This window comes from Lineus longissimus, chromosome 2, assembly GCF_910592395.1.
Source record: "Lineus longissimus chromosome 2, tnLinLong1.2, whole genome shotgun sequence".
Taxonomy (NCBI): Eukaryota; Metazoa; Nemertea; class Pilidiophora; order Heteronemertea; family Lineidae; genus Lineus; species Lineus longissimus.
The window spans coordinates 4,309,675-4,381,763 of record NC_088309.1 but is presented as its reverse complement, the minus strand read 5'-3'; the positions used below and the strand labels follow the sequence as shown (position 1 = coordinate 4,381,763).

The 72,089-nt window shown below is 41.5% G+C and overlaps 4 protein-coding genes across 4 annotated transcripts; 2 read left to right on the top strand and 2 right to left on the bottom strand.

The window, feature by feature from the left end:
- The first annotated feature begins 37,290 nt into the window (after positions 1-37,290).
- LOC135483959 (retinol dehydrogenase 11-like) lies at positions 37,291-39,777 on the top strand. Its single transcript, XM_064765034.1, has 4 exons — positions 37,291-37,371; positions 38,048-38,290; positions 38,729-39,055; positions 39,479-39,777. The coding sequence occupies exons 1-4, from the start codon at positions 37,338-37,340 to the stop codon at positions 39,775-39,777; spliced, it is 903 nt and encodes a 300-aa protein (XP_064621104.1). The 5' UTR covers positions 37,291-37,337.
- Positions 39,778-40,491: 714 nt separating this feature from the next.
- On the bottom strand, positions 40,492-49,930 carry LOC135483552 (mitochondrial sodium/calcium exchanger protein-like). The gene is made up of 14 exons (XM_064764524.1): positions 49,709-49,930; positions 48,390-48,545; positions 47,654-47,706; positions 46,848-46,905; positions 46,394-46,505; positions 46,029-46,196; positions 45,169-45,342; positions 44,126-44,616; positions 43,742-43,877; positions 43,097-43,296; positions 42,697-42,772; positions 42,075-42,155; positions 41,647-41,714; positions 40,492-41,439 (listed from the first exon to the last, which is right to left on the bottom strand). The coding sequence occupies exons 1-14, from the start codon at positions 49,763-49,765 to the stop codon at positions 41,236-41,238; spliced, it is 2,034 nt and encodes a 677-aa protein (XP_064620594.1). The 5' UTR covers positions 49,766-49,930; the 3' UTR covers positions 40,492-41,235.
- A 1,807-nt stretch (positions 49,931-51,737) lies between these two features.
- LOC135502661 (mitochondrial sodium/calcium exchanger protein-like) lies at positions 51,738-59,257 on the bottom strand. Its single transcript, XM_064795632.1, has 16 exons — positions 58,743-59,257; positions 58,171-58,320; positions 57,973-58,025; positions 57,666-57,723; positions 57,367-57,478; positions 56,871-57,038; positions 56,364-56,525; positions 55,803-55,988; positions 55,322-55,605; positions 54,912-55,044; positions 54,413-54,534; positions 54,108-54,185; positions 53,867-53,942; positions 53,618-53,698; positions 53,277-53,341; positions 51,738-53,046 (listed from the first exon to the last, which is right to left on the bottom strand). The coding sequence occupies exons 1-16, from the start codon at positions 59,133-59,135 to the stop codon at positions 52,855-52,857; spliced, it is 2,313 nt and encodes a 770-aa protein (XP_064651702.1). The 5' UTR covers positions 59,136-59,257; the 3' UTR covers positions 51,738-52,854.
- A 288-nt stretch (positions 59,258-59,545) lies between these two features.
- LOC135502667 (branched-chain alpha-ketoacid dehydrogenase kinase-like) lies at positions 59,546-68,295 on the top strand. Its single transcript, XM_064795639.1, has 11 exons — positions 59,546-59,951; positions 60,451-60,519; positions 60,828-60,938; positions 61,130-61,177; positions 61,327-61,446; positions 61,967-62,065; positions 62,999-63,072; positions 63,625-63,753; positions 64,178-64,267; positions 64,482-64,634; positions 64,826-68,295. The coding sequence occupies exons 1-11, from the start codon at positions 59,745-59,747 to the stop codon at positions 64,968-64,970; spliced, it is 1,245 nt and encodes a 414-aa protein (XP_064651709.1). The 5' UTR covers positions 59,546-59,744; the 3' UTR covers positions 64,971-68,295.
- Positions 68,296-72,089: the final 3,794 nt, after the last annotated feature.

Genomic DNA, 72,089 nt, shown 5'->3' with positions numbered 1-72,089 from the left:
ACCCGAAATCATAAGAATAAAAGGATTAGTCAAAGCAGCAGAAGGCGTAGAAGAAGAATGTATATCTTTGAATATTGAAACCCTTAAAATCTACATGTAAGTCTTATGTTCGGTCTCGGTGCATTCACTTACTTTCAACGTCACAGTTCCCGACAAAACTTGCGCCTAAATGAGAAATAAACCAATTAGCAATGATTATTTACCCTGAGGAAACACTATGAGCCAATAAACAAACAGCATATGCTGACATATTTCCGATATACGTTTTCATCTCCTCCTTCTCCATAGCCGCTACCTTCTGATTGCTCCGTTACCCTTGCCGCTAATTTCAAACATCTCCAGGTCAACAGTGCACGGTTTTGGGATTAGGATCTATAAATCTTACAGGCAGCAGCAAACTATGTACTTGGTGATGGAAACCAGTGATCAAAACATTACGAAGTTAGGATAAAGAATTTTTCTTTGAAGGATGTAACAAATTGTAGACTTTTTAATTCTAAATATAACTCCATCTTGGACAGTTAACGGCGTACTCATGAATTCAGTATTTGTCGTTCAGTATTTGATAGTAAAATTGACTTACACATTTGAGGATGAGTAACTATGTTAGCTGAGAATGAGTACAGATACGTTGGTGTAAATGTAGCTATAGTCTTGGTTTCTTGGATCGCTGGAAAGGTATTGAAGTTGGAGAGATACAGAGCTTCCTGGACGTCAATGCTGGCAGTGATGCTGAGCTTGGTCTCTTCCAAGTGCGCGAACCCGATGAAGTCCCCCTTGCGAATCTCTAATGCTCTGGTCCAGTCAGTGACAAACACCTAGAATGTTAGACAACTTGTACATATTAGACACGATAAACATTTCCATTCAAATTGACTGTAGTGAATAGATGCATGCAGTTTTTTGCAGTGGGTTTTGCACTGGCAAAAGATTCGAACTTCACCTTATGCAATCTCTTCGACCGTCATTTGTTTGAGAAGAAATTGTTTGACAAAACAACTGGAAGTATTCACATAAGGATAGAACTGTACAATAACAGCTATCTAAAACACATCCAGCAAGTTTCAAGTACTTACGGTTGCTGATTGATTTGTCTCCAGAGGGGTATAGCTCAATTCTCCAATAAGGGTATACTGTTTTGGCTTCAGCACGGTTGATACGTCCCTCCATATCTGGAACCTGACGCGACCGAGGCCTTGAAACCAAGCATTAAAGCTACACACGTAACCATCCAACGTGGAAGGCTTCTGGTTGATGATGGTGACCCTAAGACCATACCTCGCATACCCACCAGGAATAATGTCGTTTCCAATAGTGGAACCTGAAATATTGGGCACGCTATGGATTATGCTGACGAGATAGACCAGAAATGCTACGTTCTTGAAGTAGCTGAGGTTTCAACTGTCGCAAAACCTAGCAAGGCGTTTACCCCCCCCCCCCCCCGGGGTTTACCAAAATCTGTAAACTGTATTTTGTTACAACCTATGACAGGTTGAAAGAGTAATATAACCAATACAGTACAAAACCAAAGGAACTAGTGATGCCTCTCGGCACCGTGATCACCGCATTGTCTCCCAGTTGAAGAACAACACTATCCAATGTGGCATCGATTCAGGCTACTCACTTCTTTCATATCCAAGGTTTAATGGTCCGAACGGACAGGGTTCCGCTGTAAAGAGAAAAAAGGCAGCTGAATTACCAGCACGTGCTATTGTCCGTATCAGGCAGTTTACCTTTTAGGTCGGATCAGAAAAAAACATACTAATGGGTTGCATACGACCCCTCAACCTGTATCTAACAAGTCCATAGGAAAAACCTTTAAAAAACTCACGTGTTGTCAGCGGAGGAGTCGATAACTCGACGCCCGTTGTCGTAGAAGGATCTGTTTGTTGGTCTGTCGTCTGCGTCCTAGTTGCAGCCACGTCTGTGGTTGGAGCCTCAGGAGTCGGGGCAGGTTCTCCTTCAGAATTAGAAAAAGTCCGATGTCAGTGAGAATAAGGTATTGCAATCTGTTTTGATACCGCACTTGACTAGTGGGCAGTATGATAGAACCATTTTCGCAGAGAACCAGGCCAGAAGGTAAACCGAGGCCAAGATCACAAATACGTATGATCAGGACAAAATGGATTCAATGGATTAGCTGCTGCTTCTATCGGTATTCTATTTACATCGTAAAGCAAAAGATGTGAGTATAAGTGTGACTTACCATACGTACAGTTTAACGTAAATCCTGAGCCTGGAATGAAAAAGAGGAGGTGTGTGATGTCTTAGTCAAAATCAATCAGTCCAGTGTAAATACCAAGTGAAACTAAACAAACTATTGACATCAAAGGTTTGTTAGAAACCAAACAGGGAAGATCACCATAACAGCAACAAGAGAAAAATTCCAAAATGAACAAAAAGAAGGGGAAGATATGGAGAAGGAGGACGAGACCGCGGCATAGGCGGTATCACCACTTTATTAACGACAGCTACAACACTTACATAATGATGGATGGGACTTCACATCGACTGACAGGGCGTAAACATAGGTTACCGTCACTGTCGCCACCCTTACGTGCTCCGTCACGTTTGGGAAGGAGTCGAACAAGGAGAAATAAAGCGCCTGTTGGAAATCAATCGTTGCAGCCACACTTGAGAGGTTTTTGTCCAAGTTAGCGAATCCAATATGGTCGCCTGCCTTGACCCTGATTGGGTTCATCCAATCTGTCATTGGGACCTAGAATTAAATCAGAAAGACAATTCACGGGGTAAAGAGTAAAATATTGATAGGATCTCGTTTCTTGAACAGTAAAAATCTCCTCTAACGCTGCCAATAAAATTCTTCGGGAAGCGCAGGGTAATTTTCTTAATAGGAACCTACACAAACAGATTCTACTTATCAACTCTATTCACTTTTCATGGACACTTACCGATGCTGAAGTATTGGTTGCTGTCGGTGTATAATCCTTTTCTCCGATTAGTTGGAAAGTTTTCACACCTTTTTCCGAGTCTCTCCAGACCTGGAACCTTATTGGACCCACGTCGTAAAACCACGCAGAGAAACCACACACATAACCATCAAATGGAACCGATATCGAGTTTAAAACAGTGGCACTGTATCCATGAGATGAAAACTGGCCAGCCACGATGTCATTCCCTACTGTGACCTCTAGAGAAGAAAAGAAGCATTTTTGAACACTATGTGTACGTGAAAAAAATGATAAAGTAAATGATAGATGATTGGCAATCGATTCATAACGGGCGGTACCGTTGGTTAGGTACTTCTAACGCTCGTACAAACAACATCTACGAAAGTCTGTGGATGAAACTTATACAAAGGATTCAACGTGTTTCAGCGTATGGAGACAGAATATAGAAATGTTACCTCTTTCGGTTCCTGGGATGAGAGCTGGATATGGACAAATAGGACCAGCAGGAGTCGTGGTGAGATCAGGGCTCGTACTTGGTTCCTCGGTCGTTGTAGGTTCACGACAAAGAGCGGTCGTTAGTTCGTCCACAAGAGACGTGTTGGACGCTAGTTCCTCATAAGAACGCACACTATAGACATGAGTTCCAACAGGATCACTCGCCATTATCGCAAGAGCATTCGAATTGACTTCACCCACACCGACAACGAACACCTCAATTCCATCTGCCTTGGCTAGGGCTGTCTTGTTGATAGAAGCTTGGTCTGGGGTGTCGTCAGTAACGATGACAATCACGCGGTTAACAGTTGCTTTTGGCCTAAAAAAAGGAGAGCAATCATTTTATCTTCCTAATATTACGAAAGCCAACTCAATGAAGCATAATGCATAGCTGACTCTGGGTTGGAATCGGGATGAACTGAAGTATTAGTATATTACGGAGTCTTTGCAATGTAGGTGACCTTACTTACCGAGCACCGTTTTCAGTGGCAAGGGACGTGTTCATAGCTCGTGTTACAAGTTTCCAAAGGCTGCCCCCCTGCTGCATCACCATCCCTTGGATCAATTCCTCGTTCGTTGCAAATGTGTCTAGGGAAAATCCTGTCAGAGAGTTGCATTCGGCTTTGACCACGGACACCTGTACCTTGTCTGGTCCGATCTCTAACTTTGCTGATGCATTCTGCATGAATTCTGATGCATAGACCAGGTCCGGCCTACCGGCAGTCTGCGTGTTCATGACAAAAACGAGGTCCATGCCCCCACATTCTAGCGCGGTTTGTCCCATTGTTGGTGTAGGTTCGGATGCTGTACTGGATTTTGGAGTTGTTGTAGGTTCTACCGTACTGGATTTTGGAGTTGTTGTAGGTTCTACCGTACTGGATTTTGGAGTTGTTGTAGGTTCTACCGTACTGGATTTCGGAGTTGTTGTAGGTTCTACCGTACTGGATTTTGCAGTTGTTGTAGGTTCTACCGTACTGGATTTTGTTGTAGGTTCTACCGTGCTGGATTTCGGAGTTGTTGTAGGTTCTACCGTACTGGATTTCGGAGTTGTTGTAGGTTCTACCGTACTGGATTTCGGAGTTGTTGTAGGTTCTACCGTACTGGATTTCGGAGTTGTTGTAGGTTCTACCGTACTAGATTTTGGAGTTGTTGTAGGTCCTACCGTACTGGATTTTGGAGTTGTTGTAGGTTCTACCGTACTGGATTTCGGAGTTGTTGTAGGTTCTACTGTACTGGATTTTGGAGTTGTTGTAGGTCCTACCGTACTGGATTTTGGAGTTGTTGTAGGTCCTACCGTACTGGATTTTGGAGTTGTTGTAGGTTCTACTGTACTGGATTTTGGAGTTGTTGTAGGTTCTACCGTACTGGATTTTGGAGTTGTTGTAGGTTCTACCGTACTGGATTTCGGAGTTGTTGTAGGTTCTACCGTACTGGATTTCGGAGTTGTTGTAGGTTCTACTGTACTGGATTTCGGAGTTGTTGTAGGTTCTACCGTACTGGATTTCGGAGTTGTTGTAGGTTCTACCGTACTGGATTTCGGAGTTGTTGTAGGTTCTACCGTACTGGATTTCGGAGTTGTTGTAGGTTCTACCGTACTGGATTTCGGAGTTGTTGTAGGTTCTACCGCACTGGATTTCGGAGTTGTTGTAGGTTCTACCGTACTAGATTTTGGAGTTGTTGTAGGTCCTACCGTACTGGATTTTGGAGTTGTTGTAGGTTCTACCGTACTGGATTTCGGAGTTGTTGTAGGTTCTACCGTACTGGATTTCGGAGTTGTTGTAGGTTCTACTGTACTGGATTTCGGAGTTGTTGTAGGTTCTGCCGAACTGGATTTCGGAGTTGTTGTAGGTTCTACCGTACTGGATTTCGGAGTTGTTGTAGGTTCTACCGTACTGGATTTCGGAGTTGTTGTAGGTTCTACCGTACTGGATTTTGGAGTTGTAGGTCCTACCGTACTGGATTTTGGAGTTGTTGTAGGTTCTACCGTACTGGATTTCGGAGTTGTTGTAGGTTCTACCGTACTGGATTTTGGAGTTGTTGTAGGTTCTACCGTACTGGATTTCGGAGTTGTTGTCAGTTCTACCGTACTGGATTTCGGAGTTATTGTAGGTTCTACCGTACTGGATTTCGGAGTTGTTGTAGGTTCTACCGTACTGGATTTTGGAGTTGATGTAGGTCCTACCGTACTGGATTTTGGAGTTGTTGTAGGTCCTACCGTACTGGATTTTGGAGTTGTTGTAGGTTCTACCGTACTGGATTTTGGAGTTGTTGTAGGTTCTACCGTACTGGATTTCGGAGTTGTTGTAGGTTCTACCGTACTGGATTTTGGAGTTGTAGGTTCTACCGTACTGGATTTTGGAGTTGTTGTAGGTTCTACCGTACTGGATTTTGGAGTTGTTGTAGGTTCTACCGTACTGGATTTTGGAGTTGTAAGTTCTACCGTACTGGATTTTGGAGTTGTAGGTTCTACCGTACTGGATTTTGGAGTTGTTGTAGGTTCTACCGTACTGGATTTTGGAGTTGTTGTAGGTTCTACCGTACTGGATTTTGGAGTTGTTGTAGGTCCTACCGTACTGGATTTTGGAGTTGTTGTAGGTTCTACCGTACTGGATTTTGGAGTTGTTGTAGGTTCTACCGTACTGGATTTCGGAGTTGTTGTAGGTTCTACCGTACTGGATTTTGGAGTTGTAGGTTCTACCGTACTGGATTTTGGAGTTGTTGTAGGTTCTACCGTACTGGATTTTGGAGTTGTTGTAGGTTCTACCGTACTGGATTTTGGAGTTGTTGTAGGTTCTACCGTACTGGATTTTGGAGTTGTTGTAGGTTCTACTGTACTGGATTTTGGAGTTGTTGTAGGTTCTACCGTACTGGATTTTGGAGTTGTTGTAGGTTCTACCGTACTGGATTTCGGAGTTGTTGTAGGTTCTACCGTACTGGATTTTGGAGTTGTTGTAGGTTCTACTGTACTGGATTTTGGAGTTGTTGTAGGTTCTACCGTACTGGATTTTGTTGTAGGTTCTACCGTACTGGATTTTGGAGTTGTTGTAGGTTCTACCGTACTGGATTTTGGAGTTGTTGTAGGTTCTACCGTACTGGATTTTGTTGTAGGTTCTACCGTGCTGGATTTCGGAGTTGTTGTAGGTTCTACCGTACTGGATTTCGGAGTTGTTGTAGGTTCTACCGTACTGGATTTTGGAGTTGTTGTAGGTTCTACCGTACTGGATTTTGGAGTTGTTGTAAGTTCTACCGTACTGGATTTTGGAGTTGTAGGTTCTACCGTACTGGATTTTGGAGTTGTTGTAGGTTCTACCGTACTGGATTTTGGAGTTGTTGTAGGTTCTACCGTACTGGATTTCGGAGTTGTTGTAGGTTCTACCGTACTGGATTTTGGAGTTGTTGTAGGTTCTACTGTACTGGATTTTGGAGTTGTTGTAGGTTCTACCGTACTGGATTTTGTTGTAGGTTCTACCGTACTGGATTTTGGAGTTGTTGTAGGTTCTACCGTACTGGATTTTGTTGTAGGTTCTACCGTACTGGATTTCGGAGTTGTTGTAGGTTCTACCGTACTGGATTTTGGAGTTGTTGTAGGTTCTACCGTACTGGATTTTGGAGTTGTTGTAGGTTCTACCGTAGTCGTAGGTACGGCAATAGTCGTAGGACCAAGTGTTGTAATGAGTTGTGGTGTTGTTGAAGTGGGCTCTGGTGATGTCGATGGTATCGCCGTCGTCGTAGGTCCCGATGTTGTTGGCACTGTGGAAAACAAAACTTTTAAGTGTAGAAGGACATGCAGTCAGTTTTTAATTCAGTTATAGCCCTAACTTCATCCGACCTTAACCCTGCGGCGTTCAGTCATAACAGGTGGCATCCAGGAATACTATTTTTCAAAAGGTCACTCGGATGGCGTGAGAAATAACCTCCCGCGGTTTTGAAATAATGCTCATTTTCATCTCGGTCAAAACTTAGTTCTTAATATCTCCTCAGTGTGTATATAGCACTGAGTTTCTATTCCATTGATTTCCATCATGTAGCTTACCAGAATGTTCACATGGCAGCACGAAACCGGGGCCTGAAAAATATACAGATTTGTTATACTGTAGTCCGTTCATGGAATAATTTGCGCGAGTGATGAAATGCAGAGTTTTTTCTCTCGAAATACTGAGTAGGGAAGAGTGTCAAATCATATGCAGTAAACAAACTTTGATTTTGCAGCATCCATCTACAGGGCGACAAAAAAACCGTTTGATCACATCTTACACAAAATGTCAGCATGAGTAAAACAAAGGGGACTGGTATGGAAAAGTAGGAGGTCACGACCACGGCGAGGTCCGTATCCATAATGTATCTCCATGACAACCACAACACTTACATAAAGATAGATGAGACTTTATATCAGCTGACATGGAGTAGAGATATGATGTCGTCACTTTAGTTATTTTCTTTACATCGTTCACACTTGGGAAGACCTGCAAGTTTGAAATGTACCGCGCATTCACGGATTCTATTTTTGCTGAAATACTGGCACCACTGCTGTTCAAGTTCGCAAAGCCAATGAAGTCACCCGTTTGTACTGCTATCGGATTCAACCAGTCAGTCATAGGAACCTGGTGTAAAATAGAAAATTATGATATTTAAGATTGCATAGTTATTAACTATATACAAAGTGTTCATAACAAGGCATATTGGCAAATATTATGTTCAGTGTATAATATGATAGATACAAATATTTTGTTTCCATTTTATCTGTAGTTATCCCCTGCTTCAGAAAACCCTTTCTGGAAATCACTTCAGCCAATGGGAATACATGTAAATGTGAGTATCACCGCAGAACGTTGAATCTGGAGTAAAACGATGCTTATTTTGCGAGTGGGTACATTGTAGATCCATATGACGGAGGGCATCAAATTTTCTTTTCTGAGTCGATGTAAGCGATACGGATATTTTAGCTCGGTCATATAGATGACTCGCCATAACGGATTGGTCGCCTTGCAATACAACTCACCGCTGCGGAACCAGTTGACCCCGGGGTGTAACCCTTCTCTCCAATGAGAGCAAACCTTTTCAGAGCAGCATTGACTGGCCTCCAGATCTGAAAACGGACGGAGTTCAGCCCGTGAAACCAAGCCGAGAATCCGCAAACATAGCCATCGAATGGAATAGGAAGCGTGATTAACAAAGATATCCTGAGGTCTTGTGGTGAAAACTGCCCCTCTTCTATAGCATTACCCAAGGTTGTCTCTGAAATTATATTATACAGAAATATTTAACTAAGCCTTTATTAGTGTGCGTTCGAATTTTTCACTGTACGTTGTACATTACTGCGAGTGTTCGATTTAGCGAACAAGACTACCGGCGTTAGGCAATTTTGCCGTTATCTAGAAAGACCAAAGTGGAAATAATTGTGTTACAATTAGTTCATGTTCAGCAGAGTGGACGCGGCGGCTAGCAAAATGTCACTGCCACAGATTTTCTCCGGTATGTATGTAAAGTATCGGTACTGCGTCTCACTAATGTTTATGTACTGCCTCTGTCACAGTATACATAGTACATGAATACGTAAATTTAGGACCGTGATACTGCTAACAATTCTAGTACATGTATAACTCTCAAGTTTAAAGTACATGTAATCAGATACGCTGCCATCAACGAATCTTATGCAAGAAATAACCAACATTGTAATAATGTGAAATTCATCAATACCGGTACTGGTATTACGGCAGGTTTCGTGCGTTATTAAGTAGGGAAATGAGTTTCCGTGAATCGATATCTTCGTATTACCTTGTTCTGTCCCCGCAACAGATGTGGGGTTCGGGCAAATTGGTCCAGCCAGATTTAGCACAATTCTCGAAATCAAGATGAATAAGATTATGATGATAGTCACCATCCTAAATGCGACTCCTGGAAATGAAATGAAGTGAAATTAGTTTGAGCTGCATATCTTCACATGACCACGGATGTGTGTAAGCTCACATTTTTATTTGGCAGAGTCAGGTGAAGAGTCCAAAAATCACCATAATGTGGACAAGCGCGTCACAAGCCCAGATTGCTACGCTACTAGAAGAACAGTATGGCCAGATAGACGCTTCGTTATTTAGAGTGGACAAATTCTCATTTTGATGCCGCTGGTGTATAAATCATATAGGCGATACAATACATATGTGCCCTAGTGGTTTTGATATACCCTGCACAACAAAAGTATAAACTCAGTGTACTCTTCTTTCGGTAAGTGTAGTATAGCACTGTACGCGTGAACACAGTGGTGACGTCAATTCATGGTTTGCTGGTGACATCAAGTGCCCGACCATGACTGAATACCGTGTGCAAACAGGACCAACTTTGGCTCCCCGGGATGTTAATTGCTCGCTGTCCATATACAGTTCGTTGACACCCCTTACGGCGTGTATGGACATTCTTTAGCTAGGCCAACCTGATGAGGTGATGTGTAAGTTCTATGGTAACCCAACATGGGACATCCTTATTCATGGACAAAAAGGTGAAGTTTGCCTAAGTATATCTGGTGGGCATAAAAACCATGTCTAACACAGTTCTGACAGTTCTAACCACAGTTCTTTACATTTGTGTATTTGTCAAATGTAGCCCTTCGTCGAGAGAAAAATGTAATCCGGCACAAGAATGTCCGGCCCTGTTCTCATCTTTACCTATTCTGACGGTTTATGATATAAATATATGTTACAGTCTTTAGAGACCTCAGAAACTAACGAGCGCAAAACAAAATCACTTGGTCTCCGGACAACCTCCATCTATCATCATTGGACATTTCAATGTTTTGAAAAACGGCTAGGAAAACTAAGAACCTATGATCTCTCGATCATGATTGGAGGCCGGCGCTCATACACTGCGATACCGCTGCAACTCCTAACGGATTGCATTAGTCCGGTTCGCGGGAATTTCTCAATTCGAGGTAAAATCATTCATAAATTACTAATTTGATCGTCCGATGCCATTCAACATGCTCGATTTTGAAGATGGTTCGACGACACAGAATTGTCCGATGGTCATGGTCATGACGTTCGGGCTGGACCCTTGTTTTGATTTTGTTGCTATTAGATCGGTGAAACTAAGTGTTACGAAATGGCTTAAATCAAATATTCTTTGAGTGGTATATCACTCACTTTCCCTGCTCTAAAAGGATGTGCATTGTAATTGAAAGACGATGAACACAAGGGTATCCTTTATATGAGATGAAAATCTACTTACAGACTGGATTGCTGTTGAAATCGTTGTTTTTTTCCCTCGTTACCCATTTACCATATTTCAGCAGCAGGCCTGTTGCAAAACTCTATCCACAAAAGCAATGTCTTTCGAATAGTCTAAAGTAAACGGCAAGAAATTCGAACCAGTTTTGATGGATGTACCCCAGACCGACGACCATGAAATGATTCCGAAGTATAAAGAGTGCATGCATTGTCATGGATGGTGAACAAATTACCTCTAATGTGTTGCGGTATTAGTTGTCTGTCCTGAGCAACGGGGGGGGCATCACACTGTTGGCACTTATGACATACAAATACATGTACAGTAGATCTCTTGCATTTTACACATGCATATTGACCAAAGTTTATACAGGAGTTTCTATCAATGCCAGACTACATGTACAGAACTTTAAAAAACGACTTCACCCCCAAAAGTGTATGCACATCCGTGTCCATGGAAATTCTTCAAGCAGCTTCAAACCAAACCCTTTTCAGGTGGTTGAGAATTATTAGTCTGCCGGTATTGCATTTACAAATTGTAAGTCGGCTGGGAAGCTTTTGTTTTCAAATCAGGGCTTCCACGTTTTTCCTTTTGCCAATGTTGTGTTTTTAGTAAAGATAAATGCAGCAGGTTGGTTTAGCGATTCCATGGGCTTAATCGCGAATTCCATGGGCTTGTGCAGGCAAAGCACTGCTGAATGGGGGTTACATGTAAGGATCTACCGCGTGGGCATGCTGCTTTGATAGGAATAGCCACCCTTTGCCGACCGCAATATTGGCCTGTGCAATTTTATCCGAAGAACTTTCTATAATAAAGATCATTGTTTTTTCAAAATTAAGCACATTGTATACAAAAATTATTAATTTTATTTTTACTCCTATCCCTTAAACCAATGTTCTGTTTGGATGCATTTTAATGTAGAAGCACAAAGGAGATATATGATGATACCCCTTAATTACCAAAACCGACAAAACCAACTGTGAAAAACAATTACGTCAATGAAACGATAGAACATGTTGGGCGTCAAAGTGACCCAATGGGCAGCCATTTGCCCGGGCCGATTAGGCGTTTCTACTGACTTTCTTATATTTGAATAATTATGGCCTACACACATGTAGACATGCAGATCAGATCCGTTTAAGTTAAGCTCTAGTAAGGTGTGAGGGCCGAGCCAAAATTATTCTGCGGTCCTCAGTGAGTCAAGACTTCTCAAGTTTTCCGGATGTACGAATTGGGAGAAATATCATCCGAACCTGATCAGATTCCAACCGCCCTTAAGGGTAAGTGTTCATGTACATGTACTTCGCTTTAACTTTTTGTTCCTTTTTGTTGATCATATGGCATAGTGTGGAGTGACAGGGAATAGCAGTGACAGATAGATGGCAGAGATACATGTATATGTAAGCACAGTGGTATAGTTGCTGTGGAAAGAAGAAAGCATTCCCTCTAGCGCGTATAGGATCTTCATTGGACTAAAACAATGTGTCATCATCGACGTTACATGGAAACCTGGCCTTTCCTGTAAAGTGTATGACGGTAAAGAAAGTTTATCTATTCTTCAGAATCAAGGCAGTATGGCGGCCGCCTATTTGATGACATGCCTACTGTTGGTAGGACTCTTTGCCTACAGCCAGGGCGATTTATGTGAAAGTAAGTGTCTAGATGAGTGGGATTACCCGGTCGGCGGATTTGCGCGCAATGCTTATTTCATTTTACCAGAGTGACACAAAAATAATGAACTCAAACGGGGATTCCTTTTTAAGACTTTTCTGAAGAACAAACGTGAAGGTATCAAGAAATGATTTCTTCACGATTTTCGATCTTTCATTTTCGAGCTACATAACAACATGTCAAGCATGGGCACTGTTGTCCATGTGTATCGCGATCCGGGCTGCCGTATGAGGGCGACCTCAGTAGAATTCGGATCTCGGTTTCCAGCGAAAAGAGACAATTCCATATCATTTCCGAATCTATTTGACACTAAAAGATACACAAAGCCTTTCTCATCAAAAAAGCATGATGGGTTAACGCATTTGAAAACCAAGTTTACTGCACCTAACTTGAACACCAACTTCAAGTTATGATTGTTTTTCTAAATCTCCTTAACTCTGCATTTGCTATTGCACAGGTTCGAAATTCGGTAGTTTCGAGGGCGAGGCCGGAACAGCCCAGCCCAACACACTTGGGAGAGCGAAGGTGGTGCGCTTATCCAAGCACCCTGCAAGCTACGGAGGCTTTGTCTGCTCATTTTATTTCTACTCCGCGAGAACGGGTGGAGAAGTCAAGCTTCTTGTGCTTACACCCATGATCGGGTCATCTTACGATTACACTGTACGCCATATCATGACATACACTACAACTGAAGTAGGACCAGTTGAGGTAAATAGCCTACATGCTTCTAAACGATCTTTCTTTAAAAAACAACGCCACCTGTATAATGCACAACGTTATGGATTAAAGGTGTGCCTGATACTTACCAGAAGCACATATTTTCATTCTGATGCCATGACTGTGAATATCAAATTACAAATGTATTCGCTTATCGCATGACTTGCGGTCATGCTATTTACAGTGTCTTGTGCGATAGGCGGCGCTGCTTGCCACAGTGACTGTGGTGAGTCTGCACCACACAGTGTAATGTAAGCGACCTGTTTCACCATAATGTATCCTTTCAGGTAACACCAGAGGACTTCGATTTTCAAGTGAACGATGAATTTGGATTCGTAAACTTGGGCGATGGCACTGTTTCGACGGAAGGTGTAGGAGCTGGCTTGGGGACGACCACCTTCCACGCAATTCTAAGCGCGCAGGACGCTATCGAGGCTGGTACGACTCTTGATATAAGAACATCCAGTGATGTCTACCTGTATCATTTCGGAGTGAACGTGTCAAGTTGCAGTGCTTGTAAGTATTCCCCTACTTTTTTATAAGAAAACCCCAGAAACAGTTAGTTGCCTTAGCAGATGACAGTGACGGGTGAGAGGTATCTCCCGCCTGGCCCTATTCAACCGATTAGTGATCTTGCTCGATTGACCTGGCTAATCGAATAGGTGACCGATCACACTTCGAATGAGTGCAGTATCGACCGATTTGGGGACCCACAACCCAACCGTTTAAAAATGACCCAACCGAATACATCCTGAAGCTAAGGCCACCCCTCGGCACTATCGACCGAGCTTCCGTGTGTGTGAGGGGAGGAGGATACGACTGACTCTGGTTTTTCGAGGATGAACCGAACAAGGCACTCAAGCGACCCAAAACTCCCATGGCTGAAATGATGTACCAGATTGTCATTGATCCATAGATCTTGATATCATCTAATATCATTAAACAAATTTTAAACAATTTTGTGGACAACGTAAGAAACGTACTAACTCCATTGTCTTTTTTTTCAGGTCAAAATTCGGGCGGTGGTAAGATATCAGTAAAGTTAAAAGCATATTTTATTTACTTCAAAGTTTTTGATAAAACATACAAAAATGGTTGTTTCATTTAAAAAAACTAAATGGGGCCCGTACTATGAGCCAGCGAGAGTTGCTGTGTTAATGTGACACTCACCAACTGAACTAAATTGTCTGTTTCGGCATGTCGGTTTGGCTCCATGCACTGCAGATGGAATTGTTCTGATGGATCTATTGGTGTCAGTGAATGTGCAAAAGGAAAACTAGAATGTGCGATGTAAGGGCGATGTACTTGAATATATACGTTGTAGCCATCAGTGCGGGAATCCGAAAGATCCAGTTGACACCAAATCGTAACATGTCTGTCACATCCATGAAAAACTCTTTACAAAGATAAAAATTAATTTTCTCTCCAAAATTAAATCATGAATAATTTCCTTTTTGCAGAAGAACCAATTTGTCCGTACCCTCGACCAGTCCCTGGTACAGAGCAAGGTAATGTGTTTATACAGTGATTAGGCCTATGATTTGCATTCAAGGCGTTACCTCTTGGAAAGGATTTTACGGTAGTTAGGACTACTGAAGATTCACCATTGTCTGAGTACGGTGTAAGCAAGTTAAAGTAAGGGTAGACGTTGTATTCGATGATTTAGCGCCACACACATATGTTGCCGTGGCAAATCCAAACCAAAGGTAAAACAATTCTGCGCTGCAAATAGAGATGTTCTGCTGGATGAGAAGTTTAAGGTTTGTTATATGATTATCGCCGGTGGATTTCTGCTGCCTCCCACACTGCAAAAAATATCAAAGAACATAAGTCACTGATTTTCTACACGTTTTCGAGGACTGGTACTCATCTCGCTATCAATTTTCAGGGGAGACTGTTGGTAACCAAATCCGGTCTGGCGTGTATACCCCTCCCGGTTACAGATACACAATATTACACACGATTGATATCACTCTCGGTGGTTATGTGTGCGGCTTCTCGGCTTGGTTTCATGACCTGAGCGCCGTCAGGTTCCAGATCTGGCGTCCAATTGCCGGCGAGGCTAAACGGTTTCAGCTTATCGGAGAGAAGGGTTACACACCAGCAATCGAAGGCGCTGCCACGGTAAGCTCTCATTTGCATTTATCTTCATCTCCATCGTAGAAAGATAATTCTGATTAGAGGAATCGCTTTCCCCATCATCTGTAAAGTGTGAATAGTCCGAGCGTACAGTTCCTGCCAATCGCACCTTATTTTCTTCAAGATCCCACTGTCTGATTGGTTACGCCCAATAGAAGTCAAAGAAGGCGATCACGTAGGGTTTGCAAACCTGAAGCAACGCCTTGGCAGCATAGCTGCCTTTATAGGAAGACAGGAGACGTTGTACGATACCTTGGTTGATGTATTCCCAAACGTGAATGAAATCCGAGAACCAGGGACAGTGGCGACCAGCTACCGATATTCATTATCCGTTGATATCAAGTCACACCCCTCATTCTGTAAGTATATTTATGACCATCTATCCAAAATAAGCAGTCTCCCTTGTGTTTACTGGTTTTCTCTCACTCTCTGTCTTTCTATAGTCTGTCGTTTCAGCAGACTAACGCAAGAAATATGCCGTGCATCGTAACAAACGTTTTTGGGAACTGTAAATATATGTCTAAGTTAGAAGTGGTTTAATTTTCGATTTGATTCTCGACTTGGCCACCAGGGGGCCAAAGTTGTCACTGGATGCCTGGCTACTGCTTATACATGTAGTCTCCCTTTAAAAGCGTGTTAAATTTCATTCCTTACATGGTTGTATTTTCAGGTCCTGGGTTTATTCTTTCTTGTCAGTATAACGGTAGGTCGGATAATACTCCATACTCATACTAACTGGCTAAAAACTCAAATAAGTGACTTTAAACGGCCAAACATTACTGGAGTCTTTCCCAGTGCGCGCATTCTCAAAAATACCATGTAAGCATAACACAATTCAATTACATGTATAATAGGACCGTCTCATCACGCTACACGTATGCTGCGGCGACTGATTTATACTGCGCGGAGATACGATTGCCATCTCTAGAGCTTTGGACAACGTGACGCTGTGGCAGCTCGCAGGCGAGCATTACGTACGCTTGAAACCTCATGTACTATGAATATGAAATCTTTATTTCAGGAACCGCAACTACCACGGAGCCCAACACCTCAACTGAACCCATAACTGCAATGGAACCAATAACTTCGTCTGAACCAACTTCATTGAAACCAAGAACGACGCTCGAACCGACGAATGCAGAACCTGCAACTACCATGACACTCACAAGGCCCACAACGACACCATCCCTGAAGCCGACAAGTAAACAAACAAGATCTGCAGAACCTGCAACTACCATGACACTCACAAGACCCACAACAACATCATCCCTGAAGCCGACAAGTAAACAAACAAGACCTGTAGAACCTGCAACTACCATGACACTCACAAGACCCACAACAACATCATCCCTGAAGCCGACAAGTAAACAAACAAGATCTGCAGAACCTGCAACTACCATGACACTCACAAGACCCACAACAACATCATCCCTGAAGCCGACAAGTAAACAAACAAGACCTGCAGAACCTGCAACTACCATGACACTCACAAGACCCACAACAACATCATCCCTGAAGCCGACAAGTAAACAAACAAGACCTACAGAACCTGCAACTACCATGACACTCACAAGACCCACAACAACATCATCCCTGAAGCCGACAAGTAAACAAACAAGACCTGCAGAACCTGCAACTACCATGACACTCACAAGACCCACAACAACATCATCCCTGAAGCCGACAAGTAAACAAACAAGGCCTGCAGAACCTGCAACTACCATGACACTCACAAGACCCACAACAACATCATCCCTGAAGCCGACTAGTAAACAAACAAGACCTGCAGAACCTGCAACTACCATGACACTCACAAGGCCCATAACGACATCATCCCTGAAGCCGACAAGTAAACAAACAAGACCTACAGAACCGGCAACTACCATGAGAGTTACAAGGCCTCCAAAGACACCATCCCTGGAGCCGACAGGTAATAATACACGTAATTTTAAGCAAAGACAATTGAAACTTCCTTTTTCGTTATTCTTTTTCCATTGTCACCATTCCGTTGCTTCTGCTTGCACCGAGATTGATTTGCCTGTCCAGCGAACGCGTTTGCCGGTCGTAACGTTTTTCGTTGCTGCCCATATCATTTCAGTGTTTCCATACAGTAGACAACTAAATGTATTGAGAGAACATGACTTCCAATAAGGGGAAACCAAGAAAAACGTGTCAGTCTGTCTTTCAGCGATCCCAACCAGTGGGTGGAAACACTCATACACAGTAACACTCAAAACGATTACACCGGCTTTGCGTATATATCTGTGGAGTTATAAAGATGGCAGCATTTTAACTACTGATCCCCCTCTTTTTCAGTTGACCCTCTCTGTGCGATTGAACCTTTCAATGGAACTGGGGTGGGTAAGTGGATAAACAGAAAAAGTTTGAATTTGTGTAGATCGGTAGTGAAACTGTGTAGTGGTCAGTTTTGCGTGATGGCAAGAAATCGTACGTTTTTTCCGGAAACATGCTTTGGACAGGAAGGTTCCTTACAGTAAAAACAGAACGATTCGGATAAATTTAAGTGGACCTCCCAAAGCGGACAACTCTCTATAAAAGAAAACCTCTCTATTAAGGACACTACTTTTGGTCCCAAATTGGTTTTGTCCATTCAATTTGACCTCTCCAGTCAGGTCACCTCTCTATTTGGGATAGCACTTGTCAGTCCCGAGGGTATCTTTGATGTAGGAATATCATATGATGTCTCCCGGAATTTTATGCTCCCCTGTTTTTAATAGGTTACATATTATGCTGGTTCTCTAGCTTGGGTCCCTCCGATGGTAAGGAAATGGTCGTGTGAGTTCACTAGAGTTATAATTAAAGTCTTGCTGATCGATTCTCCCAAATTTCTTCAGAGGAGTCTGTCGGAAATCCAATCGTATCGGGTGATTTCGCGCCAGATGAACGACGTATAACCATTCTGAATCAACATCCTACAACAGTTGACGGATATGTCTGTACATTCGAGGCCTATTTTTCGGGCTTAAGTCCCGTCAGATTCCAAATTTGGAATGATATATCCGAACCAGGTGCAACTGCCAAAAAGATGTACAGACTGGAAGCAGAGATGGACTACACGCCACTGTCAACAGGATCGGTTACAGTAAGTTCGAGTGTTCTTTTCCCACCAAACAAATAGTCCTCAACAGCTTAATTGAGTAGGCCGTGAGGAAGATAATGCTCCGTACATTTTCCTGAAATAGCACTAGCCTAGAGAGATTCTGTTGAGTACAAAACTAACGAGGACAAAGACATAACATGAGGGCCGAAAAAAACCACATCAAAGCATTCCCTGGTAGCCCATGAAGAAATACCTGGTATCAATTGCATCATCTTGTCGTCCCTTTCCTGGTGCTTGCAATATACATGTACATGTACATGTTTTTATTTACAGGTCGCTGTAAACTGGACAGATAGCGTTATGCGGATAAAACCAGGAGACTTCATCGGTTTTGCAAACTTAGATAAATCAACCACCAGTATAGCGTCCAGAATTGATGATCAAGAAGCACTTTATTTGTCCAACTTCGTAAGATTCCCTGAGGTGAAAGATACTAGGCTGATTGATACCGTCACTATAACGTATATGTACTCGATTGCAGCCAATATCGTCTCACATCCAGTTATGTGTAAGTGAAAAGCATACATTAGATCACATTACATACATAACATCACTTTTCGTCCCAAAAAGGCTCAAATCTACCAGCAAATACACCTTTATCATCTGAGGGGAGGGGCAGTGATTATTCAAAAATATGCAGCAGATGTGGATAGAAGCTTGGCAATGCTTCAATATGTTGGGGCAAATCATGCCGGCAATTCAAAATCGTCATCGAAGTGTCTGGGAAAAACGTACGGGCCGCGAACCCCCAAATTAACCTGTTGCTGCATTCGAATTTGTTTGCTATAACTTTACATGTACAGTAGTGTGTCCATATGTGAAAATGTCTGTAACGGTTTTATTTTGTTTCAGGTGGCGGCTATCAGCAGTTATGCTCGACGATATCATGTATGTATTGTTGTATATAAGGTTGTAGGTGGATCTTTCATTTACTCATTTCCTGATCTTTCACCAAAACGCAACGAAATATTGGAATTGTGAACAGTCATAATTCTCGTTTTGATGGGAATAACCCGGTTGTGTGCGGCGTCGACTCGTAATTTTTCGTTCAATACCACAAATCAAAGAAAACATACCGTAACTAGACTCTTCATTTAGAAACACTCTCCCAACATCTATGGATATATATGTATCAGCAGTGAATGCGAGGAATGCAAATGGAATCGATCTTATAGTTCATTCTATACCTGATGATAAATGTGCAATATTTGTCACTTCAGCGACCAATACACCTTCTTTGCCAACCACGTCTTTGCCAACAACAACGTCTTTGCCAACCACGCCTTTGCCAACCACGACTTTGCCAACCACGTCTTTGCCAACAACGCCTTTGCCAACCACATCTTTGCCAACCACATCTTTGCCAACTACGCCTTTGCCAACCACACCATTGCCAACAACAACGTCTTTGCCAACCACGCCTTTGCCAACCACGACTTTGCCAACCACGTCTTTGCCAACAACGCCTTTGCCAACCACATCTTTGCCAACCACATCTTTGCCAACTACGCCTTTGCCAACCACACCATTGCCAACCACGTATTTGCCAACCACGCCTTTGCCAACCACAGACACTGGTTGCAGTGCAGAAGACAAAGGTAAGACACTACATTATATAGCGGCGTAAAAAGCAACAAGATGTCTCTCGATATACCTCATGTACTATCTCTGGGCCCGATTGTTAAAAACAAGTTTTGTGGGTATCAAACTCTGACGTTAACTTAACTAGCCTCCAGATTTTTGCAGGTGTCTAATTTTTGCGAATAATTGCAATTCGCGATAATCCAAAAACAGAAAGAAATCACACTCTACCAAAATCAAAATCGTGAATTTTTTTTTCTTTAAGTCGCAGAAATGAACAGGCGCGAACACTTTGCGATTTGCAATATATGATAAATTAAAACTTTATAATGAACCTCTCGACTTACATGAAATGTGTTTTTCAAAAATCCCTCGTTCAAGCAATGGTGAATTAAGTAATTTCTAGGCAAACGATCGCAGTTAATCTTTGGCTTCTTTTGCAGTTGATGTAATAGGGAATCCAGCCATTGCTGGTAAACGGTTGGAAGGAGGACGTGACCTCTTCATACTCTTTGATTATCCATTTGAGGAAGCATGCGGTGTGCTTTGTGCTTTTGACCTCTTTCTTTCCGACACTACCCCTGTGATTCTGCAAGTTTGGCGCCCTAAAGGGGCTGATAATGGCACAAACGAATACCTGCTGATGGATGAGATCACGTTCCAGGGTGGAGAAAAAAATACAAAATATACGGTAGGTGTTGAGGCATATTTCGGCTTATTTTGCTAAATTCTAAGCACCTTGACCAAAAAACTGATATGATGGGATTGTACTAGTAGCCAAGTATACATAAAGATAATTGGCGTGATAATTCTCGAGTTGCATTAACACTCTTCTCGTCTGATTTCTTGCGGGGATGGCTTACTAAGTCCAATGTTTAGTTGCCAGATACATCCATAATCTGCATTTTATGTAAACTTGACATCTTCTTTGTACCCCTAGTGTTCGTAAGCCCGACTACAAGCACTTTTTGCAAATTCCTGGACATATACTTTCAGTTCCCAGTACATAACCGGACTACTCCCATTGAAATCAAGAATGGAGACTACATAGGCATCTCATCCGTCGCTGGTAACCCTGTTGCATACAACTTTGCTCCAAGCGTCAAAGGAAGTACTACCTGGTTCCGACAGTTGGCCGAAAATGAAACGACTGAAGTTGGAATGACATTATCAATCCCAACCAAGCTTCTTGTTTATAAGTTCTCCCTAAATGTGCAGTTCGCAAGCAGGATAGAGCTTTGCCGTAAGTTTACCAAATTAAGATATTTTAACTCGCTCACAACGTATAGGCCTATGGAATATAGTTGGTGGCCTGTAATATTGAGCCTTCTGGGCTTTCGTATAAATACTGGCGGAACATTTACAGTTGTCAGTATGCAGTCGTCCTTTCAAATAATAACTGGTCTTTCATATCGAAATACCGTGCACGTTCGTCTGATTGGCATCTAAAATAGGCCTGCTCTTTCTGTCTGATGTTATCATCCAATTCAGATTGTAATTGTTTTTTATCATCTGTTATTTACAGCTGGTTACGGCCCAGATGCAGGTAAGATTCTCACCCGCCAAATATCGACTTCTTCTTGTTCAATAACTATAAGGTGTTCTGTTAATTCCTTTCCTTCTTCTACTAAGCATTCGCTTGACATTTTATGGCTGTACTAGAAAACCGAGTTCATGTCTCTTGAACCTAGCTCTTGTCTTGAATTCATCAATTGGTATTCATCTATCTACCAGCAGTTATGCTCGACGATATCGTGTACGTATTGTTTTACATAAGGTTGTAGGTGGATCTTTCATTTACTCATTTCCTGATCTTTCACCAAAACGCAACGAAATATTGGAATTGTGAACAGTCATAATTCTAGTTTTGGATGGGAATAACCCGGTTGTGTGCGGCGTCGACTCGTAATTTTTCGTTCAATACCACAAATCAAAGAAAACATACCGTAACTGGACTCTTCATTTAGAAACACTCTCCCAACATCCATCGATATATATGTATCAGCGGTGAATGCGAGGAATGCAAATGGAATCGATCTTATAGTTCATTCTACACCTGATGATAAATGTGCAATTTGTCACTTCAGCGACCAATACACCTTTGCCAACCACACCATTGCCAACCACGACTTTGCCAACCACATCTTTGCCAACTACGCCTTTGTCAACCACACCATTGCCAACCACGTCTTTGCCAACCACGCCTTTGCCAACCACAGATACTGGTTGCAGTGCAGAAGACAAAGGTAAGACACTACATTATATAGCGGCGTAAAAAGCAACAAGATGTCTCTCGATATACCTCATGTACTATCTCTGGGCCCGATTGTTAAAAACAAGTTTTGTGGGTATCGAACTCTGACGTTAACTTAACTAGCCTCCAGATGTTTGCAGGTGTCTAATTTTTGCGAATAATTGCAATTCGCGATAATCCAAAAACAGAAAGAAATCACACTCTACCAAAATCAAAATCGTGAAATTTTTTTTTCTTTAAGAGTCGCAGAAATGAACAGGCGCGAACAGTTAGCGATTTGCAATATATGATAAATTTGTTTTTTCTTGTAATAAAACTTTATAATGAACCTCTCGACTTACATGAAATGTGTTTTTCAAAAATCCCTCGTTCAAGCAATGGTGAATTAAGTAATTTCTAGGCAAACGATCGCAGTTAATCTTTGGCTTCTTTTGCAGTTGATGTAATAGGGAATCCAGCCATTGCTGGTAAACGGTTGGAAGGAGGACGTGACCTCTTCATACTCTTTGATTATCCATTTGAGGAAGAATGCGGTGTGCTTTGTGCTTTTGACCTCTTTCTTTCCGACACTACCCCTGTGATTCTGCAAGTTTGGCGCCCTAAAGGGGCTGATAATGGCACTAACGAATACCTGCTGATGGATGAGATCACGTTCCAGGGTGGAGAAAAAAATACAAAATATACGGTAGGTGTTGAGGCATATTTCGGCTTATTTTGCTAAATTCTAAGCACCTTGACCAAAAAACTGATATGATGGGATTGTACTAGTAGCCAAGTATACATAAAGATAATTGGCCTGATAATTCTCGAGTTGCATTAACACTCTTCTCGTCTGATTTCTTGCGGCGATGGCTTACTAAGTCCAATGTTCAGTTGCCAGATACATCCATAATCTGCATTTTATGTAAACTTGACATCTTCTTTGTACCCCTAGTGTTCGTAAGCCCGACTACAAGCACTTTTTGCAAATTCCTGGACATATACTTTCAGTTCCCAGTACATAACCGGACTACTACCATTGAAATCAAGAATGGAGACTACATAGGCATCTCATCCGTCGCTGGTAACCCTGTTGCATACAACTTTGCTCCAAGCGTCAAAGGAAGTACTACCTGGTTCCGACAGTTGGCCGAAAATGAAACGACTGAAGTTGGAATGACATTATCAATCCCAACCAAGCTTCTTGTTTATAAGTTCTCCCTAAATGTGCAGTTCGCAAGCAGGATAGAGCTTTGCCGTAAGTTTACCATAATAAGATATTTTAACTCGCTCACAACGTATAGGCCTATGGAATATAGTTGGTGGCCTGTGATATTGAGCCTTCTGGGCTTTCGTATAAATACTAGCGGAACATTTACAGTTGTCAGTATGCAGTCGTCCTTTCAAATAATAACTGGTCTTTCATATCGAAATACCGTGCACGTTCGTCTGATTGGCATCTAAAATAGGCCTGCTCTTTCTGTCTGATGTTATCATCCAATTCAGATTGTAATTATTTTTTATCATCTGTTATTTACAGCTGGTTACGGCCCAGATGCAGGTAAGATTCTCACCCGCCAAATATCGACTTCTTCTTGTTCAATAACTATAAGGTGTTCTGTTAATTCCTTTCCTTCTTCTACTAAGCATTCGCTTGACATTTTATGGCTGTACTAGAAAACCGAGTTCATGTCTCTTGAACCTAGCTCTTGTCTTGAATTCATCAATTGGTATTCATCTATCTACCAGCAGTTATGCTCGACGATATCGTGTACGTATTGTTTTACATAAGGTTGTAGGTGGATCTTTCATTTACTCATTTCCTGATCTTTCACCAAAACGCAACGAAATATTGGAAATGTGAACAGTCACAATTCTAGTTTTGGATGGGAATAACCCGGTTGTGTGCGGCGTCGACTCGTAATTTTTCGTTCAATACCACAAATCAAAGAAAACATACCGTAACTAGACTCTTCATTTAGAAACACTCTCCCAACATCTATGGATATATATGTATCAGCGGTGAATGCGAGGAATGCAAATGAAATCGATCTTATAGTTCATTCTACACCTGATGATAAATGTGCAATTTGTCACTTCAGCGACCAATACACCTTTGCCAACCACACCATTGCCAACCACGACTTTGCCAACCACATCTTTGCCAACTACGCCTTTGTCAACCACACCATTGCCAACCACGTCTTTGCCAACCACGCCTTTGCCAACCACAGACACTGGTTGCAGTGCAGAAGACAAAGGTAAGACACTACATTATATAGCGGCGTAAAAAGCAACAAGATGTCTCTCGATATACCTCATGTACTATCTCTGGGCCCGATTGTTAAAAACAAGTTTTGTGGGTATCAAACTCTGACGTTAACTTAACTAGCCTCCAGATTTTTGCAGGTGTCTAATTTTTGCGAATAATTGCAATTCGCGATAATCCAAAAACAGAAAGAAATCACACTCTACCAAAATCAAAATCGTGAATTTTTTTTTCTTTAAGTCGCAGAAATGAACAGGCGCGAACACTTTGCGATTTGCAATATATGATAAATTAAAACTTTATAATGAACCTCTCGACTTACATGAAATGTGTTTTTCAAAAATCCCTCGTTCAAGCAATGGTGAATTAAGTAATTTCTAGGCAAACGATCGCTGTTAATCTTTGGCTTCTTTTGCAGTTGATGTAATAGGGAATCCAGCCATTGCTGGTAAAAGGTTGGAAGTGGGACGTGACCTCTTCATACTCTTTGATTATCCATTTGAGGAAGAATGCGGTGTGCTTTGTGCTTTTGACCTCTTTCTTTCCGACACTACCCCTGTGATTCTGCAAGTTTGGCGCCCTAAAGGGGCTGATAATGGCACAAACGAATACCTGCTGATGGATGAGATCACGTTCCAGGGTGGAGAAAAAAATACAAAATATACGGTAGGTGTTTGAGGCTTATTTCGGCTTATTTTGCTAAATTCTAAGCACCTTGACCAAAAAACTGATATGATGGGATTGTAAGCTAGTAGCCAAGTATACATAAAGATAATAAGGCGTGATAATTCTCGAGTTGCATTAACACTCTTCTCGTCTGATTTCTTGCGGCGATGGCTTACTAAGTCCAATGTTTAGTTGTCAGATACATCCATAATCTGCATTTTATGTACACTTGACATCTTCTTGGTACCCCTTGTGTTCGTAAGCCCGACTACAAGCACTTTTTGCAAATTCCTGGACATATACTTTCAGTTCCCAGTACATAACCGGACTACACCGATTGAAATCAAGAATGGAGACTACATAGGCATCTCATCCATCGCTGGTAACCCTGTTGCATACAACTTTGCTCCAAGCGTCAAAGGAAGTACTACCTGGTTCCGACAGTTGGCCGAAAATGAAACGACTGAAGTTGGAATGACATTATCAATCCCAACCAAGCTTCTTGTTTATAAATTCTCCCTAAATGTGCAGTTCGCAAGCAGGATAGAGCTTTGCCGTAAGTTTACCATAATAAGATATTTTAACTCCCTCACAACGTAGGCCTATGGAATATAGTTGGTGGCCTGTAATATTGAGCCTTCTGGGCTTTCGTATAAATACTGGCGGTACATTTACAGTTGTCAGTATGCAGTCGTCCTTTCAAATAATAACTGATCTTTCATATCGAAATACCGTGCACGTTCGTCTGATTGGCATCTAAAATAGGCCTGCTCTTTCTGTCTGATGTTATCATCCAATCCAGATTGTAATTATCTTTTATCATCTGTTATTTACAGCTGGTTACGGCCCAGATGCAGGTAAGATTCTCACCCGCCAAATATCGACTTCTTCTTGTTCAATAACTATAAAGTGTTCTGTTAATTCCTTTCCTTCTTCTACTAAGCATTCGCTTGACAATTTATGGCTGTACTAGAAAACCGAGTTCATGTCTCTTGAACCTGGCTCTCGTCTTGTATTCATCTACTGGTCCCTAGCGCCTTTTCCCTACAATAACTGATCCGCCTTTCGGCCCTGTGACTTATCTGTCGGTGTCCCGCGTGGCAGTTCTGATGCACTGGTGCCTTATCTGGCACGGCCGGGTTCGGCCAGCATATGTTCGGCCACGTTTCCATTTCACTTCAAAATAGTCTCTAACACGTTACAATGCCTCAACTTTCAGATATAAAAACGATAGGAACGCCAATGGATGCCGAACCAATATCTGCTGGACAAGATGGCAGCTACATCTTCTTCATGGAGAACTACAATCTGACTGAAGGCTATCTGTACAAGTTTAATGTCTTCCTGAACACATCTGATCCAATAACGCTTCAGATCTACCGACAGGACCCTGATAATGCCACCATCTTTAATGTGGTTTACGAGCTGGGGCCATTCGTGGCACCGAATCCTCCAGGTATCTCTGAGGTAGGAGAGAAATTTGGACAAGACCGTACCATAAGGATTTTATTCAAAGATCCACGAATTTTTTATTTCTCCTTTCCCTAATAGACAAAATGAGCAGTACATGTACAACATTACTCATTTCATAATGGGGGCCTATAACACTTCATAAAAGCTATTGGCACGGGGAGATTTTCGTGGTGTGGTTTATAATGATTTCTGGTCATCCCAGATCGGTCTGATGAAGAAAAAAGGCCAATATACGATCATAATTAGCAGTGGTCAGTGTGGTGTGTCCATTCTGTTGATAACATTAGCATTATTGGCCTAAAAGTGGAAAGCAGCAACAGTAGGCACTGAGCTTTGCCGATGCCCTAGACAGAAGTGCCTGTCGGTTTACCTTGAGTGTTTCTTCCCTTGAGCTACATGCCTACTTTTTTTATTTGGGAGTCATACTTAGTAATTCGCAACCAGCGAACAAGATGGTCAGTAAAGGAACCGAAACTGCATTTTTGTGATTGGCAGACGTATACATGTAGTTATATAGACCACTTTGGAATGATGGCGATGAGTGTTCGTTTCTTGCTAGCAGGCCATAACCTCTCTCTCCCTGCAATCATTTTATAGATTTATGCGCAACTTCCACCTCAAAGTGTTGAAAGAAGGCGACGAAGAAGAAGCACACTGGCTGCGTTCAATATCCTCGATGGCGATAAGCTAGCTTTTAAAATCGATGGTACCAACCCGACTGCGTTTACCCCTAAAGGTGGTGGACTCATCGCTATTGTGTCCAGCTCGTCTCAAGACGGAGTCGTTGTCCCGGATACTGGTATAAGGATTGGCGAAGGCAGCTACTTACTGAATGTGGAAATTAGTAAGTTTACAGATTGACCTCTAACGATATCTTTTTAAGGTTGAATGCCTTGGAGATTATGCCTCTGCTTATGACGTCGCTTAAGTCAAGGCTCCCATGTCAAAATCTTCCCAATGGTCTTTAAAATGCCATCGGAAACATGCGAACAGTATCTATCGTGGGAAAATGGTGAACTAAAAAAAGAACACGGTAAGGCAGTAAGATGTTTGTTTGTGTTCTTTTTGAATTATTGTATCGTCGTCGGCGATGCTTCTTAAGCTCTGGAGTAATTTTCGTCTTTTACCGTAGGTGATAAGCCATTGCAGATTCCGGATCCAAGCGCGACTGAGCCTCCACCACCGACTGCACCTGTCACATGTAAGTCCCAAATCAGCAGTTTCCACGTGCTGAAATCGCTGATCTCATTAGTTTCAATAACGGTATGGTTTCATGGGCTTTTCCTCTTGATTTATTCGTTGGTTAGGCTTGATTGAATACCATCTTTTCTTGCATAAGACCGGTTTTATTTCACCCTATCTTGATTGGGATCTGTAGACGTACACTAACGACTGTAATGCAATAGAAAACACAGTAGATTTTGTTTTCGTCGTATTGCTAATGTGGCCGACTATGGCCTCTGATAGACTTTCATTTAAGACAAATATTGCAGCTTCCTTTAGGACCACTGTACGTAAGACAAATATTGCCACATCGAAAGGATAACACCAAACCAAATTTGTCCAAATCAAGGCATGGATAGACTTAAGTACATAGCTTCTTCAAATGTACACGATGTAGACTTTTAACAAAGACTGCTTAGCTTTAATGAAACACCATTACCGGCGTTTTTAAACTCGATACTTCAAATTTCAGTTCAATTGATTGGGAACCAGCGCTTAAGTGGCGGAACTGTTTCATCAGATAGCAACAAAATCCACATCATTCGTGGCTACGATCTACCAGCCGGATGGGTGTTAAGGTTTGAGATGTACCTTAGCACAAATGATCTTGTCCGGCCGCAAATTTGGCGACAGAACCCGGATAATCCATCGGAGTTCAGTCTTGTGGGTGAAATGAATTTTACTGCTGACAATGGAGCGGGTCTATACAGTGTAAGTTACTCCAACTTACCCTTCATCAAGCAAAAAGAGAGAACTGAAAAGCTGATAGTTCTGAGAAAATCTGACACTTTTGGGGTATTATCGTAATCAACAGATAGTCCATACCACGTCAAGCTAGAAATTGTTTTAACATAATTTCACCAAAGGTTTGACTCGGATTGTGATCTTAGTTCTTAGTACTTCAAAGATGATAATGTGAGATCGTTTGGTTCGTAAGCTGCCAAGAGGAGTAAATGGTTATATTTTTCATAAAGGGACCAGACATTTTTTTTTTTTAGCGTGTGGTGAGTCTACTTTTGTATCTTGGTAAGGAGCTTCTGCTGATTTCAAGTGATATTCGGCTACTTCAAACTTTTCGTCTCAAACGATACATCCGGGGAAAACAAATCATTGCTACACCACTTAAGAAGTTGACTTTCTGCATGATTGTGACCTTTACCGTAACCTTTTCACCTCTTCTTTTGCTAAAGGCCTATCCCAGTGACACCAACCCCATCCAAGTCGAATCTGGTGACAAAATTGGGTTCGCCTGCCTCGGTACTTGTCCTTTGCTTCCAACTCGCATCCAAGATGGCAGCGGGTTTTGCGGCACTATTGACCTTGACCTCATCTCCAAGTACCCAAGTGTTGGTGAACCAGTTGACTTAACCGGTGTTGTGTACGACGAAAGATTCCCTATCGCCGTTGAAATCGGTGAGTCAATCTCGGGTTGTGTACATTTCAATCTCATATTTTTTAGCTACCAAACTAGTTTTGCAACCCATAGGAAAAGAATTTGTATTTTTATGGGGTTTTCGTTAAAATTAAGGCATGGCGCAAGGTTTAGATAGTTTTCTCTTCTGTTGCAGCATCCAGCTATGTTTCTAGACCGTCTGAGTTGCCCTATACACGTAAGTACTGACTCCCCTCCCCCCTCCAATCTCAAGCAATCTCAATGATAATATATACTCGAACAAGTAAAGTGTCTACGGCCTAAAGGTATGGCGTTCGCCTGAAGAGGCGGCGAGCTCCTGGGTGCGATTCCAGGCCATTTAGGCTAAAGATCCAGGCTTGGACCGTAGCCATGGTCCATGTACCTGGCGTCCAATGCCGGGGCAACACGGGCTGATAGTAGCCCGTGGTAGTTGACCCGCTTTTCTACACTGTACACTCCGTAACCAGTGCGCCTTCAATCCTAACAGAAAAACCAACTGAACTATGCGAGTAACCATTACATCTCCCATTTCCTCATTTTGTTATTACAGTTGCTACTGTAGGAAACGGTGTAAATATGACTGGAACCAATGGACCTGATGGTACCACTACATACATCCTCAACAACACGCTAGCTAACGGCTACATCTACAGATTTAATGTCTTCCTGAAAACAAGTGATTCCGTAAAGCTACAGGTTTTCCGACCGCAGGGAGGAAACACCTTTACCCTGATCGGAGAAGTGGACACACTCGCCCAGTATGGGGAGATGGTATATAGGGTAAGTAGGCTTAGTCAAGCTGCGAAAGCGCTTATAACCACAACCGTCACTAGATCTCTGCAGATGCCCTTTGGGGTATCAGTAGCAGCCGTCATTTCAACGCACCCCTGTGATTTCGAGTGGGCTTTGACAACGTGCCCTTTCGTCCGCATTGCTACATGCGGACGTCCTCCAAAATTCACTCGCATAAATTCTTTGTTCCGGTATAGTTTCGTATTTGTCAGCAACTTCCTTCATCTTCTTTCAGGTCTACCCACGTTCTTCAATATTCGTCAAAGACACTGACAGGATTGGCTTCACCACCTCTGGGACAAACCCATTGATCTTTAATGCCATCTCTGGTAATGTGGTATTCACAAAAACGGACCTGGAGTCGATGCCTGGACTAGGGGAGGACGTTACCACCACCGGTGAAGAGTATTTCATGGAGTTTGCCTACAACGTTGAGATTGGTAAGGTGTAGCTTCACTTCGTATTCTTTAACGATACTGCCATCTTCCTGGAGCCCTCTGTGTTCTGGTATTGTACGTGTATGACAAATGATTAACCTAGTTTTGGTGAGCAATATAATCACGTTTCTCTTTCATCGTACAGGTTCGAGCTACTTGGTACCACCAGTTGGAGCTAAAGGACCACCAGGGCTTGAAGGAGAACAAGGTCCAGCGGGACCGCAAGGCGAACAAGGAACTCAAGGTGACACTGGTGATCGGGGAGACCAGGGAGCTGATGGACCAAGAGTAAGCTGAATCAAATTAGAACTACGATCGCGCTCTCTCAAGTTTGCCAAAATGTGACTGTGGCTGCCCTAAATTTCATTTAACCAACATGTACATGGTTCGTTCATTTAGTATAGCTATCTCAATTTCTGTAGAGCATGTGGCGATTGACAACCGGTGAGCACATGGGTCATTGCCCCAAAGGCCTTTTTATCTATTCTTTCTTGAGGCTCCGTTTTTACTCCAAATAAGAAGAGGAAATCTGATCACCAGTGGAAACCTAAAGCTTTCAAATCTTACTGTTTCTTTAGGGCATTCCCGGATCTCTGGGTCCGAATGGTGAGAAGGGAGACACCGGACTTGACGGACATCTTGGCTTGACTGGATCGAAAGGGAGCCAGGGACCTCGTGGTGATGCTGGTGCAGCAGGTGTGACGAGTGCGCAGGGGAATGCTGGTGTAACTGGAGACGATGGACGGCAAGGTGCAACCGGAGCAAATGGTAGCAAGGGTGTAAACGGTGAGTTTTGTCAAAGATCATCGGCGATACCAGTAGCAACATTTAAAAATTCTTATAGACGTTTTGTAACGTTTACCTCGAATTGATGCAATGTATTCCCTTCACTCGATTTCCTATCAAGCATATGATACATTGAACTATGTCATTTTGTTCATAGGCTTTACTGGCGCTAATGGCCTAATGGGTCCACCTGGGTCGAAGGGGGAACTGGGGGATGAAGGAGCGTCAGGATCCAAAGGAACAAAGGGGCTGCTTGGTGATATTGGCCCACTACAGGGTAAGTTAGATACAGGGAAATCTGTATTGAGAACAACATAAGGAGATGGTAATATGCTAGAAAAGGTACGAAACGAAATATATCATGATTTTGCATTGTATAAGGATGTTTAAACGAACACAGATATGGGCTGCCCTCGATCAGCCTTATTATTGCGTTGACCCAACTGGTTGATGTCTATCCGCTATCTGATGCACCAAATATTGCAAAAGAGAACTTTGGCAAACGTGCTGCCAGATATTGTAAATGCACTTACAAATTCACTTATTGGGAAAGATGTACGTGCTTTAGTAATCCTGACAGGCACGTAATAGATATGTGTACTCCGAAAGCTGAACCTTTCGACAAAATCTTGGCCAAAATGTGAAAAATCTCACTTTTGAACTTAATTGACCACTTTGGAACGATTTTCTGATTCGTATTGCAGCCAGAATAAAATTTTTGTAGTAGAACTTATATTGATATCTTTTTAGGCTCATCATGCAGTAATGGTAACGGAGGTTGTGACCAGAACTGCGGCGAGTTGGTAGGAGCAGTCGAGTGCTCTTGCAACCCAGGGTACGTCCTTGCGGCTGATGGTATAACTTGCACAGGTAAAGTATTCACCTATGTACACATTTGTTCCTTCTGTTTTCTGTTTCTGTATTGTCTTGTTGTAAAAGTAATTTGTATACAAGTATATCGAATTAAATAGTCCTTTTTTTACAAACTTGGACCAGTTAGGTCCCGTATGGCAAATGGTTGAGTTTATTCCTGAATCAATATCTCAAACCAGCCACTTTTTTATTGTGTGAAACAGGGACTAGATGTCAGGTGTCCACGTCATTTGAGAGATCGAAATATGCTTTGCAGACATCGGGAATAATACCATCACTTGTACTTCAATTCAAACATGAATGTCAAACCTCAGACATCGTGACTCGAACGTTTTCTCACCTAAACATCACTCTGTTCCTTCTATCTCACAGATACCAATGAGTGCTCCACCAACAACGGGATGTGTCAACAGCAGTGTTCCCATGCCACTGGGCTACAGACGTGTTCATGTGAATCAGGGTTTATATTGTCAGCGAATGGACGACACTGCAATGGTGAGTCGTATTTGGGTACAAGATCATGCCTTTGTGACCTACACGGAAGATAAGATGAGATGATTTTTGAAGACCGGGGTTTTTAGTGATACCACTGATTTTTTTTATATGCCTGCGGTGTTTACTTCCTGATAGGATGGCTTAGGCCCAGATTTGAACCTCTGTTTTATCTTTGAGTTAAGATAGGCGTTTTGTCTTAAGTCGCGTGACTAAAAGAATGTTACACTTCTTTGGTATTCTAGATGAGAATGAATGCCTCAATACACCTTGTGAAACCGGCGAGATTTGCTTGAATATGTTCGGCAGCTACCAGTGTTACAAAGGAGAAGGAACTGCTAAGGTCTACGATAATCAAGGATCGACAGGTATGCCCAGACACCTTACAATTAGCTTATCTTTTTTTATGTTCACTGAAGGCCCGATCGCTGTGGGCCTAAAAAGTGCCCCACAAAAGAGAGATTTTTGTTGAAGGGCATATGCGTATTACCACTGCTATGAGCGATAATTAAAGATCGCACATCTGCCGATAAAACTGGTCAACTGGGCGCTCTCGCGTTAAAAATCATATCACAAGTTTACGATTTGGGTGAGTTGTTACCATTCTAGGTTCATTTGAAGTCTTGGAGGGACATATGTACATGTAGCTCAGTGTCAGCTCTCAGATTCGACCACGCAGTTTGCAGTGAAAGGCTAATAACCAATTGGACTTTTGTTCCTTCCAGCTGCCCTGTCAGGTGCAACCAGTGGATTAGTCCAGCGTAACGTGTTCATTGGCATCATCGTTTGGCTGATCGTGCTCACCACTCTCTGCCTCATAATCGCCGTGCTCGGCTACGTCACGGGCAAACAAAACATCAAAAGGGAAAAACAGCGACAAAGACTCATAAAGAAAGAAAGATCTCGGAAAACAAAGAGGAGTGCCAGAAGATCTCCGTCACGGCGACCTGTTCAAAGAACATTGGCAGCAACTCATTCCATCATTTTTTAATCTTGTTGAAAGCCTGTTAACAGCCAAATTTTTAGCGCTTTTTTATTTTCTGAAAAGTAATGCAATTTTCACAAAAGGCCTATACACGTATATGTGTAGGCTGCATTTATATACACTAATACATGCAATGACTTTCTAATGCATTAACCGGTTAATTTCATAACTTTCTACAGACGTTCCGATGCAAGTAGGTCCAACCTATGGTAGTTCTTCTAACCATCAAAGTTTCGTTGTGATTGACCCTGATAAGGGTCTGGAGGTTTGAACCATTTTTACCTGTGAATCGACGTTTTAGCCGTGACAGGTTTATTTGACCCCAAGGCTACATCATCAGGCTATTGCCGAACTTAAACTTCTTCACGTTTCCACTTTATGCAGAAAATATTCATGAAAAAATGTATTTTGTAGCGGTAAGTTCAACCATACTGGTTCTAAACGCCATGAATAGGGCAAAGAAGGACTTTGCTGTCGGGCTTGTGTATTTCAGAAAGTTGTGACGAGAATAGGAATTATCAGTTAGGCCGAAACGCACTTCAAGTGATTTTTCTAAAAATATCTGTGATACATGTACATATCAAACTATGGCACCATATCATGTCAAGATAATGCTAATTGGAATAAAAAAAATCTATGATGTATAAATGTGATTCAGTGTTAATTTTTAGTCAAAGCTAATGCTTTTCGTCAGTCACAATATCGGCAGCGAAAATTCGCAGCTTAAGTTTCCTTCTCTTCAAAGAGTAAATACATATGTATAGTAAAGTAAGGGGAGTACAGCGTATGCGCGCATAAACTTGTACATGTACTACTAGCTGTTGTAAACATACCTTTTAGTTAAAAGAATACTGAACTTAGACTTCAGACAAATTGCAGCTCATCGGTAAAACAATAAGCAAAAACGTCCTGGTTTAAGACGATAATGGATTGGAGATTGTAACAAAAGATAAAAGTTCAATGCCATAAGCACCAGAGTAGCAATTCATGTACATCTGAAGGGTCAATTGAGTCGTCCCGAGTTGGACCAAAGCCACCCGGAAATGTTCGTAATGTACAGTTTGGATCTTGAATGTGCACACCAACTCCACTATGGCAATTGCACAGCCGAAGCCATCCTCGAAAAACCAGAGTCAGGTGTATCCTCCTCCCCTCGCACACGTTACATAAACTCGGTCGTTTAAGCCCGTAGCACACTAGCCGCCAACTTCGGCGTTCACAGGCGTTTTTTGCCGCAAGAGTCCTGAACGCCTGAAAAATCCCTAGTCTGCTACGAACGGCGTCGGCGAACGCCACTTGCCGCGACTTGCCGCCACTTGCCGCAACTAAACGCCTAATATCTAACATGTTTGATTTTTGACGCTTGTCGCCGCGTTTGAACGCAAGAAGAGGCCAGGTGTGCTACGGATTGCCGCCTGAATTGGCGTCGGCGTCGAGGCTATGGCCAATCAGTATGCGTCTTGATGTCACATGATTTCAAAATGGCAGCCTAAAGTGGCGGAAAAGACGCTACTGGACGCCGATTCTGGGCAGGTGCGCTCTGACCGGGATCCACTGGCCGCCAACTTCGGCGTCGAGAGGCGTCAGCTCAACGCTTCGTGTCGCCAAAGTTGGCGGCTAGTGTGCTGCGGGCTTTAGTGTTGGCCTGAAGTTAGGATGAGCTAAAGCGGCAGCATCAAAATGCACCTTCTACGTTGTGCGGCTTGTTCAAACCGGATCATTGGAAAAGTGTGAATGTGCTACCCAATGAGTAGTTATACATTGTACGAGAAAAAGTTCCAGAAGGGTCGAAACACAAGTATAGACAGGCCTTTTTCAAAATTACCTCGGAAAACTGGCGAGGGCGCTCATGAGACGTCAGCATCGGATGTGGTGCCACAACGAGTAACTTAAAATAGATATCGTCTTCTACCTTAATCTCTTGTCAAACTCCAATTAACCCTGTAGTCAAACTGATAACTAAGATTTAAAATGCTGAGGCAATGCAACAGTTCGTTTTATCGAGTTGTTGGTACCAAATACTGACAAGAGGGGGTTTTACAAGATGGGTCGGTCAACAATCATTGTACGCATTCTCATTAGAAATAATTATGCAGTGACTTGTACGTACGTATTCCTAGTTTCTATACGGATAGTATATATTTACTGGGGTTCAACTAAGCTAATTTACGTTATCTTTTTCACTCGTCTGGCTTGCCATTTGAGAGATGAAGTGAACAGCGAGTCTACCCTGGATGGGGTTTAGTTGGTTTATACGCGGTTATTACCTGGATATCTCAGAAACATGACATCACAGCGAAAAAACTGCATGCGACCACGAAATGAGATGGACGGATTGATTTTCCGAATGACAAGATAGAAATCCATTCTTTTAAGTTTGGACGGCGGAGGGTTGCATCTCTGGTCCCTATAGTCAACCTCAGAGTGTATCGATGTGGAAGGAACTCCGACCCTTGGAGAGCAAGTCATTGCTCTGTTATTTAGCTTTGGTTTATGGCCGTCGACGAACAATATGATTGGACTACATGTATAAACATGTATCTCCAATAAGAACTAAATTCAGCGCGCAGTCTACAGCACTACACCATCTGGTGCAGTCTGACTTGCTATTTGACCATATTGCCAAAAAAATTCGAGACGAGTAAGTGCAGGCGGGAACATTGTGTCACTCGCCCCCTCTTGGTCCATCAAACTGTGTGAGTCGTCAGGTCTTGATAGTCCTAAATTTCCACTTATCGTCTTGTACTTTTCAAGGTCTGCATGAATGTTAACTTCTATCTCGGCTTTATTGGATGCACTTTACGTGTATATTCTTTCGCCAACTTGTACACTTTTCATCTCATACATGTACGTGTATACTGCTTACTTAAAAAAATGATTAACCTTGTACATTATTTGTATCAAAAATCACATTACCGACGTCTTGAAGTTTCTTATTGTTCAATATTTCATCTTTATCGACTGTTAGTATTAGAGAGATGACCTTTTGTACAAATCAACACGGTCCCTAAAAACAAACAGTATTTGGTACAGGGCCAGCTATAGCAAAGCGAACATTATTAACCCTTGACTTCTTCAGAATGATAAGTAAACATCTCAAATTTCTGTTATCTCCCGACTTTCTTTTTTCTCCTTTTTTCATTTCAACAAATTTAATGACCGCTGGTATCGTAATCTGATACTAAGGCTATGGTACGTAATGAACACACAACAGGTATGTCAAGTTTACCCAGTGCGTAGCAGTAACATTCAAACCGCATTCTGAGAAACACAGCGGTTGGCAAGAGACGAAAACAAAGACACGATTTACTCGGCATTTCTGGCCAACAGCGGGAATAACGAAGCGTGTTAGGGCAGCTGGACGCCGTGTTCTGAAGGAGATGCTTGGGCTAATAAACTCGGGCAAAGTGCACAAGCCGTGTTCGTTTTCTTTAATCGCTACGATCAAGATTTCATCCCGATTTTTCCGCATTTACAACTTTCGTCAATTCGAACGAATTAGTTAAGCGCTTGTCAATCATTGGGTTTTCCAAATAGGGGAACGACCTGTGATTCGTCGACGAATTCGGAAAAATGATCAAAACAGACCAACAAACGGGCTCCATTTTGAAGTATCTGGCGATGATTTGCGGCGAACTCCGACCGCAGGAGAGAAACAATTCTGACGATAAGGAAAGTTTGAGAACATTGTAATTTACGACTTTGATTGACCTCCTGAATTGTTTCATTCCTGATTTATAGCTGAGATAACAGCTGCCTGTATAAAGGATCATGCATTTCATTCGGTTTGATTAGAACGCCAGGTTAATTCTGCCCGTATCTTACACGTCCAAAGGATCGCTTCCATGGATATGAAAGGAAAAACAGTCTTGATAACAGGTAAGAAATACACATTATGGTCAAAGAGTAACCCGACACCCTTAGTTTATGGTCTACCAGGGTAATCGTTTTAATGACGTTCTCTTTGGTATTTCAGGGATGAAGTCATTTTCAATAATGTAGAAACACAATCATGTCATAACTTGCCAAATGCACCATTGTTCACATGGTACATTGAACTAAATCGTTTTCAGTGAAAAAATAAGAACTCCTTTGAAAACATGCTATGAAGACGGACATGATTATAGAGACTGGAAAACTACATGTACAATGTATTGAACTTAAATTTTGACTCCCTGCGCGTGAGAATGTGAAACTGACCAAAAGAGTGCAAACACTTGATTTAGCCCGACAAACATAATGTTAATAGACCATGTATTCTCCCGAAGGGATAGCCAATATGACAAATGAATAATGGTCTTTGGTCAAGCTATTTTCAATATGCCGCACAGAGTAATCGCTCTGCATGCAGCAATGTTATGCTCGAAGTTAAGAAAATGAATGTGAGATCCCAATCCGCCCAAAAGGATGCTGTTCTAATCGAATTCCAAAAGAATTGCCAGGTTTTGATATACACACAATCTAGGCTAAACTGCATTATGTCACAGTTCCTCATTTCTGAAAACTCGCATCCCATTGCTAGTCATTTTCCATCGCAGGACTTTGCTAATTTCAGGCGGGAGCTCGGGAATAGGCCGTTCTACAGCAGTGATGCTTGCCTCAATGGGGGCAAGGGTCGTATTCACCGGCCAGACTTCAGCAAAGACGGAACAGGTCGCAAAAGAAGTACGCACTATCACGGGAAAAGAAGACGTCACGGGAATGACCTTGAACTTGGGCGAGTTCGATGACATAAAGCGATTTGTGCAGGATTTCCTTCGGAAAGAGGAACGGTTGGACGTTCTGATCAATAATGCAGGTAAATTAAGTTAACATAATGTAAGCATGAATAAAAATCATAACAGATACTAAAACTTCTTCTCTAAGAGGTCACAGATCAGGTCAATCGGATTGCGTGCAACCGAGTCATCGGCCTGATCATTCAACTCTCAGAAAGTATGCAGAACTGGGCTGATATTGCTTCTACACTATTCATTGAAAGTTATAACATTTCAGATGTATTCCTCTTTGCCCTTATAAATGGTAAATAAATGGTACTTTTGTCTTAATTCTGACAAAGATGTTTAATGCTCGAAAATCTCACTGGGAAAATCACAATTAAGTAAGTAGCTTAATCAACTCACACGAAGATTTATTTCTTAGAAGAAAACCTGTTCATACGTTCTACCTGAAACACTTTAAAAGCTAGGCGTATGTATTTTGTAACTGCCACATTTTCTTCTTCTATACGTTTCAGCGTATCTTGGTCCGAACGACCACGTCAGCAATGGCATGGAAAAGACATTTTCCGTCAACCACTTTGGCCACTTCATGTTGACGTTATTGCTTCTCAAAAGACTAAACGAGTGTAGCCCCAGTAGGGTAGTCTGTGTCACCTCGGACTCGCATAGAAAGAGTTGGATACCCTTGGACGACCTTTCGTGGCTTTTGGATCCGATGAAGACGAAAAATTACGACATTTATGAATCTTACGCGAGGAGTAAGCTCGGGAATGTTTTATTTGCTGAGGAGCTGAACAGACGATTTGCCCAGGTTGGTGTCACCTCATATTCGGTCCATCCAGGTAGGTTCCACATCCTGTAACAGTTGACTTATTATGAGGTTGTGGTGAAAATACCCTGTTTTGCTTAGAATGTGTATCTTGGTGTCATTTTTCTTTGTTAGAACTGGATGATTTGATTCAGTTCTGGTTTCTTATGATGAAACTGCATAAAGATTTTCCGCCGATCTTTGCCTCATCAATGTAGTACCGTACGCGTATGAATCTTTATTCTGGTAGTTTTTTATATCTTGGTTGTACGCGATTATTTCTTTCAGAGCAACTAATATTTCAAGGATTAAGCTGAACACAAAATGTGTTGCTTGAATGTTATTCTGCCCTGGCAATTATCAGATCCTATGCCTGATTCTCTTCCAAACATACATTTCAGTAAAACTTTAAGATATCGTTTTGTTGTATATCCATTACGTGTGCACATTCTTTCAGGGATAATTCGAACATCACTTTTACGTAACTGGCCCGGATCCAACGGGCGGCTCCTGCGCGGGGTCGCCAAACTCTTCTTCGATACGCCGGAGAAAGGCGCACAGGCGGTGGTGCACTGCGCAACGCAGCCAGGCCTCGAGAGGCACGCGGGGAATTACTTCAAGGGTAAAAGGCCAAAGGACACGACGACAAAGTCCGGTGATGCGGAGAGATTGTGGGAATTCAGTACGGGTGTTTGCTTCCCAGCTCATCAGATTGATGATGCACACGTCATCACGTCTCCTGCAGAACTATCGTGATGGACTCGTAATGGAGACAAGACACTGATCAAGTGCAAAAGCAATGACTTGTTGATATGTTTTTCCGGAATTTCTTGAGCCTATTTCGGTAATGCTTTTTCTTCATTAAATGAAAATGTACTCAAATTCCTAGTAGCAAAGGGTATCAAACGTACCTTAGTGGATCGAAAAACCAAGCTAGCATTGGATTTTATAACCAAACGTTTTTGAACTTTCGATACATTATATTACCAGCACCCGTCATTGTGACTTGTGAAACTTAAGATCTAAATGAAGTTTCAAACACAACGGGAAACTACACCCAATGCGTGCAATCGCGCACTGGCAGTTTTCGCCTATCGGAATATACAATACTATTTTCAATATAAGCTCTCGACTCTGTATATTATTGCCCGTAACTGGTCCGGCGCTAAGTCCATGAAAGTGCGACGGTTTCCCCGCCCTTTTTTGTTTGAATCGAATGCTAAATACTAAGGGGATTTTTTTCACACGAAAACGATTTGATCAAAAGAGGCAGACGTGGCCCCTAGATACCACGGGGATTTCTTCCTCTCATCATGAAAATAATGATGGTGAAGTTTGATACGACTGTTTGTAACAATAGTAAAGCGCAGAGGCTGCTATATATACTCCGCGCAGTTATAGTAGTGTGATGAGGCGGTCCTGCGTTGTGTGAAGGTAAATCAAGGTATAAGCTTACGGGTTGTTTGAATTGCATGATATTGTGTTTTTATTCGAGTAAAAGCCTCAACAGTATAATTATTTCACTATTCTAATCAATTTATCAGCAATACAAGAATTTCGAATGGCTGTGTGTAAACAAGCAATGTTTATCGCACAAAAAGGTTATATAACGAGCAAACATCGCAACTCGAAAAAAGAATTTTACAGAATATCGAGTGGCGTCACTGAACAAGTAAAGGCAAGTAATGAAAAATAATTGTGGAAAGTCTTCCAATCTGATTAAGATATTCTCACAAACATTTTTACTTTTGTAGTCCTATTATAAATTCGTGTAAGTTTCTAAATAACAAAATAACAAGTTTGTGTTCTTTTTCCACTCTCTTTTCTTGTCCAAGAGGCAAGAGTACAACTCATACTCCTCGCTTACACCAGGAGGTTTGAGTATTCATTCTTCATGTTAAAGGGTGTTCCTTCTTGCTGGTATGTATGATTAAAACAACGGGATTAAAACAAATTTTAAAACAGGGCCTCGTTCTTATTTTCGTTCTTTGTGTTTGCCAATCAATGGCGTTTTTCCCCGTCAAGTTCTAATCCATAATGCCATTCCTCCCTGTCAAGTCCCTGCCAATCAATGACGTCATTCCCTGTCATCGAGCAATGCATTTCCCGCCAAGCGCATGCCAATTAATGGTGCTGTTCTTCGTCTCACGTGTTTACCAGTCTTTATCTGCTTGCCGGTGGTCATGATCGATAGCAATGATGCGATCCTCCATCTCATCGGGGCCGTCCCGGTGGTATAGCAATGATGCCACCCTCAACTAGCAGCACCACGATCAAGAAACAGATGTAGAGAAAAATAAGGAAAGCACCGTATGGACGCGTAAACTTGAACTTCATGATTGGAACGATGATCAAGGTGGATAGGAGACTAGCGGCGAGGAAGGCCAAGATGACCACACCCGTGTCCAATAAGCGAAGCTGAAATAAAAAAAACTTTCATTAGGTTAGAATTAAATATTTTTACTACACTTATTCTTACTGTTTATACATGGACTGCAGTATCTTAGCAGGGCGGTAGACAAACGTGAGCAAGGTTCGGGTTACTGAGAAACCCGTAGTAAGGTTGTTGTGTTGAGTACGGACTCCTTTGTGATAGACATGAATTACATGTAAATAGATACATACCTGCGCTGAGTCATCGTCCGACGACGCTGTTATCATTATGAATGGGATTCCAATACCAATAAGTATATCTTATTGTTGGTTAAGAAAAAAATAGGCAAAGACTATACTTTCCTGGAGACTCCTAGGAAAAGTCTGTGTGAAGGAAGACAAGACTTGGTCATTGTCAGGAAAGAGCTGAAGGTCGAGAGCCATCGCGTGATAAACAATAAAAATACTCCTTAAATGTTAAATTTGTTCACTGAATTCAGGGTTTCACCGTCCGATCTCGCAAATTTCATTCGAATCGAATGATGAACGGATTTAAACTGCAAGTCATGGAGTGTACTTGAAAACACAGCGCCTGGATGACTGGAACTCACATATTTGATATTGGACATTGAAAAAAAAAAATTCTGTACGCCTCGCAGACCAGCTTGTGTCAAGGATACTAAAAAGTGGGCCTCCGAAGCATGCTGAAATAGCCATTCTAGGATACCCTCGCCTGGCAGATTGAATATTTGCCACCAAATCTGAAAGGAAACAGGAATAAGGTGGTAAACAGGGCGATGAAAGTATAAAAGATAACATAGATTCACAATGTCAATTACAGAAGCTGAAGAAAGCACGCCACACATGTGCGAATCACAAGAATGAGAAGTGAATTGCACAAGTATATACTATGTACACATTTACTAGTACCAGAAGCTGGCCGAACTGATCAAAGGCAATCTTCGCTCGATCAGCAAGTAGACCTATGGATTATAAATACGCCAAGAGAAGGAGGTGACTGTGTCTGTGTCACGATAAGTCTGCGCAATGGTCACGATGAGAAACTTGATGGACATCCTTTTAGATTACAAACTCTTTTCGGGTATTTAGAGTGCAAAAATAATGCAGAGAGAGGAAATTTTGGCCAGATGTCGTTATGACACACATTAAAATCATCGAGGAGTAAAACAAAATGGCCACAACCTTGAGGCCAACGATGTAAAGAACGAATGGTACACCGGCAATGAGGAAATGTTTTGCGGGTGATGTTACCTACTTTAATAAAAGAACGGTGGTAAATACCTGCGATGCCGTTTCCCCAAGCAAGCAGTGTAAAGCCAAGAATAGCTTTACTTATGTTGAATACAGTACCAAACATCTGCAAGAATAGAATTACTTGGTAATCACAATGGCTTTAAAAATAAGACTTGGCAGTAATTTTGACGATGGGGAGATGTCATTATTCCACGTTTCGCTTCTATATAGCTTTTCAAATTACACGTAAGAATGAATGTGTCAGTCGTTGTGATGCAGCTAGCGTGACAAATCAATCGGATATCAGACTTAAGACGTCAAGGACGACCTTAATACATGTACAGTGTCAAAATGTACAGTGTCAAAATGTACAGTGTCAAAATGTGTGCATATTGCTCTGTGCCGTGAAATTATCTTTTTTCTTCAAACAAGCAGTTTTGATACGTACACGTAATAAATTGAGAACCTCGCTACATATTGTGTAAATCCATACGATAGAGACAAGAAAGCCGGCACAGGCAAAAACCCAGTGGTATATGGGACGCTGGTGGCGTGAGGTTGTCAGACGAACCACCGTAGCAAGAAGAGCCCCGATCATAATCGCTATCACCCATATGGGGACATTATCAGCTACGTTATAGGTATACACTGAAATGGAAAACATACATGTATATGGTTATCAAAGAAGTTGTCGCCGTCCGCAGCTCCTCGGTGGGTGGCGAAACCTGCCCAATAATGAACTATAACTATAAGGATTCCCTGAGGGGCCTATGTACATCTACATTTGCCATTGGAAATACCCTTTTTCATCTTGCAGGTTTCAGAAGTCTTGTCCAGCACATTGACAATGACTGGACAGGCGTTAGACAAAACTAGTAGATCGGGTATTTTTATGTTTCAATTTTAAACATCACCAACTACATGTACAGTATCTTACCGACACCCCGAAATGGACTTCGCTACTGTGAGAAACATTAAGGAGTGCACTACACTCCCCCAAAATCCGTTTCGAAATGATTCGGGCGAGTCCATTGTCATCATTATCATCACCATCATCATCATCATCATCACCATCATCATCAGCGCCACTTACCACCGGTGAACACTGTCATGAACATTAGGGCGGTCAGACACTGGATAGTGCTGAGCATTTGGTTCCACCGGAAGAGAGGCGGCTGGTCGTAGTCCACGACAGGGATGGTCAGTCGCCCAATGAATACGACAGGACTCTGGAAGATGCATCGATAATACCCACTGACCATCATAAAAGGAATCAATTTATGTTTACTCAGTAAATAATGGGTAGGTGAATATTGGACAAGAGCAATGCGGTTACAGGTAAAGCACAGTATCAACAACTACATATATCCTAGCGCTAGGCTATCCGATGTCTCCGTCTTTATTTGCACACGAAACCTTCATGGGCGGAGTCCCTGCTCACATTTAATCGGCAATGCTTGAATTCAGATCAACTCACCCTCATCACATAAAAAATCTTTTTGTAGAGTGGAGCAGAGTCCCAGTTGCTGGGCTCGATAGGGCATATTGCAGCGAAGAAGTCCATTAGCATGTGGTCTTTCCCCACACCAGAGGTGTCTTTTTGATGCGTCGAAGCCCCGTTCTCTTCCGCTGAGTATTTTCTCGAGTTCGCCGCAGAAACACTTCGATGCGTACCGTCCTCCTCCACTGAATAGTAGGCCGAGTTCTCCTCAGAAGGAGACGTTTGCGGGTCCCATCCCGACGATTTGCTGTCGCCAGAATCCGCGGATTTAAATGTTTTGTAGTCTGATGATTTGAGAGAGAGTTTAGAATCTGAGGAAGCAGATCCACTGGAAGCGTCGGAGACTGCACTGCAACTGAGGGGTGGTGAGACAGCTACGTGGGTCTGTTTCCGTAAAGAAGCGATTTGCGAGAAGCAAGGAAGAGGAGTCATGCTCGTCTGGAACTCCTTTATGAAATGTTCACCACCTGCAGACAAAACGATTTTTGTTTTGATATTATCTATGTTTCATGTACATGTACATCATTCATCATTACACGACTCTTAGACATCACCAGTATTGGCATGATTTACGTTCATAGCAGACATTACATGCATCAGCGTCGTTTCATGTTTGCTTCGAATAACGAAGGTTAGGCTGTACTTGGTTGTAGAACAATGCACTACATATCGTCAGCATCATCTCTTTCGGGTAAATCCATTTAAAAAAGAAAGTGTGAAGCTTTATGGTAGCACTCTATGGGACTGGCGGTTATGATATATTATATACATGTAGTTGTTACAACACCGAGAGCTGATATAATGTGGTGTGTTTTTACCACAATGGACATATTTGAGGCATGTACGACTATAAGGTAACAGTATCATGTGAAATATGAACTCGGGAATAATCTGGCACCCGGGCCTGTATGGGTGCTGTCGAGGCAAACTAGCTGACACTTCTTTTCGTGGAGACATATAGGTTTTGAACAAAAAAAACCGGCCAGGCACTATATATATAATGACACAGCATAACTTACCCTTGAGAAGTGGCGGCAAAGTGTTCCTTGGTCCGAGTAGTGGCGCCTGCTCCCTGCCAAGCACGTTTTCTTCCCGGTACCGTCGGCTTGATGGTACGCCAGTGCAACATTTCTTGGCAAATATTCGTGATATTATCACGACTACGATGTAGCCAAGGTAATAGCCCACGTAACCTGCGGGGAGAATAAAGAACAGACCTGGGAGACGTTTCTTGGAGACCCCATTGGCCGGTTCATGGTAAAAAAACAACACCAGACCGGACGGATCTACAATAGGGAGTTTTCGCAAAGTCCCCGAAACGCCAACGCTAACGCCATTTCCATTGTTCTACATCGTCAATCGGATAGGCGCTCGCGTTGGCGTCTCGGGGATTTGCGAAAACTATGTATACGACCGGTCAGAGTTCACTCGTGACGGGTCCGCTTTTCGGAGAAGATTGGACGTCAAGCGTTTACGCGGGAGGGTCGAATCTGACCGATCCTGACCCGTCGGGTCTTGTTTGGTCCCGTGTATGAACGGCCATTATAAATATATTTGTGTGACTTGTCCAACTGTTGCATGTGAGCTGTATAACAGATCTCGAACGGAAACACTGCATTGTTCGACACAGTTTAAATGTGACAGCTACAGTATTTTCCTCATCTAGGTCATGGGTAAAACAAGGAACATTTAACCACTGTTTTAATTGTAATTTTAATCACAGCCTTCGATTAAGTAAAAGGAAAATTAATGGTTCATTGGTCTAGATTCGTTTTTTTTGCAGAAAGAGAGTAAGTCAGTGAAAATGTTGAAGGCGGGAATATAGGCGAGACACTAGTAGATACAAAAGTAGGCTGTAACATTCAATGTGACCACTGACCTATTGATTCTGGTAGAGTGACCTTTCCATCGAATTTTATGTAGAACGTGAGAGCAATCGCTCCGAGGAGAAAGAGGACATCCCGTACTAGAGGCACTCGCATGGACGTAAACGGCGTCAGCACGCTAACGATACCGGCGCACACGGTCGTGATGAACATGGAACCACCTAAAAGATCAAATCAAAAGATATCTCACATCGGCAACTTGTTTCAGTAATAACATCACAAATTTCCGGGCGAAAGTATATACACTGTACATGCATGTAGGCTACATCTGACTTTATAGAATATGTTCTGAGGCCATTTCACACAATCCTACAAAAAATGTTGACCAAGATGTTGCTTCAATATGCCGAATACTTACCTAGAAGTGCACCAACTGAAAGGCCAGTCTCCCCTGCAGTAAAGCTGGAAGCAGCAGCTATGCTCGAGATGACATCTACTGCACCATTCCCAAAGGCCAAGAGCGTTACACCCTTACAAATTGTCAAGGAACATAGAATATTAAGCAATCTTTTATTCGAGTGACCGTTAACTCGGCCATGAGGAGCAAATTTGTATTTTACGAAGATGGTTGCTCCACACTGCGTCGTGAAACATAACCATGCACTATGAGGCACCATGCTTTGTATAAACAGTGATGCTCCAACCACGGTGTTCTGGAATACAACCCACCATTTGGTTGAGGAGAGAAAGCGATTATCCTCATGGTCGTTGTTGTTGTTACGCAGCCTAAATACATGTACGTAATTGCCTCCTTATCTCCTTATAATATCATAATGATATAACAAGAATTGTTAAATTTTCAAAAAGGATACAGCGATATTGTCACTCAGTCGCAAAATCGTCTTAAGGGCACGGACGCAAGGAAAGAAGCTGAAATAAGACTCTGATTTTTGAAAAGTTTTGAGGTTGTGACGAGGACCGAGGCTGTTTAGTCTTGCTGGGGTTTTTGGGCAATGAGTTTTATCTGTGTTACTTTTCCCAGACTATTCTGACAAGTGTCGCCGTACCGCTGGCCATCGTCACCTTCATGCCGACCTATCGGCGGTGAGACTCCCCCCCCCCCCACACCCCTTCAGGATGGATATACGCACAACGACGGTGGATCGATATGCGTCACCTTGAACCCAAACACACACAAACGAGATCCTCTGGTTACAAAACATTTAGGAAGTGACTACTTGGCAAGCCCGGTGTAAAAGTAAAAAGTGTCCCCCCTGGAAAAAGTGTCCGGCCCTATTGTATTCTGCAATATGGTTCTATAGAGAACCTGACAGTCAATAGCTCAGAGATTGAAGCGCATAATAGAATCCTTTGTTCCCGGACATTTTATCCTAGGACATTTTAAACTTCTACACCGGCTTACCAAACAGCGACTTTTTCTTGTCCTGAATGGAGAGCCGAACTCATTAATATTAAAGTAAAGTCTCCAGCTCGCCAAACAGAGTAGATTTTTTACCTGTTTGGCAAGCCCGGCTGGCCGAACAGGGTGGCTTTTCAGTGCTGTTTGGCAAGCGGCTCTCCAAACAGGACAAAAAAAGATGCCTGTTCGGCGAGCAGCTTGCCAAATAGACCCGGCCAAAAATGTATATCTGCATAGGCTACATGTATATTAACTTACAATGTCTCAACGATGGAGCCCAATGAAACTAGCAGGTATAACCACCAGAGCACCTGCAGAGAAAAATAAGCTGTAAAGTGCTGAAAATCCGTTAAGATGCCGTACATAAGATCCTTCATGCATTCGGGACCGGCGATTCTTGGCCGTCATAGCGGGGTGGTCGCGTTACCGGGGTGGTCGCCGACCGGGTTTCCACTGTATCTGTTCTTCATATTATCATTTCCACATGGGACTTTTCTTATATTCTATTCGGTACCGGTTGCCCATAAAAACTGAACAGCGTTTTGCATCCGCCGATTATGATAACAAACCGCCGATTCGTTTTAAATTTACTGTAAAATCTGGATCATTTCGCAGGTAAAATGACATGATCGCCCAATCGCGTTCACTGTTATGGCTTCCTCGACAATGTTCATCATTTAGATAACCAACTCAACCTATTTTTGAGCGACACATCAACTAATCTCTGGTCTAACTATATGTAGTTGTCTAGACCTTACATAAAATAAATTATATAGTGTGTCTGAACTGTATATGAATATATATTTTATTTCATAGAATTTGAATGTTTATTATGAAAACACATAGTCCTGAATTTTTATAGATGACTTGGTATACAATGTATGTCGTAGGCCCGGGCTAGGCCAAGTAAACGACCTCCCAGAGGTATTTTATGGTGATTTCATCTCCATCACGAACATTTTGCTTTAGTTCCATATAGCGCCGAGATACTCACAAGTAGGAATACGACAAGGGGTCGCAAGTCAGGTCTAACGTTACATGCAACCAAGGTGTTGTAGTTGAAAAATCCTATATCCGTCTGGCAATCACGTGTCGCCAAGACGAAATCACACACCGTGGTGGAGTTGATGTAGTCCCAGAATGATCGGCACTGAAATTGAGAAATGAAAAGTTCAGAGGGTTCCTTCCCTGGACGTGAAGTGTGAGGGCCGGAGAAGCGAACATAAACCCCTCATTTCCTAAAGAGCCGAATGTCTAAATGTCACCATGAAATCACTCCACCCCAGTTTAATGTCACCCCAAATATATGAAGTCGCCTAATAAAAACACTCCATTGTTTGTCACATCCAAAAAAAAATAATTGTTGTTACCTACGAACTTCATTTTTCTAGTGGTCTCTTCAAATTTGAGATGCGAGTACACATTGTTCATATCGTTGTTGTTTTCATTGATGACCAATCAATGTGCAAAGGACCTGGAATGGAGGTCCCTGTGAATGAGTAACTTAAAGAGCAGCGCAAAGGGCGATTTAAATCGCTGCTATATAGCTGCAAACATAATCGCTCCCGTGCTGTGCGACAAAGACCGGCCTTCTGCGGATCAGCGAAACCGCAGGACGCGGCTGTGCGATTCATTAGACAACCTCGAAAAAAATCCCTTTTCACAGGCAGCGTATTTATTTTCGCAAACTGTCTTTTGCCGCACGCACCTGCGATGACCACCACTGATTGATTTTTGTCGCATACGATCATGATCACAGGTCGCAGCATCGGCGCGTTTCGCAAAGCCCCCCGAAACGTCCACGTGAACGCGTATCCCATTGTTAGACTTCGTTATCAGGAGGTCGAACAATTGGATAGTCGTTTACGTTGGCGTTGCGGGGATTTGCGAAAACTCCCTACATGCGTGCTAACCCGACCCAAAAGAAGTAGTGGGATAGACATTCCATTAGAAATCTTCGGGCGAACTACAAGCAACTCTAGACTCGCCGATCTAACATTATCTTGGGGCATGATCGCCCCCAATGTGCATTGAACAGGCTAAGGCCCTTCCTACCTGATTGGCTCAATTAGGCTTATCTTAATGTATGCCCTTGCTGTGAAATAATCGACACAAAAAAACCAAAGGCAGCACATGATGTAATGACCATCAGAAATGTTAGACGGCGACATGTTGTCATCCCCCTGTTTGCTGTCTCGATTGAACAATGTTGAATGGCATCGCACATATTCCAAAACGGTGTTAGATCGGTGAGTCTGGAGTATATACATGTATGACAAAACTGTTGTCCTTTAAGAAGACTACGGTACGCACCTCAGGCTCAAAAGTTGTTTCATTTTTGGTGGACGTATTTCTAATAGTAATATCCATCTCGACTAAATCCCTCGAAAGTTATGTACATCCCATCAATCCCGTGATTCTGTATTCCTCGAGTGGTGGATCCAACCTTCCAATCTACCTATCATTACCTCAAACATGTCAAAACACCGCGAGTTTGCAGCGGCCCGCGTAAAAGTGTGATCGTGCGAAGTGGCAATCGAGGCACAAATGTGGCTCACACAACAAGCCTATGCAGGCCTTCGTCACAGAGGGCCTTTCGGACTTAAAGCCGAACTGAATGTACATTAGATCAGTTCCAGGACAAAAGTTCGCTTCACCTTTGCCGGTGTGACAGTGGATATAGTCCCCCTGGAGTCATAGTCCGGTAGCATTGTATATGATCAATTAAGCAGCATGATCTATTGTACCGCTAACCCTAACCAAAACATTTAGCAATGCGGGCTATTGTTACACGGACTATCAGCCCTAGGACTACTATCCCTTGCACACCGGTTGTGAATAAAGTTGTCTGTAAATACTTTTTAAAGACAACATTTTTTGCGAATGCATGCAATGACCATCCACTGGGGGCAACTAGAGTACGCTCTGCAGTTTAAATTGGTGACAAGGCTTAACCGGGAGACTGTCACGCGCCGTCAGCAGAGGCTTGCATGTATCTCGGGGGGGGGGGGGGGGCGCAGAAGTCAGAAAAAAATACACCATGATTTTTGCCGAAATATTGCAAAAAGTGTCGTTTTGCCAGAGGTTCATAAACCTTGGTCACTTTTTGAGTTTGTGAATCACTCTGTTTAAAACCCTCGGCAGCACAGTCACATTGCTTGATGTGAATTTGAACAGTTTTTGTAAATCGCTCGCTGATAAATGATCGAGATATTAATTACAAGCTCGTGTCGATAACAGCAGAAATAATACGTGGAAAAGATTAATATCCTTCATCGAGATTGATTGCATCCAGGGAGAATGGGAAACAAGCAACCTTCCCTCCACACATCCCCTGCAGTGTAAAATTGATACAACAGGTAACAGCGCAGACGTTTGGGCAACAAAAGGCTTGCCCGGGAGTTGAACCAGGGACCTCTCGCATCCACTAGACCAACGAGCCGTTCTATCATAAACGTTTCTTACTGGTGCATGAATACAACAAGTGACAACACAGACGATTGATTGGACATGTTAGTAAGCCCTGATTTAGCGAGTGAATATCATTTTTTTCTGAAAGTGTGAATATTATTCATTTTAGGCAAACACTGAATGAACCACATTGTATGTACATATGTATATTTGATATCCTGTATGACAATTGCGGTCATCTGGAGTGAATGAACTTACCACAACTTTACTCTATATGTTCAGAGAACGTAATAGGCCATAATAGCACCACACATGAGTAATCCTGAGAGAATCGGCACAACATGAATAGGCGCTAGGCAGTACGCAAGTTAAGTTCTGACATGCTGTGATCTAACGGCTGCCCCTGTCCTAATAAAAGGGTGTGATTTATTTATTTCAGGCAAAGCCTAGTTCCAATGTCTTAGCTCAGGTGGCAGCACTTGGTAATGACGGACTCGTAAAGATACGGATTTATGTACGGTGGCCCCACATGTTGAATTAAATGATTTTTGCCAATGAGACAGTACCGGCCTGGCCCCTTAGCGTACCGGATCGAAACCTATTTTGATAGTGAATGCTGAGAGATTCAGCAGCATTTCGTGCATAAAGCACACAGCCACAACTCCATAATGTCAGTGCCACCTGTCGGTAAATACATGTACAATGTAATCCCAGTGCAGCAGCGGTGATTCTTACCATTGATTCAACAATCTCAATAACTTCCAATGTCACCAGGAAAACAAAGAAAGAGACAAAAATCAATGCATCTCATTTATTTTTTTAATTTCTAGGATGATTATGCAAAGACAATACCACTCAAGCAAATTCTTTTTTATGAAAATAGATAACTATGTGAAAGCACCATCATAAAATTTCACCTGTCATAATTCACTTAACAATATAGTTGGTAAATATGTCAAAAAGGGAAGTTCTGTACCAGTGTACGCATATTTAGTAATAAACCACCTGCCTCAGTGTTTTGCTGCATACATACACAAAATTTAATAGCACCAATCACAGATCAAATTTCAGTAAAAAAATTATTTGTTAACAAACACAAATACGAAAACGTCACAGTTCAACATGATATTCAAGTCACTACCATTCACCACCATGATTTCACCAGCAAAAACACAGACATATTTCACAATTTGTAATACAGATATTTGATCAACTTCTTCATACTTTTACTTTTATTGGATTACTTTCTTTCCTGATGAAACAGCATGGCACATTTAGTTCAATGATTTGAGATCATCACTCACTTGAGTAATATATGATAATGTGTTAAAGTCTAGATATTGCAAGGGTCTCTGACATCCTCCACTGAATGCTGCCAACATGGTGGTCAAAATGATACATGAAGAATAATCTGTTGTCAACAAAAATGTTCGCAGAAATAACAGTCACTTGGTTGATCAATGTGACCTAAGGCCTAAGTGAGAGTTCTAAAGAGTATTGGCTGAAATACACTTAGTAGGCCTACATGTATCTTTTAAGAAAAAACAATGGTCCTTTTATATGTGATCCGTCACAGCAAAACCAGGCGCATGTCGCTCTGAGCTTGGCAGGTTGAGACGGACAGTTTGTTCATTTCTCTATTGTCTGCCTTTTGTGAAATATGAGCACATCAATTTCTCCCAATATCTTCTGGTGTCATTTAGGCTCATCTTCTGTGCGACATGCGCCTGGTTTTGGTGTATATGTATGAAATGTTCCTTCAATAGATCACTCAATGTTACATACATGTAAGTCTAATGGGCCATTATACAATTTGAATCAAATTACTAAAGTAGTCCATAACCACAGTTTTGCATCACACTTTATACAACACAAAAATAGTTCCATCCATATCAACTAAAAAAGGTGAAACACTACGTCATGTACATGTACACCTTTTATCCTCATAACCAAGAAATATACTGTACAACAAGAAATAATCAACTGAATATAGACAAATCCTTCTCATAGGATCTTTGCTTGACTTAGCCACACCCCCACCATGACCCTCATCGAGGAACATTAATGACTTTTGTCTCTGTCAGGAGTGCCACCACAAGGAAAATTCCATACAGTATTATTAAATAGATCCCGTAGCCACGGGTGAAATGAAACTTCCTCAGAGGCATGATGATGAGAGTGGAGAGGAGGCTCAGGGCCAGGAAGCCACACAGGATCATCTGAATAAAACTGAACTTAATCTGGAAGAAGAAAATATTAAGAATAGTGTAGAGTGTGGTCAGGGCACAGCAGAGTTTCATATGTATATTGTATCATTTTGTTCTTATTTTATAGAAGGGCTCTGTATACAATCCAACCCTTGCATAGGGATGGCAACTTGACCACTCGAGGCTGAGCGCAAATGTAAAAATGGCACATTCTACTTGACTGCAGAACCCAACACTGATGACAGTCAAATAGATTAACTTACATCATATCTGCCTCCACTTTTAATAGTAGCTATTGTAAATGGCAGTCCTATCCCTAATAGAATGTCTGTGAATTGGTTAAGCAAGACGACTAGAGAAGGAAAATGCGTTTAAATCTGTGAGTGACTGGCAATCTTGTTTCAAAATGATGCATAGATCATTAAATAATAATGAAGATAGAAGTAAAAATCTGACTATCTTGCCTGCAGTTTTACTAAACACATATCCCCCTGATCTCCAACCCACAGTCTTGAACGTAATGCCCCTTAAATAACTCCATCCTGACACCAATCGATCACTAAACAATCATCTAGTGGATTGGTAATCAATTTGAAAAGGATACTGAAAAGTGGCCCTCCAAAACATGCAGATATTGCCATTCTGGGAAATCCCTGTCTTGCCGACACAGTATCAGATATCAGATCTAAAAAGAAAGTGACGAGATTACGCGAAATTGGATGGCATGGTAGTTTACAGTTTAAGCTACAAGGATAGCTAAATTTTTAGTATTGAGTGAATACCTACAAGGTATCTTTGATAATTATCAATTAAATTTCATCATAATGAATGAAAACGACCCATTCTAACATACCTCCAATGCTGTTTCCCCAGGCCAATAATGTCAAACCCAGAACTGCATCACTGATGTTGAATACAACTCCAAATGACTGAAAAAGACAAAATGTCAAAGGTTGCAGGTGAATGGTGTTGGCAAATCTACAAGTGGCAGAGCTTTCCATCAGTTTTTTACTCAGATATCAATCATCACTTCCAAATCTGTCATCATAAGCAACAACCTCTGTTATAGTGGAAGGACAAATAACTGTGCTCACCTGCAGAAGGTTGACAATCTCATTGGCTATTGTATAGATCCAGAAGATGGAGACAATAAATGCCACATACGCAAAGACCTGCAAAGAAGTAAAAGGATTTATGAGGGCTGCCCTGCGGGACTAAGAGTAGGATGTAACTGATGACATCAATGCTGATAACAGCAACACAATTGCCTATTGCTCAAAGACATGATAGAACTCACAGATGATTTTTGGCCATCGTAGACTTGACAGGATTTTTACCATGAGGGGAAGACTGAATTCACTAAGTACTCAAATTTCATGTTGAATGAAACTGTTCTTACCCAGTGATACTTCGGCTGTTCTGTATGACTAGATGTTGCAAACACAAGGAGAGAGAAGGAAAAGCCAATCATCAAAACCAAGCCCCACACAGGTAGAACACCCCCAATATTTGTCATTGCCGCTGAAAACAGAGAGCACGTATACGTCTGTACTAGAATGAAATATATATTATTTGCATATTACAGTTTTATCTAAAGTGTTGGTCAAGAATCCCCTACACTTCCGTTTTCGTAGCTGTCCATTTATCATAGGAAAGTGGAAGTCCAATTTTCGATATAATCCTGTCTTCAGATTTGGACTTTTAACCAAGATCCAAGGGGTACAGAGGTCAAACAGGGCTTCTGGATTCAGTCAACAAAGAATAGCCAAAGTTAAAATCTCATGCAAAATGTCACAACCAGAACCAACTGAATAAAGAATAGCCATATGGTACACTGAGAATTAATAGTTATTCTTGGTAATATGCTAACTTGAAGCTGGTCATGTTCAAGAACATACCGTTTGCAGCAAACACACAGAATAATGGTGCTACGATACAATTGAGTGAGTTGAGAACTTTGTTCCAATTGTGCATATCTTCGTCAAAGTCTACCACAGGCATGGTTAGGTTAAGACAAAGGACAAGGGGACACTGAAAGAGAAGACACGGGTGAACTATAATCAACCAAGGTCAACAACTATAATTAACCAAGGTCAACAACTATAATCAACCAAGGTCAACAGTTGAATAGCTTGGCTTTTGATGGTCTCCACCGGTGAATCAGACCATCCAAAATGGGTAATGATAGATAAATTGCAATAACCTTTTTCGTAATTTTTATAATACATCATGTAATCACAACAATAAGTAACATACACTTACTATGTTCTGTGAACAAATGAATATTCTCAAATCAAATAACATGTACCTTAAAAAATTCAAAGAATCTCCAAAAGTAGCTCAAATCAGACCAATTCTTTATATCAATTGGGCAGAGAGCTTTAAGAAATCCAAGGAAAATAGCTTTTGGTCCTGTGTTCTGTTCACTGGATATTAGACCAACATTTGCAGAAGACAGAAAGTTAGAATCCAGCTCTGTTTGGGATCCCTCCATAACGGATGGCTGATCCTGAGGAAGTAGAGTGGCATTTGACAAGACTTCTGATCCAAACACGGAGGAGACACCAACAGCTTCTGCGATCCGGGCCAAACCTGGAGAAAACGAGAGGCGTAAAGGTGAGGGGGAGTAATAGAAATACCACCACATCACATTATGGTTCGATTGCTTACAGCAGTATTGAAAACTAACGCTCATACCCTCGTGGAAGCGCCACCTGCTGTAAAGCTGATATGCTAATGCAATTGGAATCCTGGTGAATTGGACTGCAGAGAACCTTTGCTCCTCGTACCTGTTATTGTGGATCCCTTCTTTGCAATAGGAGTTGGCGACGGTGCTCTAGGTACTGGACTAACAGACAGGCGGTGATTTTCGTCTAACTCAAGATCAGGTGTCCTTATGGCAATGGTTGGAATGGATTGCACATTACCACTGGAATGTCCTGAGATCTCGTTGCCTTCATCAGTATCTTGGACGGCTAAAATAAACAATAGAGAAATAAACATCATATGGTAGACTTCTCCTGCTGCTAGACACCACAATTATCGCTTAGAAGCTCTTTCAATTGAATAATAACTTGTTGATAACAAATTTCAACAAAGCCATTGTGTAGACAGATGAAAGATATCAATATACAGTGAATTTGAATGCACAATAACTGCACTGCGGCATTGTGTATTTCTACTTTTATAATTTGCTCCTGCATTTTTAGCTGATGTTTTTCTTGAGTTTATGTTAGATGTGGGTTATGTAATTAGTCTCCAAGTGAAATGGTCAGAGATATTGCGCACATCTGGTCAATTATCTATGAAAATAGATTAGTATACAAAGGCTTCGTTTCATTCTGACTTACAAAGATAAGGTACACTATTCTGATCATCCCTATCCAACGAATCATCTTCAGTCAGTTTAGCCTGGTCCTCCTTTTGCCTCTCTGCTCTTATTTTGAGGGACTGACGAATTGCTCTTGAAATTATCACAGTTAAGACATACACCACATAGAGGGCTATGAATCCTACAAAAAGCGAGATAAGAGATGATCAACCAAGTGCCTTTCAAGCTACAACAGTCTGGAGGATTATGCAGATGTTACTCTATACAGGCATGGATACTGAACCATTTTTCATCTTCTTCGATCCACACCAATTTTATTATCGATACATCTAATAGATTTGTAAATTCCAACCAAAATAAGGTAAAATGCGTTACACTGTAAACAGTGCTGTACTGTTACCAAGGTGTTTTAGAATTGTAATTACATTCATGACAGTTTGAATTTGGCCTAAAAATTCTATTCTTTCAGAATGTTTGCCCCTCGTCCTTGGGGAAATTCCGGGATCAGTTCTAAATGATAGCTCACCGGCAGATTCTGGGGTGGTTATATATCCCTTGTAAAGAACTGTAAATGTCCAAAACACTGCACCAAGGAAGAATATGATATCTCGCAGCAATGGTCTTTCCATGGCAACAAAAGGCGATGTCAGGGTGACAGCTCCTGCTACAATAGTCGTCAAAAAAATGGCAGCACCTGAAAAAACATCAGTTTCATTGTAAAAAGTCCAACTACATGGACATCTTCGATCCACAAAGTCCGATATCGTTATCATTTAAATGAGAGACTTAAAATCAGACAGTAATGAATCTGTACGGTCCTGGGTTTTTTCTTTAAGAGCTGTCCCTACAAATGTAGAACTGCTACTAGTACAGTGCTATCATTATTGTTATAGAACTTATAAGTTTCTTTCTCTTACTTTTTGCTTAGCTGTCCTTTGAGAGAAGAGAAAGATTCATTGACCAAAAAGTTCTGAACAGTTGTAGACATGTTTCTTTCATAAGCATTAGCGCTATGTACTTACCAATAAGTGCACCTATGGCCAGACCTGCTTCACCATCCTTTGCATTACCTATTGCAGAAATCGCAGAGAATATATCTGGGGCTCCATTTCCAAAGGCCAGGAGAGTGACTCCATGAAAATGGTTAAGGACATGTAACTGTTTGAAAGACCCAAAACTTTAACACTGTACTGCCAAAGGTCACTGGCAATTTGATTTAGCAACTTTATTTAAATGTTTAGCTTGAAACAAAATCATACTTGTTTAAAGCAATAACCGAGATAAAAAATTACCTTTTGCTATTGGCAATGTAAAAGGATATTGCAATGTTCTGGCTAAGCCGGAGAGTTTTTGATATCACAGCAAGACTTGGACAAAAACTGAAACAAACAGGCATAAAGTGAACATCGCTTCGATCATGAGCTACTTTTTGTTAGTTTTACAGTACACTGGCCAAACGAAAGAATAAATCAAGATATCAATTCGAGGGGTGATTGAGGCATAGTATATTAAAACATGCAGAAATAAGTGTAGTCCATACAAGGTAGAAGATTTGGCTTTGTGAAGAAGTGTTTCTCCATCTCAAAACACCATATGAGACCAAAGACAAAGATGATGTGTAAACTTACTAACTATCTGCAGTTGTTGCCAAACCAGCAAACAAAAACAGCCACCAGAAAAACTGCAAAGAGAACAAGTCAACAATAATGTATTCTCAAATGTGTTGGCCAAGTCCATCTAAGTACTCAATACGATCTAAGACATCCATCACTTTTAATCTGGTTCTTGTATGTCTTGTAAATAAACATAGAGCGATCAATACTTACCAAAATAACTACAGCAAGAGGAACTATACTGAATTTGCAGTATATTACAGCATTGTAGTTGATAAATCCTTGATCAATATCACAGTCTGAGTTATTCAGCACGAAGGAACAAACATCTGTTAGATTAGCAATGTTGTGGAAATCTCGACACTGAAACAATACAAAAAACAGTGACAGTTTCCCCAGTCAGTGAGATTGACCTGAAATAGAACAGTAGTCCAAACCCCTTTATTTTTTGGCCGCATATGTTGGAGAATTCAGGTTTTCTCTCATTTTATCTGGTTAGGTGCATTTTCCAATGAAATACCATTAAGTTGAATATCTTTGTGCCCCTAAAGTTTGTAATTTTACCCAAACTGGCAACAATTGTGCATGTGTGAATACTATTACAGTTTATAATGATATTTAGCCTACTATTTCAGTTCAGGTTAAGGTTCAAATACAAGGTATTTCCAGACATTCCCAAAAAAATGGCACATATTTTATTAACACTACAACAGACAACATTTTGTTGTCCTGAACTGTGATTATTAATTAGGACTGTAATATCAACACATTCCCTGAATACTGACCTCAATGACCTTAGAAGGTGTTGCAGCTTGTACTGGTAAATCAACCTCGCCTTCATCAGCGATGCTGGCTTCACGGTGGCCCTCAACATGTTCAATCTCAATGGCCTCATCTTCTTTATCGATGCTGAGCGGATGTCTGCGTATTCTTGAGCCGGCGCCAAACCAGGAGGAGTAGAGAACACCATGTCCATTGGCATTCAATTGAAGTTTACTGTTTTTGGGTGAACCGTCTTTTTCCTTGACAGCTGAAGCTGTAAGGAAAATTCCACTTATTTCCTGGTTGTGCCGTTTGTGGTTGTTTATTGAAAAAAAATGAAATGCAGAGAAAGTTGCCAAAAAGCTCACAGAAAGAAAAAGGACACTTAAAAATCTATATCTGGCCCGGTTCTTCATGTCACTATTTGCTTCACTTTAAAAAGGAGGCTGTAAACACGGTAAACCACTGGCATAGGCGCTAACAATCCGAAAAATTGTCAGAACACTGAACAGTATACACCAACATGACCAACAGCTGATTGATTCGTCTACCATTTTTTTGTCATGTGACCAATACATCCCGAGGTTATCACGTGACAATATTTTACAAGGCCGGACAGAAATGAGATAGTTTTATTAGACAATATTGAAATAAATAAACATTTTTTATTTCGAATGACTATAGAACAGGGAAAAATAAACAATCTGTCAAATTCAGTTGTGAGCGTCTTGAATATTTACCTTTATTGATTATTTTAGACGATTTTAGAACTGGCTTTGCAGAGAATACGCGTTTTGATTGGCTTAAAAACTGCACGCGCTTTCATCGTGTACAAGTACATTTCGTACATGTACATAACTTTTTCATGGAATGCTGAGGGATATGGCAATAAATATCGAATTTCTGCCTCGTAGAACGAAAAAATATATATTTGATGGTGGACAAGTGCAGCATAAAACTGATAACTTGAGAAAATCTTGACCAGATACTTCCGAATTTTCAAGGATAAGAAAATAAACGTCAAAATGCTGAAGACTGGGTCATTGAGAATGAGATTTTCAATTTCATTGTTGTTGGTGCAAAAATGTCAAACTCAGCATGGCTACGGCAAGCTTATGGCCTTTCTGGGCAGACGGTCATACACGGACGATGTTTGGTACAGAACCCAAGACAGTCCAAGAACAGTCACATCTTTTTTCAATCAAGGTGCCATCGACTTGGTTGCTGCTAAGGTACGGTAACGGTGAATATGTTTTGAAAATTTTGTAAAGGCCTAGGCCAATAATGTCATGTCATAGGCCCCTAGGCCTATACACCTTTCCAGAAATGGGGCGCTGAGTGTCCGAAATAGTGATGTCATAAAGGGAAACTAGTCCTTATGGTGGAGGGACAAAGGAGATAGTCATGGTTGACCTACACACTTGAATGCCTTTAATGACGGACAAGGGGGAAAAAGTTAGTTCTAATGTAAGCCACCAATTTCGGGAAGCATGTATAGGCTACCGACCAAGGTTTCCGGTAGTACCGTACGGTAGTAGTGCATGAATAGGAACATCCAGTGATCAGGCTTTGCCGCATCTGAGAGACCGTTCAGAGAGTCAGAATTTGGAATCCCTCTCTAAAAACACGCTGTTGAATGCTGAAGTGTCATTCATTGGTTTGTTTCACAGTGCTTTTTTATGCCTGCCTTGCAAGCGTTCTGCATATGAAGTATTTTTTTGATTCTTTCAGTCATCAGTACGCCTAACTCCTACAACAATGTTGTACTCTGGAAAAAGACCAGATGGGACACACATCTTGGTGAGTGGTCTGTTTATTGATTAAGTCACAAATTCAATTCAATAGACCCTTTTACACCAGAGATTACAAACATTGCCTACATTGTATTGTCCATGAGTAAACTAAAATTGTTGTTTAGACCATAGGCATACATAAAAATGTAAAGGACTAGTCTCTTAGTTTCTCAAAAAACACAATGTGGATGATATCAGCATGCAGTGTACTAGGCTGAAGATATTGATGATACTACATACAACAGTATTGTACCTCAAGTATGCAGTGTAAATGCAAAATGTGACAACATTCAATCAAGGTGTTGTCTATTTCAGAGAAGTGCCCAGTACTTACACAAGGAGCTGCCAGTCAGAATTGCACACAGAGTTGCTGGATTTCGAGGATTACCATTTATTGTTGGTTGCAATCCAACCGTGCTATCAGTCGTAAGTAAAAAAATGTCAACAGGCAAACAGCTTACATGTAATGTACATAGTCAACATAGTTCAACTATGTCAAGGAAAGTTGCTTTATTTATTTTTACCATATTTACAATCTACATGTAAACCATTCTACTAAGGTCAGTCTACCTTGTTTTTGAACATGTCATTGATTATGGTTTTCAATTTCTTTTCAGCATGAAATGTACATCAAGGCATTTAACCGACTTTATGAATTCCCACCAGTAAGTAAGTTTAGAAATATATTTGCCAATTTCTAAGTATTTCTGATGAGTAATAAAGTAAAAAGATTTAGGCTGATTTTGGAGTACAACCTTGTCCATACCACCTTAAGTATTGAAAGTGGTGATGATATTAGATTTGTTGTTTCCAGGTGTATGATGCAGATCAAGAGAAAGAGTACAGTCAGCTGCTTCGTGATTTGCTTGAGACGCACAAAGATGTTGTCACACTTCTTGCTGAAGGATTCAAGGAGTCTCTGAAGCATATCAAGGTAAGTTGGCAACAGTGGAGAGGTTGGTTGGCAAAGTGCTGAACAGAAGTATCTTTCCTGGAACTTCCTTCCTAGGAGTTTTTCTGTCTGCTACCTGTTGTTGTGATGATGTCAGTATGGATTCAGTAAACACTGTTTGAACCTGAACCTGAGGTGCATTTAGCCTTAATTGATGGGCTGATTACTCGATGATCATACCTGACAAGACAGAAAAGAAAAAGAAAAAAGGCTATTAACAGCACATTTTTTAGCATTTAGCCATTGCATTCTTTCTTTTTTCTTGACTTGTCAATTATAATTCCTCCAAGATGTACCCAAGTAGTTTGTTTAACGAAACTTCATGAAGTGTCTTTATACAGCTTTGCTCACACCACACTGTGGGTGGGTAATGTGAACCTTTGAAAATGAACGAAAAAGCTGTTTGTTTTACAGCAGTTCTTCTACAGATTTAACTCCATGATCCCCATGCTTGAATCCATTTGCTTTCTTCGGAACTGATCCTCTTCTTCACCTTTTCCAGGATGATAGCATGGTGAAAAACTTCCTGAACCGTACGCTGACATCTCGTCTTGGTATTCGCATGTTGGCTGAACATCACCTGGCACTCCATGAAGAAAAGGTAGGCAATATTTATGTCAAGTATCCTTTGATCTTTTGACATCAGCTTGGCAACCTGCTGTCTTCTTTGTTTACATTTAGATGTGGCATACCTACCTGTAGCAACTCCCAGTTTCATGCAGATTGGCCCTCTTCATCTTGGGGTATGATGCATGTAATGGAAATCCCCTCTCCCCCTGCCTTTCGGAAACACTGTGGCCCTTATGGCCCCTATTGGCATCATGAGAGCGGCCAGTTCCTACATGTCCTGCAACATTAATATTGAACAGATATTGCATGCAATTTAGGCTTTCTTACATCCTGTATGGGCCTATTCATGCTTTTTGTAAACAAAGTAAATGATGGTGGCTATTTCATACATGATAGAGTGCATGCATTGTTAGTGACCAATTGTATCTTATTCATATATACAAGTCATTTGCACTGAACAGCTGCCATGAAACGCAATGCTGTGCTGTTGGACTGGAACTGACTTGGCTTATGCTGAAGGACTAATGAATTTGTATGAATTTGAACCAGAATCTAGGCCAATTAGAACATTAACATTGATTTATTTCTTTTGTCAACAGAGCTCTGAAGTCCAAGTTTCATGACTCACTGTTGTACATGGCCTTTGTGGAGAAACAATTAGATAAATTATTCAATATATGATGCTCTATTGTAGTGATATCAATGCAAGTGCTCCTGATGTGTGAAGGTGTCACACTTGTATAAGAAGAAGGCCCTGGCCAAGTTTTTTTACTTGGTCAAAGTCATACGTGCATTTGTAAACATATATTTGTAGTGTTTCCCTCTTTTGTCAATTACTGAACTCATTAAATTGGTCTAAGGCCTGCTTACAGAACACCTTCATAAACATTTTGGGGACAAAACATTGCTATGACATTTGTCATTTCATTCTGATTTGAATTGTTCATGTTTTTACTCATTTTAGGCCAATTTCGTAGGAATCATCAATGTGAACTTCTCACCCAAGGCCCTAATAGAGAAGAAAGCTGAGTATATAAGGTATGTTGAAATAGCATTAAGACCTTCAGCGCCCAACCACGCAGATCTACGTGGCCCAAATCCAGCCTCTTTGAGCTGGTTATCGGAGTGTCATGGACTTCATGAAGGTAATACGTCATCGCCATCTTCAGGGCAAAATAGGAACTGAAAAGACCAAACTGTCTTTTCAGTTCCTACCGTGCCCTGAAGATGGCGATGGCGTAGTTCTTTCATGAAGTCCATGAGACTCCGATAGCCAGCTCAAGTCAAAGGGGAGGGGGATTTGGGCACGTAGGTTCGGTGCTGAAGGTGTTAAAAATATTGTTTGATTATATAACATTTGTGAAATTCATCTCCTACCATCGTTTTCTAATAATTCTGTTGTGGACATCTTAAGACTACACTAGTGACACTGACAATTATTGTACAAAGATGGTAGGGGATGTGGATGGTTCACTCATTCATTGAATTGGGTGAGACATTCAGATCTGATGCTGCAATCTGTAAGATGACTCCCTCAGCCAAACATTAGCCCAATGTCAAACTTTATCTTTTATTTTTTCTGTCTTGCAGACAAGTGTGTGAGGAAAAGTATGGGCGAGCTCCAAACGTCCGCATCAATGGCCATCTGAACTGTGTGTTTCCATACATTCCTCCGCCGCTGGACTACATATTAGGCGAATTGTTAAAGAATGCTCTCAGGTATATATTTATTGAACCCCAAATTTAGGGAAGATTAAATACAATGGTTTTACATACATAAAATTGCCATGATGCTTTTAACGCAAGATTCCCTGGTGGTCTCACAATGACTGTCAGTAACAATCTGGCATTCAAGGCCAAATACTAGGGTCATGACTGACACCAACTGGCTTTCACAAGAACATTGACTGTTTATACATGTACATACATGTATGACAGAGAATTCATCGAATTTTCGTTGAAGTCCCATTCAAAGGACTATGAAGAGCCAGGAGTTTAGGTCCTTGAATCCAAAGATTCAAATCTAGTTTTTCCCCGGAATTGAACTTGAGCCCTGTTGCAAGGTAGCCAACAGTGTTAACCACTAGGCTACGTGTATGAGGCGCCATGTTCCTGTCATAACTTTGCTGTCTTTCACTTTTAGATCCACAGTTGAGGCCCATGTAGACCAACTTCATAGTTTGCCAGATGTCGTGGTGACAATCGCTAACAATAACGTGGATTTCGTTATAAGGTGAGGCATCGCCATTCTTTATATCAGTAGCCAAAGTATACAAACTATATACATGTATTCAACATTTGGGCTGGCCTCAGAGTTATGTAACTAGTTCATCAAATCTGATATGTTCAAACCAGATTCAACTAGCCGGTGGCCACAGGATTCAGGATCTACTGTTTGTATTTTCAGTGTGATAAAACTAAATATAAAATTCTTTTTTCTCATGCAGAATCTCTGATCGTGGGAATGGCATCCCTCACGATATAGTCAACAAAGTTTGGGAGTATCATTTCACAACAGCTGGTCAGAATGAGGATAGCCGTGTGAATCGGGGGTTATTCGGAGAGATTGTTGAAGATCGCCATACTAGTCAAATGCATGGGTAAGCAGCATGTTCCTGAAGCCTACTGGTACAATCTTACTTACAAGTGTTGCTGAAGCTCAAGGGAAGGTCTTGCTAATGAAAATGGTCTTGTCAATGTATGAAAATCGCTTGGCCTCTGGTCCTGTCAATTCCTGCCATCATACATCCCATGCTGTGTGTTGAGAAAAAATGATTTTGTTTTTCTTCAGATTTGGTTTTGGACTTCCAGCGTCACGTGCATATGCTCAGTATCTTGGCGGATCATTGACGTTAGAAAGCTTGCAGGGCATCGGAACTGACGTCTTCCTTCGTCTGCGACACATTGATGGAAAACAGGAGAGCTTCAGAATATAAGACTCCGTCATATAATCTATAACATTTTTTCACACCGTACCGTCTCTCAGGCAGACTTACATGTACATGAATAGTAAATCATTGTAGCATTTAAACGGTCAGTTTGCACTAAATTAAAAGTCATTGTTGAATTCTTGTGGTCGGTCAACTTTTTCACAAGTGTACTCTTTACCTTCGCCCAGAAAGTGTGCTGTGCCAAAGAATTGTTTATTTCCACATCCACAGTTTCCATTGTGCGCTAGTGTGTACAGAGACTGCTATGTCTTGTCATGTAGGCATTGCCTTTTTACCCTCTGACTGGTGGATGTCGGCTGGAATAAAAATTGCCTGTCTTCGATTGGCTTTAAATCCAATCTCAATGGTTTCTTTATGTTCGTTTATTTAGAAACCGCTATATGTTCTGGGTTTCCAGTTTCAAGTGCATTTTAAAACAGCATTTCTGACATTTTACTAAGTACATAGGAACAGAAATTTTAATTTATAGAGAGGCAAAGATCAAAATAGAATACAAAACACATGATGAAATAGTAAACTGTAAGTACTCGGCCAAGTTGAGTAGATGATATGGATTGATGAGAGGACAGTACTGTAGGCTTGCACAGAGTGTATCTTAGAATGTTTCTTAGAATGGTATACATGTATATTCCTTACATATACATAGTTTACTTCATTGTCCAGGTCTTTTGTTGCCATAGGTTTGCCACAAGTTTTTTTATCCTGCATTTCTTTGCAATTCTGTTTGCATTAACCTTTAAAAATGTTATGTATCGTGGAACTGTCATCTGGTATCCAATAATGAGTCACAGGGACATGTTCCTGTGGTCATATTGACTGTCTATCAAACAAAAATGTTTTGCAGATTCTAAACCCTGTTATTAAGTATCATATTGTTGTTTGCTTGAAGATTGAGTACATGTAGCTCAGTGATAGGAGATAGGGGGTCCAATGGGTAGTATCCAGGTGACTAAAGCTCCCTACTCTAGTTTGTCAAATAACCATTCCCTTTACGAGTGGGAATAATGCCAATGTACTGTGAGATAATATAGACACTTATCAGTGACATCATGCAACTTTTAACTTGGTCCATCTAGTCTCACTTTATAACAAATGATGCCACCTCACTCTTAAAAGAACAGTATTTCCTTGATTATACAAATTTGATTTGATTTGATACTTAAGTTAATCATTTTGATGGCTCAAACACAATCACAGACTATTCTAAACCGTAAGTGTATTGTATAACTTGTAACCATTTGTTTAGACTTTAATTTTGGCTGTATTTGTCTCCCTGTCCCCCACTGCTTATGAACTTGCCAAGAACATGGGAATGTGTTCTTGAGTCTTGTATGCAAAGTCCATGTTCATTGTTGTTGGTGTGGGTAGGCCTAGTCACATTGAGGGAGGGGTTGAACATCGCTTTTTAGCTCACCTCTTAGCAGAGGTGAGCTTATCCCATACCGTGGCGTCCGTCGTCCGTCGTCGTCGTCGTCGTCGTCGTCGTCGTCGTCGTCGTCGTCCGTCGTCGTCCGTCGTCCGTTAGCAGGGCACGTTTCGTAACTGTTAGAGCTATTGAGTTGAAACTTGGTACACATGTACCCTTATGTAATGACACCTGGGAGACCAAGTTTCGGTCCGATTCGTTTCATGGTTTGGCCACCAGGGGGCCAAACGTTAAAAGTGAAAATATGCAATATCTCCCTTAATAGTAGTCGGGAAATTTTGAAAAAAATATGGTAGGTACTTCTAGCAAAGGTGCATCATATATCCTCCGGGTTTTTGATTTGACCTCCTTTTTCAAGGTCACAGAGGTCAAATGGTGTAAATTGGCCGTTAGGATGTAACGATGGCACGTTTCTAAACTGCAATGACTATTGATACCAAATTTGGTACACATTTACCCCTTAGTCAGGTGATCTCAGGGACCGAAGTTTGGTGCAATATGATTCACCACTTGACCACCAGGGGGCAAAATCCAAAAACCTTAAAAATGTGATTATTCCTTAACTTCTTGCCCGATTGCCACCAATTTGATATCATGGGTACATCTAACCATCATACAGTATATGTCACACAGGTTTTTAATTTGACCTTCTTGTCAAGGTCACAGAGGTCAAATGGCGTAAATTCGCTGTCAGGCCGTAACTATGGCACGTTTCTTAACTGCAATGACTATTGATCACAAATTAAGTACACATTTACCCCTTGGTCAGGTGATCTCAGGTACCGAAGTTTGGTGCGATCTGATTTGCCGTTTGGCCTCCAGGGAGGGGGCCAAATCCTAAATTCCTCAAAATGCCATTATTCCTAGTAATGACTTGCCCGATTGGCACCAATTTTATATCATAGGTACATCTAATTCTAACAACCATTCAATGTGTCACCCGGGTCTTCTTTGATTTGACCTACTTTTCAAGGTCACAGAGGTCGAATGTACTGTAAATTGGCCATTTTGGGGAAATTGTAATTGCTTGGACCTACATCAAACCTAACACTACATGACACAAGACCATGCTCTTTATCTATCTTTCCTCCACATGAGGTGAGCACAATGGCCCTGGCCATTTCATTTACGTACAAAAACAGATTACTTAGAGTTAGAAATCTTCTGACAAAATCCTCCTCATTTTTGCAAAAGGTTTAGTTTGTTCATGAACAGGGAGTCAAATACAGCCATTGAATATGGTAGTTGATTAACTTTACTATGAGAAAAAAACCTACATGTTGTTATGTAAAATATTACATGTATGTTAGATCGACTACATTGGAGCATCAGAAATTTCTCAGGTGTATTCATCTTTAAAACAGGCTAAAAACTGTGTGTGCAGTAGGTCTGGACATGGTTGTTCAAAACATGTTAGTACTAACTAACTTGATACAAACTTTACCTTGGCAAAAAGTCTGGTCACCTGTTGCGTATGGTCAAGTTCGTGAATGACTTGTTTTGAAAAACCAGGCCCTGGCATCCCATTCCAACAATTTACGATACCAAGGTTTCATCAGAGCGGTCGGTGTACTACTGTTGAACAATTATATAGATATATATTGAATATAAAATTGACTGTTGAAACAGTATGTGTTCGAATAGTCAATATTCGAGGATGTTTATGCAGTATTTTTGCTACCACGAGGTTGTGTGTGTGTGCATTCAGTCGGCACCTTTGGCTATGACAATTTAGGGTGTGGGATTTTATGCTAACAAAATCTGAAAAATTTGTAGTCAAATTGCTGTCATGTACTGTAGCAGCGACAGCAAACTATATCAACATTGTCAAGGGTTTATATGTAGATCTCGAATGTTAAAATAAATATATTGGTTGGAATCTAATTTTTATGGTTTCTTCATTCCTGCATGTCTGCATTTAAATTGGCATGGTAAGTAAGGACCTGCTCATCTCTTTCCGAAAGGGTTTGTTTCATCTTTTTTGACACAAAAAGATTATGCACTTTTGATTTTGAAAAATTGCCACGATATCAATCATGAACTATCAAATTTATCTGAGATCAAAATCGCCCCCACTTGGATCCGCGCCTGGAAAGTTTCAATAGCTATTGTTCCAAAGGTTAACTAATATCAAAAGTAAATGATATTTTTGTTATGGAATATAACAGATATGTCATGGAAACCCACTAATTATGTCCGATTTCTCACCCAGTGGGTCTACCGGTCCCCTAATTGCTAATCCTGACCCAACTATAGGACACCATATTGTGTATTAATCATAAGTATGTGCAAGCCTAATAAAAATATTCACAATAAACTACTTTTAGAAACAAAAAGGATAGTTCTTAGGCATTATTACTAAATGTTACCAAGTCACGACCGGCCTTACAAGGAAAACGAAATCTCTCTAAATAGCAGTTCGGCCTCCATGTCGCGTAAATCCTCGGATTTTGAGATTAGAATATTTTCAAATACTTTCGTTGTGTAATGCAATACTTGTATTACACAACGAAAGCAGTTCGTTACAGTCAGGTCGGCATTCTGTCAAGGAAACATCTGAGGACGTAATCAATTAGCGAGTTGTGGTTGGCATATCTCTGGGCTCCTCTAAATAAAGGATAGTTACAAAACGGAGCAAAAGGAATATCTCCAAGAAGGTTGGTTTAAATTTGATTTCTTGTCGAAGACCGAGTTTGATCGAGGTTTTCATAGGATAAAATTGTCTATGCAGTACTTTTTGGGCTACCTTTGATTCATATATACGCGCTGGTATAATATGCTACTCCAAAGCTACATGGAGATGTACTACCCAGTCTTGTCCATTTCTAATCTCTGTTACTTTAATCAGTATCCGCCCTGCAAATGAAACGACATCTTGACCCTGACGGCATTGCTCAGCAACGGAGGCAAAGCCGATTGAAGCGCAAGTTCAGTATGCTCTGGTAACCAACAATAATAGGCTTAACTACACTTTCTGTGGCGGAGACAGCATCGATTGTAGTCATCCTCATCATCAGCATCAAGATAATCCCCTCGGCGCTTCAGAAAAAACGCTAGCACAAAATGGTTTATGTTGAAAAGTTTGTTTTTCCAGATTTATATTCTGAAGCAAAGTCATGTCGCAACCTGGTCAGGTGGAAACGCCACGGCAAGCTCCAGCGCGGCTGGACCCCTTGGCCAATGACACTGGCGCTCAGCCAGCCCCAATAAAAGAGGTGCTACCGCCGGTTCAATCTCAAACCGATGAACCGGCGCCTCGGAGATCACCGAAACAGAGCAGTACTGAAGTCACGACATTCGCATCGGACCGATTCAAACCGAATATGTTTTTCATCTGCGGTGTCCTCCAGATCACCATCGGATTATTCTCGTTCATTATGGGTGTCGTTGGTGGGATTATCCGTGCTGCATTCTGGTATGTCTTCGTCGGCGTCTGGGGTGCAGTCGGGTTCTTCTTGGCGGGCGGACTGGCTGTGCGATCCGCGAGGACGAAGGACTCATGTTTGATTCTGGCTTGTATGGTGGTATCGTTACTGTCGGCACTGGTCGCAATAGTAATTATCAGCTTGTCTTCCGCGGGAATATACGTTGACACTACCTTGTACTACAATGAAACAGCATTCTGTGTTCTTCGCGCCACATACGCATACGATGACTGCGTTATCCCTGACGATGGAATGAGCGGAGGACGAATTATTACCAACATTGTCCTATTGTGCCTTGGTGCAGCGGAACTCATTATTGCCCTCTCACAGGTAGCTCTCTGGTTCGCAGCCAACTGTGGTAGTCCAGTTAAAAGTTTCCAAGCAACTCCAACGACGAAGTCACTCAATTTCGTCCAACACACGCCTTACAAGCAAGAACAACCAAAGACACAGAAACAGTCAAACGGGAATTCTCAGAATGGACATGTCAAACATGAAAAAAAATCATCAAGTCAACCCTCCGATGACAAGAGGGGAGAATCAGGGAAGAACGTCACATTTGCCCAACCAACAACCCCGCGGACTCCTCCAATCGGAAACAAATGGAGCAGGGGCGGCGGTCGGTCATAATAAAACACGGTGAATAAAAACAACTGAAAATAATGTGTGACCCCCGAAGCCGTTCTAGCTGATTCTTCCATTTATGCCAAGGGTTTACTTAGTGGAAGAGTTCCCGCTTAAGGATCTGACATTTAGAACAAATAACGGATCCTGTCTTCGAGTCGCTCTAATGCCGTCAAATTTTAAGATCCTAGAGTTTAGAGTGAAGTCGGGATCCCGAGTTGTCCCCAGCCACCGCGTACACTATAGGGATAATAGTGTGTAAATTTTTATCATGTAAGCTGTTTGTATTACATTATTGTGTTATTCAGTTCTATATCTGTGTGTGTTTTCCATTTCTGTAACCGACGATTAATTTTAATTGAAATAATAAATTCTTGCTAATAACTTATTTAGCGTGGAGATTTTTTAAAATGGTAAGCATTTCAGTTGGGCGAGCTTATTGAAAGAACTTCTTAGATGCGGTTATTGCTTTTAACCGCGGATAAACCCAGATTTACGTCGAAAATTTGGACACTGACCTATAAGAGGTCCGGGAAACAGTGATTCCTTCGTTCACGAGAAGCAGCTTGGTCGAATTATGGATTATAACAATTTATAACTGACGTCATAACTGGCGTCATAAAGGAGGTCTGGATTAACATTGCCAATAAGTATTATTTGTCAAACGTCCCAAAATTTACACGAGAAAAAAGGACCAGGCCAAGGTTCTCAACCTGGCACTGTATGCAAAAGTAGAGCCTATGCCTCATGCACGTGCCTAGGCCGATCTATACTATCTATGAACATGCTAGGCAAGCGAAGCAAAGCTAAGCCTACCGTTGTTAGCAAAGTAAGGATTTATTAGTTAAGTAAGGGTTTATTTGCCAACTTTCTCATGCATTATGTATAGCTATTGTAATAGGATCTACTCCATGGCTACCTTGTGAAGCCATGTTTAGTATGTCTACAACACGATACGATACAATACAACATAATTCAAACGAATTAGTCGAATTTGACACGAAATTAGTTTTTTATTCTAAGTCTGGAATCCATTCCATTTAAACCGCATGTAGTTAGAGATATCACAATCAAACAGCGGGATAAGGGCAATTGTCTCCTTAGGTAAGTCAATTTTTCTCCACCACCGTCCCCTTCTAAAGTTGACCGCGAAGTGCCGTATGTATATAAAGTTGTCGTCCCAACGCTAGACTGGTTTACAAATACGAGGCATAAATCAAAGTTTTAGCAAAATTTGCGTTCATAACAGCATTATAACAACATTTTAGCTTAGCAAAAACGTTTATTGCATGGGTGAGTGAGGACACCAGGGAAACCACCCCTTCCATGGTTGTGTTCTATACAGAATTGTAGAAACTACTCGGGTTGGCTTTCCTTTCAATTGTACCTATAAATTTGATAACACTACAACTCGGATAAACCTTTTTTCGTAGTAAAATTAAGACCTATGGTTTTTCATTTTAGAATTGGCTTACAATCTAAGTGAAAAGATGTCGTACCCCAAGCAAGAGTTTCGGAGCAATAAACTGCCACCATTGCGTAACCCACCAAAGCACATCGGATGGAAGCAGAATTCTGACACTCATCCAGTGTTTGAGTACCCGGAGCCAATCAAAACCGAACCGCAGC

Coding starts and splice junctions, on each gene's coding strand:
- LOC135483959 (XM_064765034.1), top strand. CDS start 37,338: ATGGATATGAAAGGAAAAACAGTCTTGATAACAG. Junction 37,372..38,047: donor AAAAACAGTCTTGATAACAG/GTAAGAAATACA, acceptor TGCTAATTTCAG/GCGGGAGCTCGGGAATAGGC. Junction 38,291..38,728: donor CGTTCTGATCAATAATGCAG/GTAAATTAAGTT, acceptor TATACGTTTCAG/CGTATCTTGGTCCGAACGAC.
- LOC135483552 (XM_064764524.1), bottom strand. CDS start 49,765: ATGGATATTACTATTAGAAATACGTCCACCAAAAATGAAACAACTTTT. Junction 43,297..43,741: donor CATGACAGTGTTCACCGGTG/GTAAGTGGCGCT, acceptor TTTCCATTTCAG/TGTATACCTATAACGTAGCT. Junction 42,156..42,696: donor TTGGGGAAACGGCATCGCAG/GTATTTACCACC, acceptor GTTTCCTTTCAG/ATTTGGTGGCAAATATTCAA.
- LOC135502661 (XM_064795632.1), bottom strand. CDS start 59,135: ATGAAGAACCGGGCCAGATATAGATTTTTAAGTGTCCTTTTTCTTTCT. Junction 58,026..58,170: donor CTCTTGCTGTAGTTATTTTG/GTAAGTATTGAT, acceptor TTCTCTTTGCAG/TTTTTCTGGTGGCTGTTTTT. Junction 53,699..53,866: donor CTGGGGAAACAGCATTGGAG/GTATGTTAGAAT, acceptor CTTTCTTTTTAG/ATCTGATATCTGATACTGTG.
- LOC135502667 (XM_064795639.1), top strand. CDS start 59,745: ATGCTGAAGACTGGGTCATTGAGAATGAGATTTTCAATTTCATTGTTG. Junction 61,447..61,966: donor AGTCTCTGAAGCATATCAAG/GTAAGTTGGCAA, acceptor CACCTTTTCCAG/GATGATAGCATGGTGAAAAA. Junction 63,073..63,624: donor AAGAAAGCTGAGTATATAAG/GTATGTTGAAAT, acceptor TCTGTCTTGCAG/ACAAGTGTGTGAGGAAAAGT.